This window comes from Ranitomeya variabilis, chromosome 2 (genome assembly GCF_051348905.1).
Source record: "Ranitomeya variabilis isolate aRanVar5 chromosome 2, aRanVar5.hap1, whole genome shotgun sequence".
NCBI lineage: Eukaryota > Metazoa > Chordata > Amphibia > Anura > Dendrobatidae > Ranitomeya > Ranitomeya variabilis.
The window spans coordinates 1018447516-1018519604 of NC_135233.1; the positions used below are offsets into that span (position 1 = coordinate 1018447516).

A 72089-nucleotide genomic window follows, 5' to 3' on the forward strand; every position below is an offset into this window, starting at 1 on the left:
CCTGCGTTTACTCTTAGTCAGTGTTATTGAGAGTACTGTAACTGGTGCCATATTTATTACTTATACTCGGCTTACCTACCATCCCATCAATTGTTTTATAAACGTGTTGGTAGAAATTCATATTGTATTATCTAATCTTTGTGCCTGTCTGCTGATTGTTGCTGTACCCCTCATCTTGTGGCCGTCCCTCATCCAAGTTTCATTAGCAAAACTGCAAAGCCTCTAATTATCATGAAAGTTTATATATAATATTCAGAGGTCTCTTAGATGTGTATTGAACCCATTTTGAGCTCTTCAATGCAAACAAAGCCTTCTTAATGTCCATATGACCTTAACCTATCTGGATAAGGAAAATGGACAGTAACACTTGGTAACCAACAAGCCTAAATCCACAGTATCAGCCTTTTTAGTATACCTAAATTGTAAAAACAGCCCACAAATTATCAATTTTGAATGGCAGATGCCTCACTTGCTGATATTTATACACAGGCAGTGCAAATGGAATAAGCAGTGGCTTTTTCATATGGGGTGGTGCACAAATTATCCCTTTTTAGAGCGTTTCAAAAGCCTTTTTTGATAAATGAAAAAGCAAAAGCTGATTCACAAGGTGTCTAAAAATGTTCTCTTTATTTAGAGTGCAAAAATAGTTGTGCTCAGCACTTTTGAAAGTGAAGAAGTAGTGGTAAAAAATATATTCCCTCTTTGGAATCCGCAAAAGGTTTCCTATTCTTAAAACTAGTAAACAATTACAAATGTTTTTATGCAAGCATTCCAAAAATGATCCCTCTTTTTTCAGGTATACAAGATTTCTCTCGTGCATCACCCCTACTCTGAAACTCTCTACCCCAACACATCAGACTGTCGCCTACCATGGAAACCTTCAAAAAGAACCTGAAGACCTACGTCTTCCAACAAGCCTACAACCTGCAATAACCACTGATCCACCACACCACTGCACAACCAGTTCTATTCTCACCTACTGTATTCTCACCCATCCTTTGTAGACTATGAACCCTCGCAGGCAGGGTCCTCTCTCCTTCTTTATCAGTCGTGACTTGTATTGTTTAAGATTGCTGTACTTGTTTTTTATTAGGTACAGCCCTCCTCATATGTAAAGCGCCATGGAATAAATAGCGCTATAATAATAAATTATATATTCACCTAAATAAAATGGGAATGGTTGGTGATATCAACTTCCTGTTTGTGGCACATTAGTGTATGGGAGGGGAAAAACCTTTCAAGATGGGTGCTGACCATGGCGGCCACTTTAAAGTTGGTCATTTTGGATCCAACTTTATTTTTTCCAATTTCTGTTGAAATAACAGAAAAAATATCTGTTTCATCATGTCAAAGATAGTGTAGCTGCTGTTCCTGTTGATGTTGCCTCGACTATTCGTTGTAGGACTAACACTGGCACAAGTGGGGAAGCATTGGGTCTGTGATGATTGTATATGTTTTTTTTGGTCAGACGTGCAGTTTGTAGGCGTCCAGTCACTGAAAGTTTCGCAGATCAGGTATCACACAGCATAAGCAAATGGAAGAGCCAGGCAAAGCGCCAGAATAGAGGCTGCTATTTTTAAGGTGTGGAGGGTCAATATCCATGGTCCCTTTCCAGTCTGAGAATACCAGCCCTCAGGGGTCTGCTTTAGCTTGGCTGGTTGTCAAAAATGAGACCCCAAGCAGTTTTTTTTTAAAATTATTTAAGTAATAAAAAATACACTGTGGGACCTGTCTATTCTTCATAACCAACCATGATAAAGTTGACAACTGGGGGTTGCAGCCCGCAGCTCTCGAATTTGTCTGTGCTGGTTAGAGAGTAGTAATCTCATCAGCCAATGCCTGTGACAGGCGGTAACCTTTTTTTACTGCCAGTCACATCTGCTGGCTCACACACTGTCATCTGACAGCATGGGAACCACAGCTCTCTGACCGGTGGGAACGATCTTACTGCCAATCAGAGCCACCAGTGTGTTTCTGCCTGGTTCTCATTGTTTCCTGTTCAGGGCAGAGCAAAGTACTGCAGTGCACAGGCACCAGAAAAGGTCAGAGAGGCCTGGCACTTGCGCACTGCAGTACTTTGCTTGGCCCTCAACAGGGCAGATAAAGTACGCCTGCGCCGCAGCATGAAGGCTAGAAGAGGCCGTCATCCTAAGAAGATGGGAGGCCCCGGACCAGACCGCGATGCCCATTGTACCGGGACCGCCCCTGGGTGAGTATAATCTAACCTCTTTTTCTCATCTTTTAGGATACATCGGAGGCTTATCTACAGCATTCCAGAATGCTGTAGATAAGCCCCTGATGCTGGTGGGCTTAGCTGACCTTCGATTTTGGGGGTGACAGGTTCCCTTTAACAAGCATGACAGATCTGAGCCTCCACCTGTTCCTTATTCTGCTGTGTTCTCAGCCTCTTCCTCCCGCTCACTATTAACATTGCTACCTGACTCCCTGCAAAGAGATGATGTTTCAGCAGCATCACCAGCATCAACGAGCATCATCCTATGGAAGTGTTCATCTTTCCATCCTCTAAACCCTCGAGAGAAAAAGGCGATACCCCCCTACCTAACCATGAGCCATGGTCCTGAATGACAGCATTTACAAATTGGTGGGCCTTTGAAATGGAGATGATTAGTTTAAAAAACAGATGGGTGTGGAAGTCCCCCAGTATGTTTTTCCCAGCCACCACTACTATTCCAGGTGGGCCATCCCTGCCCTGCAGACAAAATAAGATGTGCACTGCGCAACGCCATCAGTGGCAAGGTCCTTATAACAACTGATACATGGACAAGTAAGCACAGCCAGTGACATAACATCTCTCTAACTGCACACTGGATAAATGCATTGGTGGCTGGGACATAGGCAGAAGGTGTTCCAGCCCATGTCTTACCATCACTGAGGATTGCTGGACATCTCTCTGTGCAAGTTGCCTCCTCCTACGCCGCTTCCTCCACCACCTCCTCATCCGGTCACAGTAAGACCTGCACCATCAACTTCAGAACAGCCAGGGGCAAAAGACAGCAGGCGTTCTTAAATTCCTCTGTTTGGAGGACAATTCCCACACCATGCAGGAGCTGTGAACAGAGATCAATCAGCAGACAGAGCATTGGTTGGTGCCTTTGAACCTCAAGCCCAGCATGGTGGTGTTTGATAATGGGCAGAAACTCGTAGCAGCTCTGGGCCTAGCTAGTTTGACACACATCCCTTTCCTGGTGCATGTGCTGAACTTAAGAACTTCCTGAAAAACTACCCACTAGTGTTGAGCATTCCAATACTGCAAATATCGGGTATCGGCCGATATGCGCTGTATCGGAATTCCGATACCGAGTTCCGATATTTTTGTGATATCGGAAATCGGAATTGGAAGTTCCCAGTGTATGGTTCCCAGGGTCTGGAGGAGAGAAGACTCTCCTCAGGCCCTGGGATCCATATTCATGTAAAAAATAAAGAATAAAAATAAAAAATATGGATATACTCACCCCTCCGGCGGACCCTGGACCTTAGCGGTGTAACCGGCAGCCTCTGTTCCTAAGAATGCAGTGAGTGTACAGGACCTGCGATTACGTCGCGGTCTTGTGATTGGTCGCGTGACCGCTCATGTGACCGCTCACGTGACCGCGACGTCATCGAAGGTCCTTCACTCACTGCATTCTTAGGAACGGAGGCTGCCGGTTACACCGCTAAGGTCCAGGGTCCGCCGGAGGGGTGAGTATATCCATATTTTTTATTTTTATTCTTTATTTTTTACATGAATATGGATCCCAGGGCCTGAAGGAGAGTTTCCTCTCCTTCAGACCCTGGGAACCATCCAGGATACCTTCCGATATTTGTGTCCCATTGACTTGTATTGGTATCGGGTATCGGTATCGGCGATATCCGATATTTTTTGGATATCGGCCGATCCAATCCGATACCGATACTTTCAAATATCGGACGGTATCACTCAACACTACTACCCACATATGTCAGAGCTGCTGCTGAAAGTGCTTTCGGCACTCTCACCCAGCTGCTGCTCATCTATCTGTGCTGCAGCGACACTTCTGCCTTCCCGTTCACTGGCTGACATGCAACGTGGTGGAACTCCACCTTTTACATGCTGGAGATACTGTGAGAGCAACGGCAGGCAATACTGGAGTTTCAGCTGCAGGAGGCACGGCTGAGTTGCTCTGCAGAACAACAACACTTCACCACCAATTTGTGGGCCTCCATGAGGGATGTGTGTGCCATTTTGGGCTGCTTCGAATCAGTATGGTTAGCGCTGATGACATCATCAGCAGCATTACTATGCCACTTATGTGTCTGCTGGAAAAAACAATTCACGCCATGATGTATGAGGTGGTGGCACATTAGGAAGAGGGGAGGGGAGAACAGGGCCAATTCACACCATTAATACACCTGTCATACACAAAGGGATTGGAAGGTGGGTTACTGTCCCAACAATGTCCAAGTATCCAATTGTACAGCCAGGGCACAGTTTGGGAGGATGATGATGATGATTGATGAGGAATAACCATTTACACAGCAGGGTGGCACTCAGAGCAGCTCACGGGCATCACTGGAGCATCGCCTGGGGGATACAGAGGACCCAGACAATACACCTCCCACCGAGGACATCTTGTTGTTGTTTGGCTGCCTCCTCCCCAAATGAAAAACCCAAAATATTGTGTTGGCTACCTCCTCCACGGCCTCTTCCACTTACACCACCACATCCATCTCCTCTACTTCCTCCTCCTGTTGGACCATCACCCCCTGGTTGTAGCTTGTTATTGTATTTTGGGTTCATTATATGTTCTTTTTAAGTCAGTTCCCTAAAAAAACAAAACACAAAAATCACAAACCGTGTTGGATTGCTCCTCCCTTGCCTCTTCCACCTACAACACCATGTCCACTTCTTCCTCTACTTGGACCTGCGCCTCCTGACTTCAGATTGAAAGTTTTAGTTTTGTTCATTCTAAGTTGTTTTATGTCAGTTTCATAAAAAAAGAAAAAACTGGAAAAAATTCAAATCAAACAAAAAAACAATGTTGCATTATTCCTCCCTTACCTCTTCCACATAGGCTGCCACGCCCACCTCTTTCTTCAATTGGACCTATGCCCTCTGGTTCTGTTTTTTTAAACACAAAAAAGAGTAAAAATAGCAATGTTAGATTACTCCTCCCTTGCATCTTCCACCTACCTCACCACACCCAACTCCTCCTCAAACTCCTCCTCCACTTGGACCTCCACCTCATGGTTGAAGATTATTGTTATTTATTTTTTTTATTCTATGTTATTTTAAGTAATTTTCCTATCCAACTTTGTTTGCAGGTTACTTGTCTTACTCTTACTCCCATTCAGCTTCCTTTTGCAGCCCCCTAGCCCTTACTATGACCATTTTACAGCCATTTTAAAACACAGAAGTTTGGGTCGCCTTTTAGCCCTTTATTACCATTTTGGTAGTATGCTTCAGGTCATTGTCCATTTGGAAGACCAATTTCTGCCCAAGCTTTAACTTCTGCCACATCTTCTTTTCTCATGATGCCATCTATTTTGTGAAGTGCACCAGTCCCTCCTCCCACAAAACAACCCCACAACATCATGCTGCCATCCCCGTGTTTCACATTTGAAATGGTGTTCTTAGAGGCTTCCAAGTTTTTCCCTTTTTCCTCCAAACGTAACGATTGTCATTATACCCAAAAAGTTCAATTTTAGTTTCATCAGACCACAGGACATGGCTCCAAAAATGAAGCTATTTGTTCATGTGTGCATTTGCAAACATTAATCTGGCTTTTTTTTCCTTTTGAAGTAATGGCTTCTATATATTTATACATATATTGAGCAGTGTATATGACTGTGACATATATATACATATATACTCTGCCCAAAAATATAAAGGAAACACTTAAACAACACGATGTAACTCCCAGTCAATCACACTTCTGAGAAATCAACCTGTCCAGTTAGGAAGCAACACCGATTGTGAGTCAGACGACAGGTAGCAGTGTTAAACAATTAGTAAGACATCCCCTATAAAGGAGTGGTTCTGCAGAGGGTGACTACAGACCATTTCTCTGTTCTCATCCTTTCTGGCTGTTGTTTTGGTCACTTTTGCATTTTGTCATTGCTTTCACCCCTAGAGGTACTGTACAGTAGCATGAGGCGGTGTCTGCAACCCATAGAAGTTGCTCATCCAGGATGGCACATCAATGCGAACTGTGGCAAGAAGAGTAGCTGTGTTTGTCATCACAGTGTGCAGATACTACTAAACAGGCCAGTACCCCAGAGGACAAGGAGGTGGCCATAGGAGTGAAACAACCAAGTAGCAGGACCTCCTCCTTTGTGCAAGGAGGAACAAGAGGAGCAGTGCCAGAGCCCTGCAAAATGACCTCCAGCAGGCCACTAGCATCCATGTGTCTGCTCAAACTCTCAGAAATGGACTCCATGATGTTGGTATGAAGGCCCAATGTCCACAAGTGGGTGTTGCACTTACAGCCCAACACCATGCTGGGTGATTGGCATTTGCCAGAAAACACATTGGCAGATTCGACATTGGTGCCCTGTGCTCTTCACGGATGAGAGCAGGTTCACACTGAACACATGTGATGAATGTGACAGAGTCTGGTAACACCGTGGAGAATGTGCTGCTGCCTGCAACATCCTCCAGCATAACCAATTTGGCAGTTGGTCAGCAATGGTGCAGTGAGGCATTTATTTGGAGGGCCGCACATCCCTTCGTGTGCTAGCCAGAAGTACCCTGGCTGCCATTAGGTACCAGGATGAGATCCTCAGATCCATTGTGAGACCATATGCAGGTGCAGTGGGCCCTGGGTTCCTTCTGATGCATGACAATGCTAGACCTCATGTGGCTGAAGTATGTCAGCAGTTCCTGCATGATGAAGGCGTTGATGCTATCGACTGGCCTGCCTGTTCCCCAGACCAGAATTTAATCCATCACATGATCTTGGACATCATGTCTCGTTCCATGCACATATGGCACATTGCACCACAGATTGTCCAGGAGTTGACTGATGCTTTAATCAAGGTCTGGGAGTAGATTATTCAGGAGAACTTCTGCCACCTCATTAGGAGAATGCTCAGGCATTGTAGGGATGTCATATAGGCACGTGGAGGCCACACACACTACTGAGCATCATTTTTTTGTCTTGAGGAATTTCCACTGAAGTTGGATGAGGCTGTAATTTGATTTTCCACTTTGATTTTCAGTATCATTCAAAATCCAGACCTCCATGGGATATTAATTTTGATTTACATTGATCATTTTTATGTTTTATTGTTCTCAACGCATTTCACTATGTAAAATCTAAAGATTTATAACTGAAATACTTAATTCAGTGATATCTAGGATGCGGTATTTTAGTGTTCCCTATATTTTTTCAGCAGTGTTCATATATATCCATACATACACTATACATACATGACTTCCCTGTCTGTGACACACAAGCCTAGATTTCAAAACTTATTTTTACTAGTGACAGTGTATTAAGCTCTCGTGGTTTGCAATTGAAGTGTGTGTGAAAATAAAAAAAAGTTGTAATTTAGGTTCTGCTTTAGGCTATGTGCACACGCTGCAGACTGGTATGCCGATTTTTCCGCACTGATTTTGATAAATCCGCAGGTCAAAAACACTGCGTTTTTCCTGTGGATTTACTGCGGATTTACCGCGTTTTTTGTGCGGATTCTACTGCGGTTTTACACCTGCGTTTTTTTAATATGGAGCAGGTGTAAAACCGCTGCGGAATCCGCACAAAGAATTGACATGCTGCGGAAAATAAACCGCTGCGTTTCCGCGCGATTTTTTCCACAGCATATGCACAGCGGTTTTTATTTTCCATAGATTCTCTAACTGTGGAATGAGCTGTGCGCTCTGATCTCCTATACCTACACCGTAAAAGCATAAAATGGCACTGCTTGGCCAGCCACCATTCTTTAAACTAGCTGTGATAGCCTCCCTTGATTGGTTGCACTAGACCATGTTATATGGTAGATACAGCGCATTATGAGGACGCCAGCCTGGTCATCACTAACATCATTAGCCCACTTTGTGACTCTGCAGCAGTATGAGAAATGGTACCAGGCATTTTTTTTATGGAGTTGCAACTGTTGGAATTCGCGGTAACCTACAAATTTCAAGAAATTCATGGAGAGGACTGTAATTTATATTGTAGGTACAGTTCAACTGTGAGAGACAGAATCTTAAACAAATCCAAAAAATCACATTGTATCATTTTTACATAAGTAATTTGTATTGTATTACAAGAAATAAGTATTTGATACGATAGAAAAACAGAACTTAATATTTGGTACAGAAACTTTTGTTTGCAATTACAGAGGTCAGATGCTCCCTGTAGATCTTGACCAAGTTTGCACACACTGCAACAGGGATTTTGTCCCACTCCTCCATACAGATCTTCTCCAGATCTTTCAAGTTTAGGGGCTGTCACCTGGAATTATTGAGCTTCAGCTTCCTCCAAAGATTTTCTATTGAGTTCAGGTCTATGCCACTCCAGGATCTTGAAATGCTTCTTACAGAACCACTCCTTAGTTGCCCTGGCTGTATGTTTCGGGTCATTGTCATGCTGGAAGACCCAGCCAAAACCCATCTTCAATGCTCTTACTGAGGGAAGGAGGTTGTTGGCCAAAATCTTGCGATACATTACCCCATCCATCCTCCCTTCCATACGGTGCAGTTGTCCTGTCCCCTTTGCAGAAAAGCACCCCCAAAGTATGATGTTTTCCCCCACCATGCTTCACCATTGGTCATTGGAAAACTTTAAATCTGCCTGGACATGTGCTGGTGTGAGTAGAGGGACCTTGCGTGCCCTGCAGGATTTTAACCCATGACGTAGTAGTGTGTTACTAATGGTAATGTTTGATCCTGTGATCCTAGCTCTCTTCAGTCCTCCCGTGTAGTTCTGGGCTGGTTTCTGACCTTTTAGAGAATCATCCTTAACCCAAGAAACAAGACCTTGCATGGAGCCCCATACTGAGGAAGATTGGCAGTCATGTTGTGCTTCCTTCATTTTCTAATAATTTTGCCAACAGCTATTGCCTTCTCAGTAAGCTGCTTGCCTATTGTCCTGTAGACCATACCAGGCTTATGCAGGTCTACGATTTTGTCCCAGGTGTCCTTGACAGCTGTTTGGTCTTGGCCATGGTGCAGAGGTTGGACTGTGATTGATTGAGTGTGTGAACTGGTGTCTTTTATATAGGTAACAAGTCCAAACAGGTGCAAGTAATACAAATAAAGAGTGCAGAGTAGGAGGGCTTCTTAAAGAAAAACTAACAGGTCTGTGAGAGATAGAATTCTTGCTGGTTGGTAAGTGATCAAATACTTATGCAATAAAATGCAATTTAATTATTTAAAAATCATACAATGTGATTTTCTGTTTTTTTTATTTTTAGATTCTGTCTCTAAAAGTTGAAGTGTACCTACGATAAAAATTACAAACCTCTCCATTCTTTGTAGGTGGGAAAACTTGCAAAATTGGCAGTGTATCAAATACTTATTTCCCCCAAGGTACATAAAATAAACATAAAGACAATTGGAAACCCCATATAACTATATTTCTACACAAGTATGAGAGCTCTGATATTAAATATCACGATTAATTTTATTATAATGCACATATAGTAACACAAAAACAACAATCTTTCAGAATTAAAATAAATACTATATTTTTTGGCACAATATTAGGAATACATTAACAAAAGAGCAAACTGCCCTAAAATTAAATATTTATAAATTACTAGTATCCATTCTTTCTGTGCAGTGTTCTTGTATTTCACTCTCCACCGGTGAGTGCATCTTTCTTATTCTTCCCTTTTCACTCGTTATTTCCTTGTTCATTTTTTTTCCTGAAAATGAAAAAAGTTTTACTTAGTAAAATAGATTAAAGAAAGGAACAAAACACTTTTTAATTGTACTTGATAAAGTATATAAATAAATAATGTCCTTGTGTAAAGAAGTGACTCACGGGTTTCTCGTAAAATGGCCCTAATTCATCATTGCCGTTGCACCAGTTTTTTTGTCTAGTTTTGTGTGTTTTATGCCTTTTTTGTTTGCACCCAATTCATGATTCTATTTTTGTCTTTATTAAAGTCTATTTTATATGTTTTTATATGTGCTTGCCAGTTTTTTTTTATTTTTCCCGCTTTGTGGGTAGATTCTAGCAATTCCAAATGTTTTTGGCTAAGTCACCAAATTTTTTAAAAAGTTTCTAAATTTTGGTGCACCTCTACACCATTGCCTCCCAAACTTATTTTCTATATTTAAATAAAAAAGTTGTATCTATTTTGTAAAAGTTGTGACTTTTTTAGGTTAAAGATTTGCAAAAAAGGTAAGTGACAGGTAAAAAGCCAATTTTTTACTTTGCTCCAAATGTATGCACCGTGTGCGTCATTTTGATGAATTTGGTGCAGTAAATGTCATAGAATACGACAAGTCAAAAATAGAGATGTGACTTTAAAAGAATACAAATGATGAATCGGCGTCTATGTAGTGTGGTCTTGTGTGTTACTTCTGCTGTGGTGGAGTCTAGGAGGTAAAGCGGTCTAGAAGGAGCACTGATGACAGAAGCCAAGGGGGCAGAAATGGGGATGTTAAATTCTTTATTCACAACGTGTTTTGACAGCAGGTAGCCGCCTTTTTCATAACTTCTGTTGTGGTGGATGACTAGATGTCCCAGACAGCACTCCATAAACTTAAAAGAATGGCAAACTTAGGCCTCATTCATGCGTCTGTGAATCATGTACATGTCCTACCTATGATTTTCACAGACAGAACGCATACCCGTTACATTTTATGGGATTGTTCACATATCCTTGTTTTTTTGATGACCATCTGAATGGAAAAAAATCACAGAGACAAGTCTATTTTTGATCAGCTCATGGATCAAAATTACCCATACAAGTCATGGATCCATGTGCTGTGCATGACTAACATTGCAATGGATAGGAGAAGCTTTGCAAATTTTTCTTTGCTTGGATCAGTCAAAATTACTGATGAAACACTGATAATAAAAACTGGCACATTGATGAAAATAAAGCCATTTTTTTTTTTTTATGTGAAAAACCACAGATGTCTGACTGAGGTCGAAAGTTGCAGCTTTCAGAAAAATAACTAAAATATATAAAGCAAATATATAAAATATATATATATATATATATATATATATATATATATATATATATATATATATATAGTAGAATGTGGGAGCTTTCAGAGCAAACTGTGTGACTAAACTGTTAACAAGATGAAAGATTTTCAACTTAAAATTCAATGACTCGCAACCTACCTGATTTCCTTTATTTTTGCATTCACCCAGGGAAGGCCAGGAGTGGAGCAGATAATGTCTCCTTTATTGGTGATGAATCTAAATGGAGAACATATTGTTACTGATTTGTTGTCTAATCTAATCTATTTATCTATGCAAACAATACATCTTTCTGATTGGTTTTGAGATCTAAAATAGCATAAAGGTGTAAATTCCTTTTATGATTATTTTAATCCTAAATGTCTGTCTACAAATTCCCTATTGTTCCCTCCTGATTGATGTCATTTGTGGGGGCTGGTCTCTGCTCAATAAGTTTTCACCTTACAATGTGCACTGACAGTGCACTTTCTTGCCGACTTGTCACTTCTCATTGGAGCCGGAGAGGGAGCGCACTGTCACTGTGAACTAAAAAGAATATTACACAGTGGCAAGGTTCTACTGAGCATACGTAAGACTTGAGAACCGATGCATGCTCAGTAGAGCAATAACAAGCCCATCCCTTGAAACTGACATCACTGATGAAGTTTTGATTGACTATACCAGCATGCACTGGGGGTTCTTAAACAAGGCGTCATCAATCAGGAAGTAGATAAAAAAGTAAAAATAAAGCTGTTGGAGTGTAGTGAGAGAACAATAGGGACTTTTTAATTAAAGTATATTAGAAAAGAGACTAGATAATTACATTAAATAGATAGAGATGTAGGATTAAAATAAATTTTCATTTTAAAAAAGTCATAGAAAGATAATCCACAATAGAACCCTTTCCGCTCTCCCTTTACTGGATTTGATAGCTTGTACTGACCAGTACGTTCTGTCATTACTGAGAAATTAGCGGTATAATTGATATGCAACTGAGGCAGCTGATTAACTACTTTTAGATCTAAAGCTACTTTCAATCCGACTCTATTCCCCACTCAACGTCGTCTCCTCTCGCTTGACTGAAATCACACAGCATAGAGATTATAAGCCATGCAGAAGGAAGGCAGCGCTGAGCAGGGAATAGAGCTGGAGTGACAGAGGCTTCTGTCTCATTTGCATATCAATTCAAACGCTGATTCTTGAGTAATACAGGAATGGTCTGGCCATGTAAAGATCTTCCTGGAATACAATAAATAGTTGGGGGGAGGGTTGGTAAACTCCTGTTAGATTCCCTTTTTACAAAGCATATGTTATTCAGCTTAGAGTAATTTGTCTCATGTCAGATTTTCTGCAAAAATATCTATGATTGAAAATGATTTTATTTATCTGAATGTACTTAGTTGGTTTAGACTGAATTTCTACAAGCTCATTCAGATGAATGGAACAGTTTGCAGGAATGTCCGCCATCAGTGAAGTCAACCTTATTTTGACAGCTTTGTAAGAGGAGAACCTGGTTTAGCCTCCTCCAACTCGCCCTGCTGAGAAGGTATCATAGATGCTGCTGTGTCATGACAAATGTACTTTCTATATTATCAGCATGTGTGCATGGTGATATTACCGTATATATGCTACTATGAAGAATTAAAGCATGAAATAAATAATGATTGGTAATTTAGCTTTAGCTTGTATATCATTTACTTTTCTTGAATATGTTTTTTTTACAATACTCACATCACTGCATGAACACATGGAAGATCTTCTTTTTGGATGATGAAATTTTCAATTACATCTCTAGGTTTGCCTCTCGAGACCTTGGTACAGCAGGAACTAAATTTGCCTGTGTATTAAAATATGAACAGAGGGAGAAATGTTGATTAGTTACTGGAGATTAATGGCAATAATTCATTTAAAAAGCCAATGGCTTCCAACAAATATGGCAATCAAATATGGTGATCAACTAACTGACATGCAGAGCCTATACCATGATCCACACACTGTTCCTACAAATTAGGTAATACTTAACTAACTCGTTAGTAAAGAAGAATGTCCATTATTTGTGAGAAGCAGAAACCTGAGTAGGGTCAACTGTAATGTTCTAGGGATTCAGTAATGTTCATAGGAACACAGTAGCATTGATTGGAAAAACATATCTTCATCCAAGGCTGTGACAATTAATCTATTATCTCCTATATCACATCATAAAGTCTTGAAATAACCCTACTTACCGATGGAAGTTTGGCACATTACGCATGTGGCCAGCAGGGCTAAGCACAGCAGTACTCTCATGGTGCACATCTTCAGAGGTTCTTGTTCTCCTGTATGTAGTGTCCTCAGTCTTCCACGATGAGCAGCTGTGCGGTGTGATGTTCACTTGATAGCACCATCCTTTTAAGACTTGTAAAGAGGAACTTCATGAGACAAAAAGGAAATGATCTAATTTTTTTCTACGTATCAATGTCATCAGCAAATTTAGGTGAAATATGTTTAATGACAAATCATTTTTTTTAACAAAATTAAGGTGTAAAAGTAATCATTTGAGCATTTAATTTCCAAATCAAAATCCATTGTAATAATTAACCATTTCATATGACTATTTCATTGGGTTCAGCAAATGCCTGTTAGGCTCACCTGGTGATTTGGATTAATGGAGCCGCAGATCAGGGTGGACACATGGACCCAAGTAGCTGGAGGGCTCGTGAAGTAGTGAGGACATTAAATCACATAACGAGGAGGGCAGATGACAAGAGAAAAGGCAAGTCCTTGGCAGCACATAGAAGACACCAGAGGAACCACAGACATGTTGCAAGGATGGATACACAATGTGAACTGAGCCCATTAACAGTTCATTAGCGTACATCAAATTATGGGTTAATCCATAAGGTGTATGAAATTCATAAAATCGTGAATTTAAGGAAATTCAAAGGATTCACTCCTCTCTAGTTGGTTCCACCACTTGAGCACTGTTATCAGGGCACAATTCTAAATCAGCACTGTAGCCTATTCATTCTTTAGAGCAATGCGGGGTCCCAGCGGTCAAAACTCAACTGATCGATAGTGATAGCCTGTCCTAGGAATATACACTACCACTTTATCAGATAAGAATCACCCTTTAAGAATTACATAAATAGAACTATAATCCCCATTTATGTTTATTGGTTTATTTGTAAATAAAAGATATGAAACTTGATGCATATTTCACACCTTAGTACAACTTCTCATGTAGGAAATTGCAGGGAATCACACATTTTCAACCACTTATTCAATTGTTTTCAGAGCAACATTATATTGCAGAATGTTGGGCATATCAGTCAACTGTCAAGGTCTCAACGCTGGTCTACTTCCTCCGCCATTTGCTCTTTGCCCAGTGTGCACCTCTAATGTAATGTTCCTAGGCCCTTTAAGGTTGATTTAGACAGCTACACACTGCTTGAGTAGGCAGATAGTGGTACACTGCTAAGAAGCTGACACCCTAATTACGGTATCTTCCAGACTTTTCCAGCCCTCCTACTACTGGCTTCTGCTTCAATTTATATTGTCTGCCAATCTAATTCTGCTGCTTCATGGTACTGTCCATTCTCTCATCCCTGCTTCTTCAAAGTACCTGTTTGTCAATCTGGCTGTGCCATTCCAAAGTGATGTCTGCACTTTCAGCTCTATTGTGTCAAAGTGTTTGTCTGCCAGTCCATCTCTCCAGCTCAAAGGTGTTGTCCTTCATATCCAGCTCTATTGTTTCATGTGTTCCATCTGCCACCCTTCATATCCAGCTGTTGTTCCAAATGTTTTCCAGAATATCCAGCTCTACGATTCCTCACTCATCTACATGCCATTCAGCCTAAATCAATGCCTCCTATCCTTACTTCACACCATGACCTACAGCTTTACAAATCCACCTCATCAGGTGATCCATAACTGTGCAGAGATTGCTGCTATTCACATCAGTCACTTCAGTGAGTTACAGTTTGGAATGTAAGAGGAAACAGAGGAACCTCATGCTAACACATTAAATTCAGGATGCCAGTGCTGCTCTATTCCAAGGGCATACTCACTACTGAGGCATCCCATATGGCTGAATACTGATCCTTCAAAAAGCATTCACTAATTAGTTCAAGTTTATGAAACTTGAAAAACTTGCCTTAGGTGGTTATGAATGGTGGTACCATGCTGCTCCTGAAAGTTGCTTTTTTTTAATTTTTGCTATAGTACCCCACAAGAAGCATTAGTACCCACGCTGCCAGCATATATTAATGACCGACTAGAGAGGGAGTTCACTGTATGAAGCTGCGGTATGAAGCAACAGGGTGTGTTTTAACTCATAAGAATTTAAAGCCACATGACTTTCAACATCTTTGGATGAAAATTTCAAACCATTGCCATTTTTAGAAAGAGCAATGAATAGTGATAAACGGACCCATGGATGTTCAGGTTCATCGGGTTTGGCTGAACTGTAGTTCAAAGTTCAGGTCGGCATTCAAACTTAACCACGAACTTGACCCCGAAGCCAAACCAATGCAAGACAATGGAGACCCAAACATCGGCACTTTAAAATGGCTGTAAAATAGTCATAGCAAGGGCTAAGGGGCTGCAAAAGGAAGCTAAATGTGGATAAGAGCAAGACAATACTTAACATGGCTGTGAAAACTCCAGAAGTGCCCACAGCCTAAGAGTTTGTTGATTGGCTATGCTGCAGCCTTTCAACAAATTTTATTCAGCATTTGAACTCAAACAGTAAACCAGACTTCCGGTAAAAAGAAGTCCTTGTTCTGGGGGTTCGGTACCAGACAATAGGTGTCCGGTAAAAACCCCAAACCTTTCAGTTTCAGTTCATTCATCCTTAGCCATGAATGGAAAATCAGGAAAAAAAATGCCTTTTCTGCTATTTCTAAACTGAAAGTTGTAATTATTAATTTGTTGAATAACTTTATTACCATACATTATTACTAGAGATGGTCGGACACCTGGATGTTTGAGTCCGCCAGGTTTGGCCAAACAGTTACAAAAAGTAACACATGCACATGCACTTCCTGGTGAAGTCCGTGTTCAGTGTCCATGCCCGAGCAGTAGGTGTTCGGTACGGACGCCGAACTTTACTGTTTCCGGTTCGCCCATCTCTATTATGCCATACACAAAAAAAAGTCAGCTAAATCTAAGTCAAGATTGCTCAGCAATTATATGTAATATGTTTATGGGTCCTTCCCTCTCTTCACACCCAGGTCAAGCATATTGAAGTATGTGTTTATTGCGAAGTGGAGAGAAATAGCAATCAGCCAATCAAGCACTTAGTCATTTCATATGTATGACCAGGTTTACAAGGATTTGATGCCAACTTGTCATGATAATTGATTACAATCATGGCAACAACTCTATGGGTTTTCTTTTCTTCTCATAGTTTTCAGGGCAGCACAATTTTAAAAGAAAAAAGTAAGATGGGCATGATAGCTTTAGGAAAAAAAATATTCCAAAATATAGCAATGTATTGCGTGTATTTATTCATAGTTTCATAATTATATTGGTAGAAAAAAGACTCAGGTCCATCAAGTTCAACCTTTCTCAACCAATTATACATTCTGTATCACCACAATATCATTATCCCACAATGCCCTTTTCAAAAGCTGTTGTAGTGTCTGCCATTACTAGCTCTTGTGGTTGGGTATTCCACAGTCTGACTGCGCTAACTGTAAAGATCCCTTTCCTATTTAGCTGCCGGATTCCTTAAAGGATTTTGATGTCACTGTAGATTGAGCCCATTTGAGTGTTGAAAATTTATACAATATATGGACTAGGCATTTTTGGTCATATGTTGTTGCAAGGATGTACATGTAATAATAGTAATATATATTTTTACATAAATTTTTTTCTTAATTTATATATGTTGGTTTGTCAGATGCATATACAGTGGGGCAACAAAGTATTTAGTCAGTCAGCAATAGTGCAAGTTCCACCACTTAAAAAGATGAGAGGCGTCTGTAATTTACATCATAGGTAGACCTCAACTGTGGGAGACAAACTGAGAAAAAAAAATCCAGAAAATCACATTGTCTGTTTTTTTATCATTTTATTTGCATATTATGGTGGAAAATAAGTATTTGGTCAGAAACAAAATTTCATCTCAATACTTTGTAATATATCCTTTGTTGGCAATGACAGAGGTCAAATGTTTTCTGTAAGTCTTCACAAGGTTCCCACACACTGCTATTGGTATGTTGGCCCATTCCTCCATGCAGATCTCCTCTAGAGCAGTGATGTTTTTGGCTTTTCGCTTGGCAACACGGACTTTCAACTCCCTCCAAAGGTTTTCTATAGGGTTGAGATCTGGAGACTGGCTAGGCCACTCCAGGACCTTGAAATGCTTCTTACGAAGCCACTCCTTCGTTGCCCTGGCAGTGTGCTTTGGATCATTGTCATGTTGAAAGACCCAGCCACGTTTCATCTTCAATGCCCTTGCTGATGGAAGGAGGTTTGCACTCAAAATCTCACGATACATGGCCCCATTCATTCTTTCATGTACCCGGATCAGTCGTCCTGGCCCCTTTGCAGAGAAACAGCCCCAAAGCATGATGTTTCCACCACCATGCTTTACAGTAGGTATGGTGTTTGATGGATGCAACTCAGTATTCTTTTTCCTCCAAACACGACAAGTTGTGTTTCTACCAAACAGTTCCAGTTTGGTTTCATCAGACCATAGGACCTTCTCCCAAAACTCCTCTGGATCATCCAAATGCTCTCTAGCAAACTTCAGACGGGCCCGGACATGTACTGGCTTAAGCAGTGGGACACGTCTGGCACTGCAGGATCTGAGTCCATGGTGGCGTAGTGTGTTACTTATGGTAGGCCTTGTTACATTGGTCCCAGCTCTCTGCAGTTCATTCACTAGGTCCCCCCGCGTGGTTCTGGGATTTTTGCTCACCGTTCTTGTGATCATTCTGACCCCACGGGGTGGGATTTTGTGTGGAGCCCCAGATCGAGGGAGATTATCAGTGGTCTTGAATGTCTTCCATTTTCTAATTATTGCTCCCACTGTTGATTTCTTCACTCCAAGCTGGTTGGCTATTGCAGATTCAGTCTTCCCAGCCTGGTGCAGGGCTACAATTTTGTTTCTGATGTCCTTTGACAGCTCTTTGGTCTTCACCATAGTGGAGTTTGGAGTCAGACTGTTTGAGGGTGTGCACAGGTGTCTTTTTATACTGATAAGTTTAAACAGGTGCCATTACTACAGGTAATGAGTGGAGGAAAGAGGAGACTCTTAAAGAAGAAGTTACAGGTCTGTGAGAGCCAGAAATCTTGATTGTTTGTTTCTGACCAAATACTTATTTTCCACCATAATATGCAAATAAAATGATAAAAAAACAGACAATGTGATTTTCTGGATTTTTTTTTCTCAGTTTGTCTCCCATAGTTGAGGTCTACCTATGATGTAAATTACAGACGCCTCTCATCTTTTTAAGTGGTGGAACTTGCACTATTGCTGACTGACTAAATACTTTTTTGCCCCACTGTATCTGGTTTTGCCACAATATTGGTTGTTCTGGAAATGGTCAGTATAAGTGTAGGTTTGCAAATTAAGATTGACTAAACCCATTGCGTTCTGAAATAATATGGCATAGAAGAAAAAGGCAACTTAAGACAACTGGTTTCCTCTGCATGACCCCTCCTGAAAAAGGTTGTGAAACACACATCAGGGTGCCAATGAGGATGTTGCATGAAATATGATGACTACAGGCATTTCAGTTATTAGGATCAGATATTAGAGAATAGGAAGAAAATATATAGAAGGTTTGAAACAGTTTTGATGTGGATTTTGAGGTGAATAAGCTTAAAAAATCCACATTAAAAAGAAATGAAAGAAAACATACCCATACTGTCAGGTATTACCTCAGGGTAAAGATATTTTTAGGGAGTGCAGCAGAAAAAACAGTTTGGAACCAGACTATTCCTTTACATTAAGTAGAGTTAGCTGGAAGTGGAAACCACTTTAAAACAATATATATACTATGATGAGTCTACTTTAAATGCATCATACAAAGAGAGCAATCACTGGAGAAGGACATCATGGTCAGAAGAATGGAAGAAACAAAGCGAATTGGAAGACCCGCAACCCGATGGCTTGATGCTATCAAGATAACGTCTGAGAAGATCCTGGTGGACCTATCTGGGCTTGCACAAGATTCTACAGTTCGTACATCCATCAAGTTGGCTCAAAATTGAGCCAAAGGTTGAAAAAGAAAAAAATATAAGGTTTAACATAGCAAATTGTCCATTGTGCAGAATAAAATGATGCAATTTTCAGAAATGGACATCTGGCAAAGTTTAATTTCAGTGGAAAATCTTCTGTTTTGAAAAATAGGAGATTTTTTGGAATGCAGATGTGAAACTGTCATATGTTCAGTTCAGTTTCTTACCACAGGAGATCCGGCTACAGGATGATGTATCTATTTATAAAAAAATGTAAATGTGACATCCTAATGACTACTTTTCAGTCCTCAGAGATAATGCATTATATGTGAAACTTGCTGATTTCAGCTCAAACCATTTCATTTAGCATAAATACCAAAGATTTGTGAATTAGTTTGAAGAAGTGGCACTTGAAACTCATGAATGAAGTAAATTCTGCAAATTTGTTTCTAAGAAATCAAAGAATTACAAATCTATTACCCAGAAACTTCAACATAGAAATATCTGCAAATAAATAATACTGCACAGCCAGTTTTATTATAATTGACATACACTGGCGACTAGCCTTGCTCCTTGCAAAGTTATACAACTATCCAATAAAACAACTAGTATAGAGGTTATAACATTTAATTACGGTTGGTCTTGTATCCACCTGAAACATCCCATTTCTCTCCTCTAATTTTCATAACGGAGCTACATTTTGCTCTTTGTTTGCTAACATGAGTGGCGCACCTATAGGGATGTCCAATGGTTATAGTCTATTATGCAGTTCGGTCCTGGATAGACAGTAATTTTTGTATAATCTCAAAACAAATTGTTAAACTATAAGGTTTGGCACAGGAGAAGTCATCATAAAGGTCTGAAGCCAGTATAGAAGAGAAGAAATAGATTAACTTCTCTCAAATTAGATGTCATCTCTTAATGATAAGTTATATACCGTATATACTCGAGTATAAGCCGAGATTTTCAGCCCATTTTTTTTAGGCTGAAAATGCCCCTCTCGGCTTATACTCAAGTCATTGTCCCAGGGGGTCAGCGGGGGGAGGGGGAGTGGCAGCTGTCACATCATACTCACCCCTTCCTGATGCGGTCTCTGCACCTCCCTGCTTCTCAGGTGGTCTCCAGCGCCGGCAGCTCTTCCTATGTTCAGCAGTCATTAAAGTAATGAATATGGATGCTGCTCCACTTCCATAGGCGTGGAGCACATATTCATTACTTTAATAAGCGGTACCATGTTACCGCTCAGCACTGAAAGGATGTACAGGCCTTGGGACGAAGCAGGGAAGCGCAGAGACCAAGCTCAGAGGGTATGACAGGGGAGGGTGAGCCATGCGATATTCACCTGTTCCCATTCCACCGCTTGGCTGTGTCTTCCGTGTCCTCTGGCTGTGGCATTCAGGCAGAGGGTGCGATGACATGTTTAGTGCGTGCCCTCTACCTGAAAAGTCACTGCAGGGACCTGGAAGACACAGCAGCGTGCGGCGGTGGAACAGGGACAGGTGAATACTGCAAGTGACGGGGGCCTAAGCAAGCGGAGACACTGGCACCTGGCCCCCTGGACGAGAGGTGAGTATGTCTTTTTTTTTATGACAATAGCATATCATTCTTTGGAGCATCTTATGAGGCCATCAACAATTATGGAGCAGCATATGGGGCATATTATTCTATGGAGCATCTTATGGGGCCATCAATCTTTATGGAGCAGCATATGGGGCATATTATTCTATGGAGCATCTTATGGGGCCATCAACCTTTGTGCAGCATTATATGGGGCATATTATTCTATGGAGCATCTTATGGGGCCATTGTTAACCTTTGTGCAGCATTATATGGGGCATATCATTCTATGGAGCATCTTATGGGGCCATCATTAACCTTTTATGCAGCATTACATGGGGCATATTTTAATATGGAGCATCTTATGGGGCCATCATTAACCTTTGTGCAGCATTATATGGGGCATATTTTTGTATGGAGCATCTTTTGGGGCCCATCATGAACTGTATGGAGGATTATATGGGGCTCCTGATTCAATATTGATATTCAAAAACATTTAACCTACCGATGTCTCAATTAATTTTACTTTTATTGATATCTATTTTTATTTTTGAAATTTACCAGTAGCTGCTGCATTTCTCACCCTAGGCTATTCTTGAGTCAGTAAGTTTTCCCAGTTTTTTGCAGCAAAATTAGGGGTCTCGGCTTATACTCAGGTCGGCTTATATGCGAGTATATACGGGAGCTTCTGCATTATTTTATATGCTGCCATATCTCTAAAAAGGTTCATTTGATACTAGATTAGATCTACAAGAATATTGCATCACCCCGAGAATGATCACATGACCTTTTGGTGCAGATGGACTAGCTTCTTCATAATTTTTAGTAGCTATCGCATTTCATGGTATAGCATGGTCAGGAAGACTATCACAGCTTGTTAAAAAAAAGCAAAATCTACAAATGCAGTAGTCATTTTAGGGTGAATCTGGATAGTGAGAGGATGGACCAGCACACAACTTACCATAAATGACTGATGTGACTGCTCTCCAAATCAAAAAAATCATGGTAAATTCTGGATAATCTTCCCTTTGAGCTGACTGTAAACTTTTGACCTCGGTCACAGCTGCTGGCTCACGCTGTCATCTGACAGCGTGGGAACCGCAACTGTCTGACCAGTGGTAAGCTTACTGCCGATCAGAGGAGTCTGTGTTTCTTGCGCTGTTATGCAGATGACAGAGTGGGAATCAACTGATGTTCGGGGTGCCGAACCCAACAGTAACAAGGACTTCCTGGAGAAGTCCGCATTCAGGTCCATGCCCCACCAGTAGGCCATCACTAATTACTGTCCTGTTTAGCTACTACCATTTCCTCTATCCATATACAGCCAGTCATCCATAACTTAACCTGAACAGGGTGGACCACCACTTGTTAAAAAGCTAGACTTCTTCTGTATCGACCTAATGTGTACAAATATGAGCACTCCAAGCAACTGCCCCCAAAAGAGATCTTTTTTAGGCTTTTTACTTTAAAGAATATAAAAAGTTTTAAAGTGCAGTGTATTATTTAACAGGCTATTGGTTACCCCAACATACCATAGTCAGATATGTTGAGTTCACTTAGACATTGCTATGGCAGTGCTTGCATTAAAGTGTCTTAAAGCTTTTGGATACAGAACTAGGAGACTTGAAAGTGTCATACAAATCTTTCCTTGGCAAGTAGAGGCTTTGGACTCATTTTGTTTTGCGACAAATCAATTCACAACTAGTGTTGAGCGATACCTTCCGATATCGGAAAGTATCGGTATCGGAAAGTATCGGCCGATACCGTCAAAGTATCGGATCTAATCCGATACCGATACCCGATCCCAATGCAAGTCAATGGGACGAAAATATCGGAATTAAAATAAACCCTTTCTTTCCTTGTAGGTTAATTCTACATGAAGGAAAACAACTAAGAATAATGTAGGATGTATTGGGGGAGGTGGCGGAGACATTAAAGGCACAGAGGTTTAGCCCAAACAAATAGAATAGCAGGTTTTTTTTTTTTTTTTTTATGACGTTCGGCGTTAGAAAGATTTTGACTATGTAATTTTTTATTTTTATTTTGTCAGATATTGATGTTTCACTACTTCCACGCCCTTCACCTTCTTTTTTACTTCTCTCACACTTTCTTCTTCATTATCCTCATCATCAGCTTCTTTGACATCAACTATCTTCACCTTATTCATCTTCTTCTTCTTCTACCTCTAATTTTTTTTTTTTACATTGTTCATATTCTTTTTATTTAACTATTATCTTCTTCATATTCAACTTCTTCATCATATTCTTATTTGTGACAGGCATTCCCGTAGTTGTTATCTATAAAAGTTTGAAGATTACACCTTCCGTTCTGCCTGTCACAAAAGAGTTACATTTGTCCGCGTTCAGTTTGGCCTGCAGCATCAGGCTTTATTCAGGGGCACCACGAGGAGGAACGGACTCACCCCCATACACTGCTTAGTCTTCTTCTGCTTATAATTTAGATAATATCTTTTGCTCTGATATTTAGTGTTATGCTTAATGTTCTTCTGCTCTTTGTTCTGCAGCCTCTTGTTCTTCTGCTTCTCGGTCTCCCATGTCGTCATCGTCTCCAGGTTCGTCGTCTCCAGGGTCGTCGTCTCCGGGGTCGTCGTCATCGGGGTGGTCTTCAGGGTCATCGGCTCCAGTGTCGTCGTCATCTCAGTGGTCGTCATCTCTGGTGTCGTCGTCTTCTTAGGGGTGGTCTTCCGGGTCGTCGTCTTTAGGGTCTTGAACTTGGAAATGTAGCAGAAGGTACAAGAAGGCTGAGAAAATGCCGAGAAACAGCTGATGGAACTGGAACTCGGATGGCTACCCGAAGGTCCAAGAGCCAATGGAACTACCGAGGACCAGCTGACGTTACTGGAACCCGGTTACTAAGCAGGAGGTACCCGTGCCTGAAAGCACTACCAAGGACCACCTGACGTTGGTGGAACTCGGATACCCAGAAGGAGGCACCTAAGCCAAAGGCTCTGCCCGGAACCAGCTGACGGTACTGGAACCAGAATGGGGAGCAGAAGGTACAAGAGCAAAAGACACTGCCGAGAACCAGCTGACGGTACTGGAACCCGGATGGGTAGCCGAAGGTCCAAGAGCCAATGGAACTACCGAGGACCAGCTGACGTTACTGGAACCCGGTTACTAAGCAGGAGGTACCCGTGCCTGAAAGCACTACCAAGGACCACCTGACGTTGGTGGAACTCGGATACCCAGAGGGAGGCACCTAAGCCAAAGGCTCTGCCCGGAAACAGCTGACGGTGCTGGAGCCAGGATGGGGAGCAGAAGGTACAAGAGCAAAAGACACTGCCGAGAACCAGCTGACGGTGCTGGAACCAGGATGGGGACCTATTCAAGCTTATCTTCCTAGAGCCCCAACTAGCGGTGTTGGAGCAAAGGGTCAGCAGGTGGAGCAGAGTGTAGGCCGAAGCCTGTACTGGCGGCAGCTTTGTGTCTGCATGGCTGTTGCAGGACACGTTGCCGGCTACACAGCAGGGGAACAGCTGGCGGTGCTGAACCCCACTGACACATTGGCGAGGTGTTTTTCTCTGTGCAGCCAGCACTTAGGGGCACAAACTGGCGGTGTTGGAGCCCAGGGACAGGAGGGGGAGCAGAGTGTAGGCCTAAGCCTAATTGAACCAATTTTAAAGGTAACCTTTAAACCCCCCTCAGGTGTTACAAACTAGAAGAGCCACGCCTTATGCAGCAGTAGTGCTGCACAAGTCAAAGGTTGCTCTTTTAATTTTGTTCCTTGCACAAGCTGAAGGAAACACGTACAACATTTTGGCCCTTATACAGTCAATCTGTCTTGGAGGCGGGAGTTCCCTTCGTAATGAGATGCAGCACAGCTGGCAAAAATACCACCTTGGTGCAGCCTCCTGAGCATCGCATTTTGAAGTACAGAAGTCTGCGTTGTTGCGTTATCCCTTGGCCATGCGCTGCCCGTCTTCTGACATCATTTCATGTCGGCTGGTGCGGTTTGCGATGCCCATGAATCCCAGCCCCGCAGTGTCTTTACAGTGTTTCACACTGTGGGGCTGGGATTCATGGCCTGGCGCAGTACATATGTTTGCCTCTCGCTCGTGTCCTTACACCTGCTACAGACTGTGCGGCGTCAGCTGATCCCTTATCGCATGCCACGGCCATGAAGCCGCACAGTCTGAAGAAGGCAGAAGGAGATGAGTGACAGCCTGGCGAAGATATGCACTGCTCATGCCCGTCAATCACACCCTCGCAGTCAAAATAAATAAGACACCGAGGGGCGTTGTGTCGGGCAGGGCGGCCGCAGAGGCGCAGCCAGCCAAACAATGATGTCAGAAGAAGGGCTGTGCTACCAAGGGGGTCGTTGCGTGTCATTACAAAGGAAAGTCACACCTCAGGGACGTTTTAGTGGTCTCAGGGGACACATTTTAGATGTGTTCTGTTCCACGTGTGCAAGGAGAATAAGTTTATGAGCCACCTTGCACACATGCAGCATTACTGCTGTACAAGGTGGCAGTAAAACATACAAACACCTGGGGGTGGGGCGACAGGATCCCTTCAATTTCAGTTCTTGTGTCTGCGTGGCTTTTGCAGGACACGATGCTGGGGAACAGCTGGCGGTGCTGAACCCCACTGACACATTGGCTGGTGTTTTTCTCTGTGCAGCTAGCACATCTGGGCCCCAACTGGCGGTGTTAGAGCCCAGGGTCAGCAGGAGGAGGACAGGGGGAGCGGAGTGTAGGCCGAAGCCTAATTGAACCAATTTCAAAGGTAACCTTTAACCCCCCCTCAGGTGTTCCAAACTAGAAGAGCCACAGCTTATGCAGCAGTAGTGCTGCACAAGTCAAAGGTTGCTCTTTTAATTTTGCTCCTTGCACACGCTAAAAGGAACACGTATAACATTTAGGCCCTTACACAGTCAAACTGATTTTGAGGCGTGAGTTCCCTTCGTAAAGAGACGCAGTACAGCTGGCAAAAATGCCACCTTGGTGCTTTGCGCGGCCTCCTGAACATCGTTATTTGTTGCACAGGAGTCTGCGCTGTCGTGTTATCCCTTGGCCTTGCGCTGTTAGCGCTGCCCATCTTCTAACATCATTTAATGTCGGCCGTTGCGGTTTGCGATGACCATGAATCCCAGCCCCGCAGTGTCTTAACATTGTTAAAACACTGCGGGGCTGGGATTCATGGCCTGGCGCAGTACATATGTTCGCCTCTCTCTTGGGTTCTTACACCCGCTTCAGACTATGCGGCGTCAGCTGATCCCTTATCGCATGCCACGGCCATGAAGACGCACAGTCCGAAGAAGGCGGAAGGAGATGAGGGACAGGCGAAGAAATGCACGGTTCATGCCCGTCAATCACACCCTCGCAGTCCAAATAAATAAGACACCGAGGGGCGTTGTGTGGGTCAGGGCGGCCGCAGAGGCGCAGGCAGCCAAACAATGATGCCAGAAGACGGGCAGCGCTACCAAGGAGCTTGTTGCGTGTCAATACAAAGGAAAATCACACCTGAGGGACGTTTTAATGGTCGCAGAGGACTCATTTTAGACGTGTTCAGTTTAACATGGGCAAGGAGAATAAGTTTCTGAGCCACCTTGCACACATGCAGCATTACTGTCGTACAAGGTGGCTGTAAAACGTAGAAACACCTGGGGGAGGGGGGACAGGTTCCCTTCAATTTCAGTTCTTGTGTCTGCGTGGCTGTTGCAGGACACGTTGCCGGCTGCACAGCAGGGGAACAGCTGGCGGTGCTGAACCCCACTGACACATTGGCTGGTGTTTTTCTCTGTGCAGCTAGCACATCTGGGCCCCAACTGGCGGTGTTAGAGCCCAGGGTCAGCAGGAGGAGGAGAGGGAGCAGAGTGTAGGCCGAAGCCTGCACTGGCGGCAGCTTTGGGTCTGTTGTGCCTGCGTGGCTGTTGCAGGACACGTTGCCGGCTGCACAGCAGGGGAACAGCTGGCGGTGCTGAACCCCACTGACACTTTGGCTGGTGTTTTTCTCTGTGCAGCTAGCACATCTGGGCCCCAACTGGCGGTGTTAGAGCCCAGGGTCAGCAGGAGGAGGACAGGGGGAGCGGAGTGTAGGCCGAAGCCTAATTGAACCAATTTCAAAGGTAAGCTTTAACCCCCTTCAGGTGTTCCAAACTAGAAGAGCCACAGCTTATGCAGCAGTAGTGCTGCACAAGTCAAAGGTTGCTCTTTTAATTTTGCTCCTTGCACACGCTGAAAGGAACACGTATAACATTTAGGCCCTTACACAGTCAAACTGATTTTGAGGCGTGAGTTCCCTTCGTAAAGAGACGCAGTACAGCTGGCAAAAATGCCACCTTGGTGCTTTGCGCAGCCTCCTGAACATCGTTATTTGTTGCACAGGAGTCTGCGCTGTCTTGTTATCCCTTGGCCTTGCGCTGTTAGCGCTGCCCATCTTCTAACATCATTTAATGTCGGCCGTTGCGGTTTGCGATGACCATGAAGCCCAGCCCCGCAGTGTCTTAACATTGTTAAAACACTGCGGGGCTGGGATTCATGGCCTGGCGCAGTACATATGTTCGCCTCTCTCTTGGGTTCTTACACCCGCTTCAGACTATGCGGCGTCAGCTGATCCCTTATCGCATGCCACGGCCATGAAGACGCACAGTCCGAAGAAGGCGGAAGGAGATGAGGGACAGGCGAAGAAATGCACGGTTCATGCCCGTCAATCACACCCTCGCAGTCCAAATAAATAAGACACCGAGGGGCGTTGTGTGGGGCAAGGCGGCCGCAGAGGCACAGGCAGCCAAACAATGATGCCAGAAGACGGGCAGCGCTACCAAGGAGCTTGTTGCGTGTCGATACAAAGGAAAATCACACCTGAGGGACGTTTTAATGGTCGCAGAGGACTCATTTTAGACGTGTTCAGTTCAACATGGGCAAGGAGAATAAGTTTCTGAGCCACCTTGCACACATGCAGCATTACTGTCGTACAAGGTGGCTGTAAAACGTAGAAACACCTGGGGGAGGGGGGACAGGTTCCCTTCAATTTCAGTTCTTGTGTCTGCATGGCTGTTGCAGGACACGTTGCCGGCTGCACAGCAGGGGAACAGCTGGCGGTGCTGAACCCCACTGACACATTGGCTGGTGTTTTTCTCTGTGCAGCTAGCACATCTGGGCCCCAACTGGCGGTGTTAGAGCCCAGGGTCAGCAGGAGGAGGAGAGGGAGCAGAGTGTAGGCCGAAGCCTGCATTGGCGGCAGCTTTGGGTCTGTTGTGCCTGCGTGGCTGTTGCAGGACACGTTGCCGGCTGCACAGCAGGGGAACAGCTGGCGGTGCTGAACCCCACTGACACATTGGCGAGGTGTTTTTCTCTGTGCAGCCAGCACTTCCGGACAGCAACTAGCGGTATTGGAGCCCGGGCTCTGCAGGTGGAGCAGAGTGTAGGCTGAAGCCTAATTGAACCGATTTCAAAGGTAACCTTTAACCCCCCCTCAGGGGTTACAAACTACAAGAGCCACAGCTTGGGCAGCAGTAATGCTGCACAAGTCTAAGGTTGCTCTTTTAATTATGCTCCTTTCACACGCAGAAAGAAACACGTATAACATTTAGGCCCTTAAGCAGTCAAACTGTTTTGGAGGCGTGAGTTCCCTTCGTAATGAGACGCAGCACAGCTGGCAAAAATCCCACCTTGGTGCTTGGCGCGGCCTCCTGAGCGTCGTTATTTGCTGTACAGGAGTCTGTGCTGTCGTGTTATCCCTTGGCCTTGCGCTGTTAGTGCTGCCCGTCTTCTGACATCATTTCATGTCGGCCGGTGCGGTTCACGTTGACCATGAATCCCAGCCCCGCAGTGTCTTAACATTGTTAAAACACTGCGGGGCTGGGATTCCTGGCCTGGCGCAGTACATATGTTCGCCTCTCACACTCGGGTCCTTACACCCGCTTCAGACTGTGCGGCGTCAGCTGATCCGTTGTCGCACGCCACAGCCATGAAGCCGCACAGTCTGAAGAAGGCGGAAGGAGATGAGGGACAGGCGAACATATGCACTGCTGATGCCCATCAATCACATGCTCGCAGTCCAAATAAATAAGACACCGAGGGGCGTTGTGTGGGTCAGGGCGGCCGCAGAGGCGCAGGCAGCCAAACAATGATGCCAGAAGATGGTCAGCGCTACCAAGGGGGTTGCAGCATGTCATTACAAAGGAAAGTCACACCTCAGGGACGGTTTAATGGTCACAGAGGACACATTTTAAACGTGTTCAGTTCCACGTGTGCAAGGGGAGTAAGTTTATGAGCCACCTTGCACACATGCAGCATTACTGCTGTACAAGGTGGCTGTGAAACATACAAACGCCTGGGGGAGGGGGGACAGGTTCCCTTCAATTTCAGTTCTTGTGTCTGCGTGACTGTTGCAGGACACGTTGCCGGCTACACAGCAGGGGAACAGCTGGCGGTGCTGAACCCCACTGACACTTTGGCTGGTGTTTTTCTCTGTGCAGCCAGCACATCTGGGCCCCAACTGGCGGTGTCAGAGCCCAGGGTCAGCAGGAGGAGGAGAGGGAACAGAGTGTAGGCCGAAGCCTGCACTGGAGCAAGTTGAAAGGGAACCTTTAACCCCCCCCCCCCAGGCATTTGTAGCTGAAAGAGCCATCGTGTACAGAACTAATGCTGGAAAAGGTAAACTTAGCTCTTTTAATTATGGTCCTTGCACATGCTGAACCTAACACTTATGAAATGTGTCCCCTCCTACCGTGATACCGTCCGGTAGGTGGAACTTTCCTTTGTGATGTGAAGCAGCACAGCCGTCATTCCTACCCCCTTGGCGCCGTGCGCCGCCTCCTCAGCGTTGTTTGAGTCAGTCCCGGAGCCTGCGCTGTTAGGTTAGCCCTTGGCCATGCACACATTTTGCGCTGCCCGTCTTCTGACATCATTTGGTGTCAGACTGGCTGCGCCTGTGCGGCTGTGCTGGCCGAGATCCCGCCTCGCAGTGTCGTCTAATGTAATCCCACCGCGGGCCTGGGATCCATGGCCATGCGCAGTGCATATCCTCGCCTCTCACTCCCCTCCCTACGGCTTCTTCAGACTGTGCGGTGTCACGGCCGTGGCATGCTATTAGGGACCAGCTGACACCGCACAGTCTGAAGAAGCCGTAGGGAGATGAGTGAGAGGTGGAGGTTCAGATATGCACTGCGCATGTCCATGGATCTCAGGCCCCCAGTGGGATTAAATCAGAAGACACTACGAGGCGGGATCTCGTCCAGCGCGGCCGCACAGGCTCAGCCAGCCTGACACCAAATGATGTCAGAAGACGGGCAGCGCAAAATGTGTGCATGGCCAAGGGCTAACCTAACAGTGCAGGCTCCGGGACTGACTCAAACAACGCTGAGGAGGCGGTGCACGGCGCCAAGGGGGTAAGAATGACGGCTGTGCTGCTTCACATCACAAAGGAAAGTTCCACCTACCGGACGGTATCACGGTAGGAGGGGACACATTTCATAAGTGTTAGGTTCAGCATGTGCAAGGAGCACCACGAAAAGAGGCACTTTTTCCCTTTGCATCATTACCGCTGCAAAAGGTGGCTCCTTCAGTAACAAACGCCTGGGGGGGGGGGACAGGTTCCCTTAAATTTAACTTGTTGTGCCTGCGTGGCGGTCGCAGTACACATTGCCGTATACACAGCAGGGGAACAGCTGGCGGTGCTGACCCCCACTAACATATTGGCGAGGTGTTTGGCTCTGTGCGGACAGCACTTCTGGACAGCAACTAGCGGTGTTGGAGCCCAGGGACAGGAGGAGGAGGAGGAGGTGGAGGAGATAGGAGGGATTGCCACACACACAGCTGGGGAACAGCTGACGTTACTGAACCCCAATAACAGAGGAGGGACTGTTGGGACTGTGCGTACAGCACTACCAGGCAGCAACTAGCGGTGTTGGAGCCCAGGGACAGGAGGAGGAGGAGGAGGTGGGGGAGATAGGAGGGATTGCCACACACACAGCTGGGGAACAGCTGACGTTACTGAACCCTAATAACAGAGGAGGGACTGTTGGGACTGTGCGTACAGCACTACCAGGCAACAACTAGCGGTGTTGGAGCCCAGGGACAGGAGGAGGAGGAGGAGGTGGAGGAGATAGGAGGGATTGCCACACACACAGCTGGGGAACAGCTGACGTTACTGAACCCCAATAACAGAGGAGGGACTGTTGGGACTGTGCGTACAGCACTACCAGGCAGCAACTAGCGGTGTTGGAGCCCAGGGACAGGAGGAGGAGGAGGAGGTGGGGGAGATAGGAGGGATTGCCACACACACAGCTGGGGAACAGCTGACGTTACTGAACCCTAATAACAGAGGAGGGACTGTTGGGACTGTGCGTACAGCACTACCAGGCAACAACTAGCGGTGTTGGAGCCCAGGGACAGGAGGAGGAGGTGGGGGAGATAGGAGGGATTGCCACACACACAGCAGGGGAACAGCTGACATTACTGAACCCCAATAACAGAGGAGGGACTGTTGACTGTGCGTACAGCACTTCTGGACAGCAACTAGCAGTGTTGGAGCCCAGGGACAGGAGGAGGAGGAGGAGGTGGAGGAGATAGGAGGGATTGCCAAACACACACCTGGGGAACAGCTGATGTTACTGAACCCCAATAACAGAGGAGGGACTGTTGGGACTGTGCGTACAGCACTACCAGGCAACAACTAGCGGTGTTGGAGCCCAGGGACAGGAGGAGGAGGAGGAGGTGGAGGAGATAGGAGGGATTGCCACACACAGCTGGGGAACAGCTGACGTTACTGAACCCCAATAACAGAGGAGGGACTGTTGGGACTGTGCGTACAGCACTACCAGGCAACAACTAGCGGTGTTGGAGCCCAGGGACAGGAGGAGGAGGAGGAGGTGGAGTAGATAGAAGGGATTGCCACACACACAGCTGGGGAACAGCTGCCGTTACTGAACCCCAATAACAGAGGAGGGACTGTGCGTACAGCACTACCAGGCAGCAACTAGCGGTGTTGGAGCCCAGGGACAGGAGGAGGAGGAGGAGGTGGAGGAGATAGGAGGGATTGCCACACACACAGCTGGGGAACAGCTGACGTTACTGAACCCTAATAACAGAGGAGGGACTGTTGGGACTGTGCGTACAGCACTACCAGGCAACAACTAGCGGTGTTGGAGCCCAGGGACAGGAGGAGGAGGAGGTGGAGGAGATAGGAGGGATTGCCACACACACAGCTGGGGAACAGCTGACGTTACTGAACCCCAATAACAGAGGAGGGACTGTTGGGACTGTGCGTACAGCACTACCAGGCAACAACTAGCGGTGTTGGAGCCCAGGGACAGGAGGAGGAGGAGGAGGTGGGGGAGATAGGAGGGATTGCCACACACACAGCAGGGGAACAGCTGACATTACTGAACCCCAATAACAGAGGAGGGACTGTTGACTGTGCGTACAGCACTTATGGACAGCAACTAGCAGTGTTGGAGCCCAGGGACAGGAGGAGGAGGAGGAGGTGGAGGAGATAGGAGGGATTGCCAAACACATACCTGGGGAACACCTGACGTTACTGAACCCCAATAACAGAGGAGGGACTGTTGGGACTGTGCGTACAGCACTACCAGGCAGCAACTAGCGGTGTTGGAGCCCAGGGACAGGAGGAGGAGGAGGAGGAGGTGGAGGAGATAGGAGGGATTGCCACACACACAGCTGGGGAACAGCTGACGTTACTGAACCCCAATAACAGAGGAGGGACTGTTGGGACTGTGCGTACAGCACTACCAGGCAACAACTAGCGGTGTTGGAGCCCAGGGACAGGAGGAGGAGGAGGAGGTGGAGTAGATAGAAGGGATTGCCACACACACAGCTGGGGAACAGCTGACGTTACTGAACCCCAATAACAGAGGAGGGACTGTGCGTACAGCACTGCCAGGCAACAACTAGCGGTGTTGGAGCCCAGGGACAGGAGGAGGAGGAGGAGGTGGAGGAGATAGGAGGGATTGCCACACACACAGCTGGGGAACAGCTGACGTTACTGAACCCCAATAACAGAGGAGGGACTGTTGGGACTGTGCGTACAGCACTACCAGGCAGCAACTAGCGGTGTTGGAGCCCAGGGACAGGAGGAGGAGGAGGTGGAGGAGATAGGAGGGATTGCCACACACACAGCTGGGGAACAGCTGACGTTACTGAACCCCAATAGCAGAGGAGGGACTGTTGGGACTGTGCGTACAGCACTACCAGGCAGCAACTAGCGGTGTTGGAGCCCAGGGACAGGAGGAGGAGGAGGATGTGGGGGAGATAGGAGGGATTGCCACACACACAGCAGGGGAACAGCTGACATTACTGAACCCCAATAACAGAGGAGGGACTGTTGACTGTGCGTACAGCACTTCTGGACAGAAACTAGCGGTGTTGGAGCCCAGGGACAGGAGGAGGAGGAGGAGGTGGAGGAGATAGGAGGGATTGCCACACACACAGCTGGGGAACAGCTGACGTTACTGAACCCCAATAACAGAGGAGGGACTGTTGGGACTGTGCGTACAGCACTACCAGGCGGCAACTAGCGGTGTTGGAGCCCAGGGACAAGAGGAGGAGGAGGAGGTGGAGGAGATAGGAGGGATTGCCACACACACAGCTGGGGAACAGCTGACGTTACTGAACCCTAATAACAGAGGAGGGACTGTTGGGACTGTGCGTACAGCACTACCAGGCAACAACTAGCGGTGTTGGAGCCCAGGGACAGGAGGAGGAGGTGGAGGAGATAGGAGGGATTGCCACACACACAGCTGGGGAACAGCTGACATTACTGAACCCCAATAACAGAGGAGGGACTGTTGGGACTGTGCATACAGCACTACCAGGCAACAACTAGCGGTGTTGGAGCCCAGGGACAGGAGGAGGAGGAGGAGGTGGGGGAGATAGGAGGGATTGCCACACACACAGCAGGGGAACAGCTGACATTACTGAACCCCAATAACAGAGGAGGGACTGTTGACTGTGCGTACAGCACTTCTGGACAGCAACTAGCAGTGTTGGAGCCCAGGGACAGGAGGAGGAGGAGGAGGTGGAGGAGATAGGAGGGATTGCCAAACACACACCTGGGGAACACCTGACGTTACTGAACCCCAATAACAGAGGAGGGACTGTTGGGACTGTGCGTACAGCACTACCAGGCAGCAACTAGCGGTGTTGGAGCCCAGGGACAGGAGGAGGAGGAGGAGGAGGTGGAGGAGATAGGAGGGATTGCCACACACACAGCTGGGGAACAGCTGACGTTACTGAACCCCAATAACAGAGGAGGGACTGTTGGGACTGTGCGTACAGCACTACCAGGCAACAACTAGCGGTGTTGGAGCCCAGGGACAGGAGGAGGAGGAGGAGGAGGTGGAGTAGATAGAAGGGATTGCCACACACACAGCTGGGGAACAGCTGACGTTACTGAACCCCAATAACAGAGGAGGGACTGTGCGTACAGCACTACCAGGCAACAACTAGCGGTGTTGGAGCCCAGGGACAGGAGGAGGAGGAGGAGGTGGAGGAGATAGGAGGGATTGCCACACACACAGCTGGGGAACAGCTGACGTTACTGAACCCCAATAACAGAGGAGGGACTGTTGGGACTGTGCGTACAGCACTACCAGGCAGCAACTAGCGGTGTTGGAGCCCAGGGACAGGAGGAGGAGGAGGTGGAGGAGATAGGAGGGATTGCCACACACACAGCTGGGGAACAGCTGACGTTACTGAACCCCAATAGCAGAGGAGGGACTGTTGGGACTGTGCGTACAGCACTACCAGGCAGCAACTAGCAGTGTTGGAGCCCAGGGACAGGAGGAGGAGGAGGATGTGGGGGAGATAGGAGGGATTGCCACACACACAGCAGGGGAACAGCTGACATTACTGAACCCCAATAACAGAGGAGGGACTGTTGACTGTGCGTACAGCACTTCTGGACAGAAACTAGCGGTGTTGGAGCCCAGGGACAGGAGGAGGAGGAGGAGGTGGAGGAGATAGGAGGGATTGCCACACACACAGCTGGGGAACAGCTGACGTTACTGAACCCCAATAACAGAGGAGGGACTGTTGGGACTGTGCGTACAGCACTACCAGGCAGCAACTAGCGGTGTTGGAGCCCAGGGACAGGAGGAGGAGGAGGAGGTGGAGGAGATAGGAGGGATTGCCACACACACAGCTGGGGAACAGCTGACGTTACTGAACCCCAATAACAGAGGAGGGACTGTTGGGACTGTGCGTACAGCACTACCAGGCAGCAACTAGCGGTGTTGGAGCCCAGGGACAGGAGGAGGAGGAGGAGGTGGAGGAGATAGGAGGGATTGCCACACACACAGCTGGGGAACAGCTGACGTTACTGAACCCCAATAACAGAGGAGGGACTGTTGGGACTGTGCGTACAGCACTACCAGGCAACAACTAGCGGTGTTGGAGCCCAGGGACAGCAGGAGAAGCAGAGGAACACAATGTAAGCCGAAGCCTGATTGGAGAAAGTCGAAAGGGAACCTTTAACCCCCCCCCAAGGCGTTTGTAGCTGAAAGAGCCAGCTTGTGCAGCACAAAAGATGCAAAAGGAAAAGGTGGCTCTTTTCATTATGCTCCTTGCAAACACAGAACTAAACACTTATAAAATGTGTCCACTGATACCGTAAAACCGTCCCGGAGGTGGGACTTTCCTTCGTAATATGACGCAGCACAGCTGTCATTCCTACCCCCCTGGCGCCGTGCCCCGGCTCCTCAGCGTTGTTTGAATCTGTCACGGAGCCTGCGCTGTTATGTTATCCCTTGGCCAGGCACACTTAGCGCTGCCCATCTTCTGACATCATTTGGTGTCAGGCTGGCTGCACCTGTGCGGCCGCGCTGGACGAGATCCCGCCTCGCAGTGTCATCTAATGTAATCCCACCGCGGGCCTGGGATCCGTGGCCATGCGCAGTGCATATCCTCGCCTCTCACTCCCCTCCCTACGGCTTCTTCAGACTGTGCGGCGTCACGGCCGTGGCATGCTATTAGGGATCAGCTGACGGCGCACAGTCTGAAGAAGGCGTAGGGAGATGAGTGAGAGGCGGAGGTTCAGATATGCACTGCGCATGTCCATGGATCTCAGGCCAGGGCAAGCCAGCACATCCAATGCATACTGGCTTAGCTCTGGCCATGTATCCAGCTTTGAGACCCAAAACTTGAAAGGTGAAGAGCCGTCTGGGAGTACAGCAAGAGGGCAAGACATGTAGTCTGTCACCATCTGACGGAACCGTTGCCTCCTGCTGACTGGAGCCGTCTGTGATGGTGTTGACTTTTGTGGCGGGCACAGAAAACTGTGCCACAGTTGGGCCATACTGCTCTTGCCTTGGGCAGAGGCACTGCTTCTGCTCCCTCTTTGTGCAGAGCCTCCACCACTGCCTGGACGCACTGAGCTGCTTTGTAATGCACTAGCAGCACTTCTCTCACTTGGAATGGAGAAGATGATGGAATTCACCAGTGTGTCTTGGTACTCCCGCATTTTTCGCTCCCGGTTCAACGGTGTGATGAGGCTTTCTACGTTGTCCCGGTAGCGAGGATCGAGGAGGGTGAACACCCAATATTCAGACATGTTGAGAATGGGGGCGATGCGGCGGTCGTTTCTCAGGCACTGCAGCATGTAATCCACCATGTGCTGCAGACTGCCAACTGCCCAAGAAACGCTGTCCCCTGCTGGAGGCGTGATCTCTGCCCGCTCGTCATCACCCCACCCTCGCTGTACACACTGAGTACTGGACAATTGTGTAACTCCCTCCTCTGGACGGATGTCTTCCTCCTCCATTGACTCCTCCTCATCCTCCTCACAAACTGTCCCCTGCCTACGCATTTGTGAGGAACCACGTGGCGCTGACTGTCCAGAAGATGATGGAAATGTTGAATCCTCATCCTCCACCTCTTCCACAACATCATCCCTTAGCGCTTGCAGTGATTTTTCAAGCAGGCAGATAAGGGGGACAGTCATGCTGACTAGTGCATCATCTGCACTCGCCATCCGCGTGGAATAATCGAAGGGACGCAAAACCTGGCAGACGTCATTCATAGTGGCCCACTCTGTGGTTGTGAAGTCTGAACGGTGCGGAGTGCGACTTCTTTGCGCCTGATGCAGCTGGTACTCCATTACAGCTTGCTGCTGCTCACACAACCGCTCCAACATATGTAACGTGGAATTCCACCTGGTAGGTAGGTCACATATGATGCGATGTTCCGGCAGGTGGTGTCGGCGCTGCAGAGCCGCAATGCGCGCTTTTGCCGTGCTGGAACGCCGCAAGTGAGCACACTCTAGGCGGACCTTGTGCAGCAGTGCATCAAGATCCGGATAGTCCCTCAAAAAACTCTGCACGACCAAATTGAGCACATGTGCCAGACATGGGATGTGAGAGAGGTTGCCGAGGCCCAGAGCTGCCACCAGATTTCGGCCATTATCACACACTACCATGCCTGGCTGGAGATTCGCTGGCACAAACCACACATCGCTCTCCTGCTTGATGGCATTCCAGAGCTCCTGCGCTGTGTGGCTTCGATTCCCCAAAGAAATTAATTTCAATACGGCCTGTTGACGTTTGGCCACGGCTGTGCTCATGTCGGTCGTAACAGGTAAACGTTCATCACGGGTCCATGTGGAGGTGGACTGTGACGGCTCCTGCAGCGATGATTCTGAGGAACTGGTGTAAGAGGAGGAGTCAATGCGTACAGAATGGATTTCTGCAATCCTTGGAGTGGGCAGGACATGTCCTGTGCCACTCGCACGATCTGTACCCGGCTCAACGACATTAACCCAATGGGCAGTGAGGGAAAGGTATCGCCCCTGTCCATGTTGACTGGTCCACGCATCGGTGGTGAGGTGGACCTTGCTACTGACGGCATTCAGTAGCACGTGTTTTATGTGTCCCTCCACATCCTTGTGCAGGGCAGGGACGGCTTGCCTGCTGAAGTAAAAGCGGCTGGGCACATTGTACTGTGGGACTGCCAATGACATCAAGTCACGGAAGCTGTCAGTCTCCACCAGCCTGAATGACAGCATTTCCAGTGACAGAAGTTTGGCAATGCCTGCAGTCAGAGCCTGTGCTCGTGGGTGGTTTGACGAGAAAGGCCGCCTTTTCTCCCATGCCTGTACTACCGATGGCTGTACACTGGGCTGGGAGTGTGTGGATGACTGGGAACGTGGTGCTGCGGGTGGAATTACAGCGGGTCTCTGGACAACAGGGCCAGAGGTTCTTCCACGGCGATCCTGGGAGGAAGCCGAACCAGCTGCGTGTGAGCTGGAGGAAGAGGCAACACGAGCTGAAGAGGTGGTAGCTGCCGCTGTTGGTTGGCCTAGCTCTTCAGTGTGTTTTTCTAACTCCGCCGCGTGCCTGGTGCGCACATGTTTCCACATGTTGGAGGTATTGAGGTTGCTGACATTTCGACCTCTTTTTACTTTGTGATGACACACCTTGCATTTGACATAGCAAATGTCATCTGCAACTGTGTCAAAAAAGGACCAGGCACTGCAAGTCTTGGGAGCGCCCTTTTTGGCTTTTGGAAGAGACATGCTCCTAACGGGTGCCAAAGCGGAGGCTGCAGGATCCGCAGTCTTCCCCCTCCCTCTTTGGGCCGTACGTGGAATCTCTTCCTCATAGCTGCTCCCACCACCTTCCTGTCCCTCACGCCAAGATGGGTCAAGGACCTCATCATCTACACTACCCTCTGCCCCCAACTGCTCCTCCTGGGTAGTCTCAGCAGCAGAGCACGCACCAGAAAGTGGCACCTGAGTGTCATCATCAGCGGATGCGGCCTGCGATGTGGTGACCGGAAGCACTGGCCCACCCGCCTCTTCAGAGTAAGAGAGAAAAAGCTGTTGGGCATCACTGCACCCTGCCTCTTCTTCCATTTCTCCAATGCTGCTTGGCTGGCCCCCTGTTTCCAAGCCAAGAGATTCAGAGAACAGAAGTAGAGATGGCTCCTGTCCTGGGCTCTCTGTCTGCCTGGGCAATTTGGCAGGTGGTGAAGAGACAGATGGCTGCTCTCCAGTGCTCTGTGTCTGAGAGGATGTGGCACTAATTGAAGTTGATGCATTAGCTGCCATCCATCCGACAACGGCTTCAATTTGTTCTTCACGCAGCAGCGGTGTACGGCGCTCTGCGACAAAGCTGCGCATGAAGGTCTGTTCCCTGGTGAAAGTGGGTGCTGATGAGTCACCGGTGCCCGCAGCAGGCACAGAATCCCCACGTCCTCTCCCTGCTCCGCGCCCACGCCCACGTGCCTTACTCACTGCCTTCTTCATCTTGGTTGACTGATAAAGATAAGCAGAAAAGTACTAACGGCTTTGTGTGCTTATTCCTGAACAACTCCTAACAGGTATAAGAAACACTAATTTTCTAAAGTGTGGACTAGACTTTAATATGAGCTAATGTGGCCTACACAAATGTTAAGTGGTGTCACTGGTGTGTTTGGTGAACTTTATTATTTATTTATTTTTTGGGGACTGAACTGACAACAGAGAGAGCTGCAGTCACACGGAGACCGTGCAGACAGCCGTAAACGGCGCTGCAAGGCCCAAAAACCCTCCTCTACTTTATCCTATGTAGTGTTTTTCCACAAGTTAGCTGGAGACGGGTGGAAAGACACTAATAGGAATTTTTTGAAAAAATGTGCAGCAGCTTGCACTACTTAAAACAAAAGGAAAATTGATTTTACGGTATGACGCAGTGAAGAACCCTGAGCTGGAGACAACCAGGCTATGGCTGCTCACAGACTACAGGGCGAGCTGCAGTCACACGGAGACCGTGCAGACAGCCGTAAACGGCGCTGCAAGGCCCAAAAACCCTCCTCTACGTTATCCTATGTAGTGTTTTTCCACAAGTTAGCTGGAGACGGGTGGAAAGACACTAATAGGAATTTTTTGAAAAAATGTGCAGCAGCCTGCACTACTTAAAACAAAAGGAAAATTGATTTTACGGTATGACGCAGTGAAGAACCCTGAGCTGGAGACAACCAGGCTATGGCTGCTCACAGACTACAGGGCGAGCTGCAGTCACACGGAGACCGTGCAGACAGCCGTAAACGGCGCTGCAAGGCCCAAAAACCCTCCTCTACTTTATCCTATGTAGTGTTTTTCCACAAGTTAGCTGGAGATGGGTGGAAAGACACTAATAGGAATTTTTTGAAAAAATGAGCAGCAGACTACACTACTTGAAAAAAAAAACAAAAAAACAAAACAGTATGAGGCAATGAACCACCCTCCCTGAACTGAATACAACCAGCTATGGATGGCCTATGGCTGCACTCAGACTAGAGAGTGGGCTGCACTCACACACACACACACAAGACCTTGCAGATCGCTGTGAAAACAGCGCTACAAGGCAAAAGCAAGGTGAATAGTAGGTGAACACAGCGGTTGCTAAATTAGCCTTTGAAAAGCACAAAGAAGCAAATCGCTATCTCTAAACTGGCCCTCAGTCAGCAAACAGCGTCCTGTCACTAACTGAATTCACAGCAGAGTGAGCGCAAAATGGCGCCAGCGACTTTTAAACTGCATCATGACATCATTTCAGCAGCCAATCACAGCCATGCCAGTAGTTTCATGCCCTCCATGCTGAACAGGATGTGCCCACACTTGGAATCATTCTCATTGGCTGAATTCGTGCAGTTTGAATCTGGGAACTTCCGATTCCGGTATCCGATACGCGGCAAGTATCGGATCTCGGTATCGGAATTCCGATACCGCTAAGTATCGGCCGATACCCGATACTTGCGGTATCGGAATGCTCAACACTATTCACAACAAATCGAATTTCCTTGCCAAATTTTTAGTGAAGCTGGTGAATTTGAGTTTCAAAAGAATCATCTTAGCATTTAAGAAATTAAAAGTGGACCTGTTTGTTTTCTTTTGAATCAGATTTTTGAAGAGGATCCTTACTCCTGCAAATTGTAAAAAAAATGCATTGGCAAGGTACCATATTTATTGTGTATGTAAAAAGAATGGGCAAAGTGATCCCTCCTATGTTTAATCATTTTTATGCCCATATCTTCATTATAGAGTTTAAACCTGGAGAGACATATGTTTTTGCTTTTATATCAAAGTAATATTTTTATATTTTCTATGTAATCATGATGTCTCTGAGGAGGATCAGTGTTACCAGTGGATATCTGGCCAAAAGGATGATTTGTTTATTTATAGAGAATAGCAAATGTGACTCCCTAGTGACTAATCTGCTGACTGACCGTGGATATAATGCACTGTATGCAAAACTTGGAGATTTACTCAGACTGACTAATTCATTGACTGTAAAGACCAAAGATTTGTGAATTAGTTTAGAAAAGTGACACTTGAAGCTTAGTAATGAAGACTAGGGTTGAGCGAAACGGGTCGATCATTTTCAAAAGTCGCCGACTTTTGGCTAAGTCGGCGTCTCATGAAACCCGATCCGACCCCTGTGCTTGTCGGCCATGCGGTACGCGACTTTCGCGCCAAAGTCGCGTTTCAATGACGCGAAAAGCGCCATTTCTCAGCCAATGAAGGTGAACGCAGAGTGTGGGCAGCGTGATGACATAGATCCTGGTCCCCACCATCTTAGAGAAGGGCATTGCAGTGATTGGCTTGCTGTCTGCGGCGTCACAGGGGCTATAAAGGGGCGTTCCCGCCGACCGCCATCTTACTGCTGCTGATCTGAGCTTAGGGACAGGTTGCTGCCGCTTCGTCAGAAGCAGGGAGAGCGTTAGGCAGGGTCCACTAACCACCAAACCGCTTGTGCTGCAGCGATTTCCACTGTCCAACACCACCTTCGGTGTGCAGGGACTGTGGAAGCTATTTTTTTTTTTTTTTCCCCTCAGCGCTGTAGCTCATTGGGCTGCCCTAGAAGGCTCCGTGATAGCTGTATTGCTGTGTGTACGCCACTGTGGAAACCAACTGCTTTTTTCAAAGCACATATCCTCTTGTTCCTTCCTTTCTGCACAGCTATCTTTTTTGTTTGTCCACACTTTTTATTTAATTTGTGCATCAGTCCACTCCTATTGCTGCCTGCCATACCTGGCTTACATTACTGCAGGGAGATAGTAATTGTAGGACAGTTTTTTTTTTTTTTTTTTGTTTTTTTTTTGTGGGAGATTAAGATTGGCATTTCTGCTACAGTGCCATCCCTGTGTGTGCCATCTCTCACTGAGTGGGCCATAGAAAGCCTATTTATTTTTTCCGTGATTTGTGTTCTAAAATCTACCTCAACACAAAAACACTACATCAATCAGTGGGAGAAAAATATTGGCCTCAGTCAGGGCTTGTGTGCCACTGCTGTGTGTGCTATCTCTCATTCAGTGGGCTATAGCAAGCCTATTTTTTTTTTTTTTTTTTAATATTATTTGGTTTCTAAAGTCTCCCTGAAAAAAAAAAAAAACCTAAAAAAACAGTGGGAGAGTAATATTGCCCTTTCAGCTTGTGTGCCAGTCTTGACTCCTGGGTGTGCCACCTCTCTCCCTCTCATTCAGTGGGCCATAGAAAGCCTATTTATTTTTTTTTTTAAATATTATTGGGTTTCTAAAGTCTCCCTGAAAAAACAAAAAATACATAAAAAAACAGTGGGAGAGTAATATTGCCCTTTCAGCTTGTGTGCCAGTCTTGACTCCTGGGTGTGCCACCTCTCTCCCTTTCATTCAGTGGGCCATAGAAAGCCTATTTATTTTTTCCGTGATTTGTGTTCTAAATTCTACCTCAACACAAAAACACTACATCAATCAGTGGGAGAAAAATATTGGCCTCAGTCAGGGCTTGTGTGCCACTGCTGTGTGTGCTATCTCTCATTCAGTGGGCTATAGCAAGCCTATTTTTTTTTTTTTTTTTTTTTTTAATATTATTTGGTTTCTAAAGTCTCCCTGAAAAAAAAAAAAACCCTAAAAAAACAGTGGGAGAGTAATATTGCCCTTTCAGCTTGTGTGCCAGTCTTGACTCCTGGGTGTGCCACCTCTCTCCCTCTCATTCAGTGGGCCATAGAAAGCCTATTTATTTTTTTTTTTTAATATTATTTGGTTTCTAATTCTCCCTGAAAAAAAAAAAAAAACCTAAAAAAACAGTGGGAGAATAATATTGCCCTTTCAGCTTGTGTGCCAGTCTTGACTCCTGGGTGTGCCACCTCTCTCCCTCTCATTCAGTGGGCCATAGAAAGCCTATTTATTTTTTTTTTAAAATATTATTGGGTTTCTAAAGTCTCCCTGAAAAAACAAAAAATACATAAAAAAACAGTGGGAGAGTAATATTGCCCTTTCAGCTTGTGTGCCAGTCTTGACTCCTGGGTGTGCCACCTCTCTCCCTTTCATTCAGTGGGCCATAGAAAGCCTATTTATTTTTTTTTTTAATATTATTTGGTTTCTAAAGTCTCCCTGAAAAAAAAAAAAAAAAACTAAAAAAACAGTGGGAGAGTAATATTGCCCTTTCAGCTTGTGTGCCAGTCTTGACTCCTGGGTGTGCCACCTCTCTCCCTCTCATTCAGTGGGCCATAGAAAGCCTATTTATTTATTTTTTTTAATATTATTTGGTTTCTAATTCTCCCTGAAAAAAAAAAAAAAAACCTAAAAAAACAGTGGGAGAATAATATTGCCCTTTCAGCTTGTGTGCCAGTCTTGACTCCTGGGTGTGCCACCTCTCTCCCTCTCATTCAGTGGGCCATAGAAAGCCTATTTATTTTTTTTTTTAAATATTATTGGGTTTCTAAAGTCTCCCTGAAAAAACAAAAAATACATAAAAAAACAGTGGGAGAGTAATATTGCCCTTTCAGCTTGTGTGCCAGTCTTGACTCCTGGGTGTGCCACCTCTCTCCCTTTCATTCAGTGGGCCATAGAAAGCCTATTTATTTTTTCCGTGATTTGTGTTCTAAATTCTACCTCAACACAAAAACACTACATCAATCAGTGGGAGAAAAATATTGGCCTCAGTCAGGGCTTGTGTGCCACTGCTGTGTGTGCTATCTCTCATTCAGTGGGCTATAGCAAGCCTATTTTTTTTTTTTTTTTTTTTTTTTTTTAATATTATTTGGTTTCTAAAGTCTCCCTGAAAAAAAAAAAAAAACCTAAAAAAACAGTGGGAGAGTAATATTGCCCTTTCAGCTTGTGTGCCAGTCTTGACTCCTGGGTGTGCCACCTCTCTCCCTCTCATTCAGTGGGCCATAGAAAGCCTTTTTTTTTTTTGGTTTTTTTAATATTATTTGGCTTCTAAAGTCTCCCTGAAAAAAACAAAAAAAACATAAAAAACAGTGGGAGAGTAATATTGCCCTTTCAGCTTGTGCGCCAGTCTTGACTCCTGGTTGTGCCACCTCTCTCTCTCTAATTGTGGGCCATAGAAAGCCTTTTTTTTTTTTTTTTTTTAATATTATTTGGTTTCTAAAGTCTCCCTGAGAAAAAAAAATAAATAAATTAGGTGGGAGATTAATATTGACATTAGTGCTTGAGTGACAGTCCTGCGTGTGTGTCATCTCTGTGATTTTGTGCCACAGAAAACAGAGTGTGTAACATTGTGCCTGATTTTCCTTGTGGTCTCACCAACCTGTTAAGGGATATTGAAATCATACTGAAGTTATAGCTCACCGTGTAAGTTGTTTGACAGCAACAAATAAAGTTACTTTGGTTAAGATTTTAAAACAATGAGGAAGTCTGGTGCAAGAGGTCGTCGTGGGCGTTCATTGTCAGCTGGTAATGATGGTAGTGGTAGTGGAGCATCAGGTGGTCGTGGGGATAAAAATATTCCACCTAAGTCTGGAGCTGTGGAGCCAGTTTCGTCGTCAGGCTACACAAGGCCTCGAACGCTCTCTTTTCTGGGAGTAGGAAAACCGCTTTTAAAGGCGGAGCAGCAACAGCAAGTTTTGGCTTACATTGCAGACTCAGCCTCTAGCTCTTTTGCCTCCTCTTCCGAAACTGGTAAATGTAAAAGCAGCGCGTCGCTTGTGGATGTTCACGGTCAGGGACAAGTCGCTTCCTTGTCCTCCTCAGCAAAAACTACAACAAGAGAGAAGGATGCAGCAGGCGACACAACGGGTCACTCCATGGAGCTCTTTACACATACCGTCCCTGGCTTAGAAAGTGAAACATTTAACAGGCCATGCCCATTACAAGTATATTCTGACATGGAGTGCACTGATGCACAGCCACAGCCAGAGTACTATGCTGCTCCTTTGACTCAGACCACCACATTGCCCTCTCAGGGTACAGATCCACAATCAGACCCTGATGAGACTATGTTGCCCCGCCACGAACGCTATACCACCGACCGACACAGTGACACAGACGAAGTTGCACACGAGCTCGAAGAGGAGGTAATAGATGACCCAGTTATTGACCCCGATTGGCAGCCATTGGGGGAACAGGGTGCAGGCGGCAGTAGTTCAGAAGCGGAGGTGGAGGAGGGGCCGCAGCAGGCATCAACATCGCAACAGGTTCCATCTGCCGGGCCCGTATCTGGACCAAAACGCGTGTCAAAGCCAAAACCTGTTGGAGCACAGCGTTGCCATCCGGTTAAAGCTCAGTCTGCAATCCCTGAAAAGGGATCCGAGTCTAGGAAGAGTGCAGTCTGGCATTTTTTTAAACAACATCCAACTGATCAGCGCAAAGTCATCTGTCAAAAATGTTCAACTAGCTTAAGCAGAGGTCAGAATCTGAAAAGTCTAAATACTAGTTGCATGCATAGACACTTAACCACCATGCATTTTCAAGCCTGGACTAACTACCAAACGTCCCTCAAGGTTGTAGCACCCTCGGCCAATGAAGCTAGTCAGCAACGCAACATCCCTTCCGTCACTGTAAGGCCACCATTTTCCGCACCACCGGCAGTATCTGTGCAGGTTTCTTTGCCAGCCAAAAGCAGTCAGGGTCAGGGAATCACCAGTTTTGTAGGAGGAAATATTGCATCTAGGGCACCGGCGGAAACAATACCGTCTACAACCGTCTCTCAGTCTGCCATGTACACCGGCACACCCGAAAGTTCCACGATCTCCAGCTCTCCAGTCCAGCTCACCCTACATGAGACTCTGGTTAGAAAAAGGAAGTACTTATCCTCGCATCCGCGTACACAGGGTTTTAACGCCCACATAGCTAGACTAATCTCGTTAGAGATGATGCCCTACCGGTTAGTTGAAAGCGAAGCTTTCAAAGCCCTGATGGAGTACGCTGAACCACGATACGAGCTACCCAGTCGACACTTTTTTTCCAGAAAAGCCATCCCAGCCCTGCACCAGCATGTTAAACAGCGCATCGTCCATGCACTCAGGCAATCTGTGAGTACAAAGGTGCACCTGACTACAGATGCATGGACCAGTAGGCATGGCCAGGGACGTTATGTGTCCATCACGGCACACTGGGTGAATGTGGTGGATGCAGGGTCCACAGGCGACATCAATTTAGGGACAGTTGTGCCTAGCCCACGGTCTAGGAAACAGTTGGCTGTAGGCGTTCGCACCCCCTCCTCCTCCTCCTCCTCGTCCTCCTGCAGAAGCTACAGCTCTTCCACAGAACGCAGTCTGCCAACCACTCCATCGGCAGATGACACTGTTGCACACCAGTTGTCCCATTATGGGCCAGCTACTGCCAAGCGTCAGCAGGCTGTATTGGCTATGAAGTGCTTGGGCGACAATAGACACACCGCGGAAGTTCTGTCCGAGTTCTTGCAACAAGAAACGCAGTCGTGGCTGGGCACAGTAGATCTTGAGGCAGGCAAGGTAGTGAGTGATAACGGAAGGAATTTCATGGCTGCCATCTCCCTTTCCCAACTGAAACACATTCCTTGCCTGGCTCACACCTTAAACCTGGTGGTGCAGTGCTTATTGAAAACTTATCCTGGGTTCTCCGACCTGCTCCTCAAAGTGCGTGCACTTTGCTCACATATCCGACGTTCGCCTGTACACGCCAGCCGTATGCAGACCTATCAGCGGTCTTTGAACCTTCCCCAGCATCGCCTAATCATAGACGTTGCAACAAGGTGGAACTCAACACTGCACATGCTTCAGAGACTGTGCGAACAGAGGCGTGCTGTTATTTATTTGTGGGAGGATACACGGGCAGGCAGTAGGATGGCAGACATGGAGTTGTCAGGTGTGCAGTGGTCTAAGATACAAGACATGTGTCAAGTCCTTCAGTGCTTTGAGGAATGCACACGGCTGGTTAGTGCAGACAACGCCGTAATAAGCATGAGCATCCCCCTAATGCGTCTGCTGATGCAAAGTTTGACGCACATAAAGGAGCAGGCGTCTGCACCAGAGGAAGAGGAAAGCCTTGATGACAGTCAGCCATTGTCTGGTCAGGGCAGTGTACAGGACGAGGTAGCGGGCGAAGAGGAGGTGGAGGACGAGGAGGATGATGGGGATGAGTATATTTTTAATGCCGAACCTTTCCCGGGGGCACAGGAATTTGGTTGCGTGTCACGGCCGGGTTCTGGTTTTTTGAGGGACACAAGTGACGTAGATTTGCCTGCAACTGCCCCTCAACCAATCACAACCGGAGATTTGACAACTGGAACTTTGGCCCACATGGTGGATTATGCCTTACGTATCCTAAAAAGGGACACACGCATTACGAAAATGATGAACGATGACGATTACTGGTTGGCCTGCCTCCTTGATCCACGCTATAAAGGCAAATTGCAAAATATTATGCCACATGAGAACTTGGAACTAATATTAGCAACCAAACAATCAACTCTTGTTGACCGTTTGCTTCAGGCATTCCCAGCACACAGCGCACGTGATCGTTCTCACACGAGCTCCAGGGGGCAGCAGACTAGGAGTGTTAGGGGTGCACACATCAGAAGTGGCATTGGACAGAGGGGTTTTCTGACCAGGTTGTGGAGTGATTTTGCTATGACCGCAGACAGGACAGGTACTGCTGCATCAATTGAAAGTGACAGGAGACAACATTTGTCCAGTATGGTTACTAACTATTTTTCATCCCTTATCGATGTTCTCCCTCAACCGTCATTCCCATTTGATTACTGGGCCTCCAAATTAGACACCTGGCCAGAATTGGCAGAATATGCATTGCAGGAGCTTGCTTGCCCGGCAGCAAGTGTCCTATCAGAAAGAGTATTCAGTGCTGCAGGTTCAATATTAACCGAAAAAAGGACTCGTCTGGCTACCCAAAATGTTGACGATCTAACATTCATTAAAATGAACCACAACTGGATTTCGAAATCTTTTGCCCCACCTTGCCCGGCCGACACCTAGCTTTCCTATGAAAAGCTCTTGCCTGTGAATTACTTTTCTAATGTCTAATTTGCTGCAGCTGATTGTACAGCATACGACATGTTTACACCTCCCTAAATGGCAAAACTCCCCACACGGGGCCGTGGTATCGCGACTTGGCGCAAGCACCCGTGAGACTGCTGTTTGTCTGAAGTGGTGGGTGTGCTCGCTTTTGGTTGACGGCATTGCTACTGGGTCCCTCATAGTACAATGTAGTGTCTCTGGCGGTGGTGGTGCGCACCCAACGTCAGACACACCGTTGTAACATGAGGGGCCCTGGGGCGGTCCCGCCGGCCTCAAGAGAGTTCCCCCCTACCCCAGCTCAAAATGTGCTCTACCACGTGCAAAATTATGTCGCACAGCTCCACCAATCTTTAGTCTATTCGCTGACATCATTCAATGTCTGGCACTGACAATACAAATTTGTAGACATCTATGATGCAACTTAAAGTAGTCTGTGTCTGTGTCCTATATTGGCACCATTAAATAGTTACTGCCAAATTACTATGTCAGAAACTCAGTAGATGAGCCCACCCCTGTACCTAAGTATGCCACCTTTTTTTTTTGTTTTGGTTGTTTTGCGAGACATTAACATCTATTTATATTTTGGGAGTACTGGGACAGACACTCCTTGCACTACTCCTCCACTCACCACCAAGCTGCCTGTGTATCCATGTAACCGCTGTAAAACTGCCATGAGCCTATTGTTTGTTATTTTAGGCCTTTGATAGCCTGTCTGCGGCCCCTACTTGCAATACTCCTCCACTGACCACCAAGCTGCCTGCCCGTGTATCCATGTAACCGCTGTAAAACTGCCATGAGCCTATTGTTTGTTATTTTAGGCCTTTGATAGCCTGTCTGCGGTCCCTACTTTAAATACTCCTCCACTGACCACCAAGCTGCCTGCCCGTGTATCCATGTAACCGCTGTGAAACTGCCATGAGCCTATTGTTTGTTATGTTAGGCCTTTGATAGCCTGTCTGCGGTCCCTACTTTAAATACTCCTCCACTGACCAGACCACTGCTGCCCGTGTACCCCTGGAACCAATTATAAAGTGCCTACAGCCAGCCCATTTTCTTATGTTAGGCCTTTGAAGCCTGTCTGCGGTCCCTACTTTAAATACTCCTCCACTCACCACCACCAAGCTGCCTGCCCGTGTATCCATGTAACCGCTGTGAAACTGCCATGAGCCTATTGTTTGTTATGTTAGGCCTTTGATAGCCTGTCTGCGGTCCCTACTTTAAATACTCCTCCACTGACCAGACCACTGCTGCCCGTGTACCCCTGGAACCAATTATAAAGTGCCTACAGCCAGCCCATTTTCTTATGTTAGGCCTTTGAAGCCTGTCTGCGGTCCCTACTTTAAATACTCCTCCACTGACCACCAAGCTGCCTGCCCGTGTATCCATGTAACCGCTGTAAAACTGCCATGAGCCTATTGTTTGTTATTTTAGGCCTTTGATAGCCTGTCTGCGGTCCCTACTTTAAATACTCCTCCACTGACCACCAAGCTGCCTGCCCGTGTATCCATGTAACCGCTGTAAAACTGCCATGAGCCTATTGTTTGTTATTTTAGGCCTTTGATAGCCTGTCTGCGGCCCCTACTTGCAATACTCCTCCACTGACCACAATGCTGCCTGGAGTGCCTGCCTGTGTATCCATGTAACCGATGTAAAACTGCCATGACTGCCTACTGTTTGTTATTTTAGGCCTTTGATAGCCTGTCTGCAGCCCCTACTTGCAATACTCCTCCACTGACCACACCAATGCTGCCCGTGTACCCCTGGAACCTATTTAAAAGTTCATAGAGCCTAGTTATATATTTTATTTACTATTAATAAGGCCATGATGGACTACGCTGTACCACGCTACAAGCTAACCAGTCGACACTTCTTTTGCGAGAAAAGCCATCCCAACCCTCCACCAGCATGTAGAAGACCGCATTGTCCATGCACTCTGGCAATCTGTGAGTACAAAGGTGCACCTGACAACAGACGCATGGACCTGTAGGCATGGCCACGGAAGATTACGTGTCCATTACGGCGCAATGGGTTAATGTGGTGGATGCATGGTCCACAGGGGACAGCCTACTAAGTCTGTCTGCAGTCCCTAATTCAAATTGTCCTCCACTGTCTAAATCGGAACTTCCACCTTCTGGCTTTCGGCCTATAGTATCAGAAATTAAACTGCATTTGGCCTTCAACTTTGGTTAGGGCCTACTAACGGCTTCTGCCCCTCCCTGGTGTTGCCCTCAACTAAATAAAGCTGAGCTTCAACCTTCTGCTCCAAATTACCATTTTGAAAAATGCAATAGGCTTTTCAGGCCTACTAAAGGTGTCTGTCTGTGTGCCCCTGCCTGGTGTTGTCCTCAACTAAATAAAGCTGAGCTTCAACCTTCTGGCTCTCATTAAGTGGTTTTAAAAAAAAAAATGGTGGTTAGGGCCTACTAACGGCTTCTGCCCCTCCCTGGTGTTGCCCTCAACTAAATAAAGCTGAGCTTCAACCTTCCGGCTCTCATTATGTGGTTTTAAAAAAAAAAATGGTGGTTAGGGCCTACTAACGGCTTCTGCCCCTCCCTGGTGTTGCCCTCAACTAAATAAAGCTGAGCTTCAACCTTCTGCTCCAAATTACCATTTTGAAAAATGCAATAGGCTTTTCAGGCCTACTAAAGGTGTCTGTCTGTGTGCCCCTCCCTGGTGTTGTCCTCAACTAAATAAAGCTGAGCTTCAACCTTCTGGCTCTCATTAAGTGGTTTTAAAAAAAAAATGGTGGTTAGGGCCTACTAACGGCTTCTGCCCCTCCCTGGTGTTGCCCTCAACTAAATAAAGCTGAGCTTCAACCTTCTGCTCCAAATTACCATTTTGAAAAATGCAATAGGCTTTTCCGGCCTACTAAAGGTGTCTGTCTGTGTGCCCCTGCCTGGTGTTGCCCTCAACTAAATAAAGCTGAGCTTCAACCTTCTGCTCCAAATTACCATTTTAAAAAATGCAATAGGCTTTTCCGGCCTACTAAAGGTGTCTGCCCCTCCCTGGTGTTGTCCTCAACTGAACAAAGCTGAGCTTCCACATTCTGGCTTTCGCCCTATACTATCAGATATTAAACTGCATTTGGCCTACTAGTGTGGTTAGGCCCTTGAAACAGTGTCTGCTGCTCTTGGGTTTGCTACTCCACTGAACAAAGCAATGCCGCCTGTTTAGTCCTGTTACCAATTTTGAACTGCATGTAGCCTACTTTATTCTTTGGCCCTATATCTGTTTCCTCCTCATCCTGCCCATTGCCCAGCCACTGCTAAATGAGTCTGCTGGTACATTGACCTAGACCACTACATTCCCCTTGTACTCTACACAGCCAGAATCTGTCCCTGCTGAAAGTAAGGTTCCCCTTCCCGCATGTTATACCACCTTACACAGGGACAAAGAGGAAGGTGCAGATGAAAGTGCAGGTTCCTTCATCAGGTGGGGGGGCATACTCGTTGGCGACGTCACTGGCACAGGGCCCCTCAGAGTACGCAAAAGTGTCGCTGCTGGTGGGAGGCGCCCCCGCCATGCAAACACACCGCCGTACTTTGAGGGGCCCTGTGCCAGTGGCAATGCGAACGAGTGGGCCCCCCCCCCCTGCTTGCTCAGGATCACAGCACTTGCAACTTTTAAATACTTACCTTTCCCTGCAACACCGCCGTGACGTAGTCCGCATTTCCTGGGCCCACGAAAAACTTGAGCCAGCCCTACTCCCCCCACAACTTTCCCCCAATTCCCTATGCCCAACTATTATTATACAGTTAATTAAGATTGGCAAGCTTCAGAAACAAGAATGGATGTTTTTGGCATTAAAATGGGCACTGTAGGTGTTTTCCTGGCCTCCACTCACTGCCGACTATGCTTCCCCATTGACTTGCATTGGGTTTCGTGTTTCGGTCGATCCCCGACTTTTAGCGATAATCGGCCGACTGCACTCGACTCGACTCTGGACAAAATCGGGTTTCCCAAAACCCTACTCGATTTTAAAAAAATGAAAGTCGCTCAACCCTAATGAAGACAGTTCTGCAAATTCACTCCTAAGAATTCTAAGAATTCTTCATTGATAGTTCTCCAGAAAACATCAGCATAGAATTATCTGCAAAACAAACTTTATTGGAAGTCAAGTATTATTTTATTTGACATACTGGCTACTAGCCTTGTTCACTGCAAAGAGATTTTGCTTTTGATGCAATTCCCTATAAGCATATTCAAATTGTGGTTTAATGAACATAATACAATGGCAATGCATACGTACAGAAGATAAAAATCAAGCATTACTGTAACCACCCGGAGGATGCTACTGGCTTAATTTAAATTTTCCACTGTTTGATAACATTGTGACCCTCGGTGCAAGATATTGCCATTAAACAAAAATAAGACCAACTGGGCCGGGATCCCCATAGCATGGGCTTACTCTATAGAATGGTCACCTTTGGTTCCATAAAAATAATTAACCAACTAAGACTAGGTGTACCCGACTGTTTTCTCTCCATCCAAGAAAAATGGTAAGATTACGGTAGAATTATTCTGATTAGACTCTGCTCAGTTGTTTTCATGGTCCTAGAGAGAAAAAAAATGTCTCCCTTCTCAATTCTTTCAGTCCATGACAATCGGACCACACCCTGATATCATCCAATTGCGGTCCAATGTTTTTCATGGACCTATTGACAAGCATTGCCAATTTTGATCAGACATTCAGATCAAAATCGGACATGTCTCTGGTCTCTTTCTTGGACCACTTGGTCTGAGAAAAAAATCGGACATGTACACAGCCCTATAGAATGTTATGGGTATGAGTGCTATCTGTGAAAACCATGGATAACATTCACCTGATATAATTGGTCATGCGCACGAGTCCTAACAGTCATCATGATGAAGTTCACTAGTTGTGGTGGTGCGTATTCTGAAATCTTTGCTAAGGGCGCTATGACACGGTAGATTTGCCACTTGTGAGGATGGGTTGATTTTGTAACTGTACTCACACTGTTCTGAAAAAGAAAGGGAAGATATTAAATTGAAAATGCCATCCATTTTGCAGGCAGCATTTCATAGATCTGAAGAAGCCGAGCAGATTGATTTATAATCTTGTAGCAAAATATTCAGTACTTTATCAATCTAAAATTTAACTCTTTCTGACATTAGGAATACAGTAGGTGGTCCTAATCAGTAACATAACTATTTTACATGGGATGGACTGGTATGTAAATGCCAACAGTCACAATACTGTGTTTTTGCTCAGCTTCTGAGTTGTGCACCGATATCATGACTTGTTAGGGTGTTTCTGCCACATTTCTGACATTAACACCTTAACGAATCACCCACCTATTTGTAGAGCAGTAAAATACAAGTTATGCAAATTCTATTCCATTTTATGCTCAATCTTGCAGCAACCTGCTCCTGAGTAACAGAGGGAGCCTCCTGCATCTGTCAAACCACTTAGATATTTGCTATTGCATCTAAGGGGGATTAAATGGGTGGGATCAGAGTTACATTTGATTCTATGCGTTACAGCAGGAGCCCAACTATCAGTCTTTCCTGGGCTCCCACAATGTTTGCTGTTGTGCCTGTATGATCCCCATGATGTGTTTATATGTTTTGGTGGTTTAATGTAAACCAATCCCGGTTTTTCATACATGTTAAATTTAGGTGATTTAGGCAATTTATGATTTGCAATAATTTTTTGCACAGTGTATTTCTTATCCTGCCATGTTACCAAGTTTTTTTTTTTATTACTAACCCACATTTTTTTTACTGATAACATACATTTAACAGCAATTACTAATTGGCAAAGAACTGACCAGTTATGTTAACCATAGTGACTAATAAAACACTAGCAGACTATGTACAAGAGAACCAATTTCTTGGAAATTCTATGCATATACAGTACATCTGCAAGGTTCAGTCCTAGGGCCTCTGCTCTTTTCCATCTATACCTTTGGTCTCGAACTGCTCATAGAGTTCCATGGTTTTCTGTATCATCTCTACGCCAATGACACACAGATCTACATCTCTGGACCAGATATCACCACCCTACTAACCAGAATCACATGCCATTTCATCCTTCTTCTCCACTAGATTCCTAAAGCTTAATATGGACAAAACAGAATTCATCAACTTTCCCCATCTCACTCGATTTCCCCAAAAAGGGGATTGGCTTGCACCTACAACAGTGGAAGAAGCAGTAGTGTCACCCACAGACACTGTTCCTGGAGCCTGGGGTTTGGCCCACAAAGTCGGGTGCTTTGCTGCCATGTGCCTGGTCATGCTGGTGGTGGTCAGGCTGATAGTTTTGCTACCCCTGCTGATGCGGGCATGGCAGGTGGTGCAAATGGCCTGTTTGGAGTTATCAGCAGAGTCTTTAAAAAACAACCAGACTCGAGAAGACCTAACAGTTGTAATGGCAACTTCTGTCATGTTGGTGTTACGGGGAATGGATGCACGCCTTCTGTCTGTGGCCACCACACTGCTTCTTCCTGCCTGTTGGGGTGCTATGCCTACTTCTCCATGTGTGCTGCTGTCCTTGCTCTGCATGTCCTCCTGCCAGGTTGGGTAAGTTACTATATCATCCACCACCTCGTCTTCAACATCCACACCCTGGCCCTCCTCCTTACTCTCTGGCAATTGTGTCTCATCATCATCCACCTCTTGTGATACTTTCCCACCGTCGCCTTCGTGTGACCATGGTTGCTCAAATATTTGGGCATCGCTACATGCGATTTCATCTTGTCCCACCTCAAGTGGACCGGGCGAGAGTCCCGAATCTATAAATGGAAAAGTGAACAGCTCTTCGGAGTGTCCAAGTGTGGGATCAGTTGTCTCCAGGCACTCGGCATGGTGGGAGGAAGGAGGATCAGAGTGAGTAATATGCGGTGCATACTCACGGCTACTCAGACTTGACCATGTGGAAGACGTGGTGGTAGTGGTGGCAAAGTGACTAGAAGCATTATCCGCTATCCAACCAACAACCTTTTTAACACTGCCCTGGGTTCAATAGTGGTGTGCTGCGGTCCCCTAGTAATTAGGACAGGAAGGTCGAGCGAGAAGATGTGGGTGTTTGTTGTGGCCCACTTTCCACTTGCCTCGGCCTCTGCATGAACCATCAGCATGATGTCCAATTCCCCGTCCCTTGCCACGTGCCTTGCCCTTATTAAATTGAATACTACAATATTTTCCACGTTCACTACAAATGGCTGAATTTGGATCAAACTTATATGTGATCAGTGTGCATAAAAAACACAGTTTAAATTATCTGGACTGTAGTTAAAAAATTTTTTTTTCAACTTTTGTTAATAACTAGGGTAATACACAGCAAAACCAGTTCAAAGGAGACCTCAAATGTCCCAATTTGTAACTCACAGAAAGAGGAGGCATTTGCCAGAGATACCACACTGTTCAATATGTGGCCTGTACAGTATATTTTTAATTTAAACAGAAAAATACTGTATAGAACTAGGGTAACACACCGCAAAAAAAGGTGAATGTAGGCCTGAAATGCCCAAATTTTTAGCCCACAGATAGATCAAGCGTCTTTCAGAGAAACCACAATGTCAAATATGTGGCCTGTTTTTTTTCCACCAAAATGCTGTACAAAACGAGGGTAATAGACAGCAAAGACAGTGGAATGGGGGCCTGAAATGCCCAAATTTGTAGCCCACGGATAGATCAGGCGTCTGACAGAGGTACCACACTGTTCAACATGTGGCCTGTATTTTTGTATTTCCCCCTCCCCCAAAATACTGTATAGAAGAGGGTAACAGGCAGCAAATACAGTGGAATGGAGGCCTGAAATGCACAAATTTGTAGCCCACAGATATATCAGGGGTCTGACAGAGGTACCACACTGTTCAATATGTGGCCTGTATTTTTGTATTTTTCCCACCAAAATACTATATAGAACTAGGGTAACAGACAGCAAATACAGTGGAATAGAGGCCTGAAATGCACAAATTTGTAGCCCACAGATAGATCAGGGGTCTGACAGAGAAAGCACAATGTCCAATATTTGGCCTGTATTTTTTACCCCAAAATACTGAATAGAACGAAGGTAACATATAGCAAATACAGTGGAATGGAGGCCTGAAATGCCCAAATTTGTAGCCCACAGATAGAACAGGGGACTGACAGAGAAACCACAATGTCCAATATGTGGCCTGCTTTTTTCCCACCAAAATACTGTATAGAATGAGGGTAACAGACAGTAAATACAGTGGAATAGAGGCCTGAAATGCACAAATTTGTATCCCACAGAGAGATCAGGGGTCTGACAGAGAAACCACAATCTCCAATATGTGAGCAAGCAAAAGAAAAATAAAAAGAGGGGGGGGGGGCTCTGGAATAAAATAATCAGGATTAAGATGCCAAAAAAATTCTTCCTAGCCACTGGTACCTGCTGCTAGGTATATATGTGTGGCGCCCCTAGGGGTATTTGCCACAAAAATAGTTATTGACACAAATAAATGTTAAAATAGCAATACTGCACTACCATCTCCGGCCAGAAGGGGGAGCTCCAGAGATTCCCCTTGATCTATTCTGGTCTGAGAAAAAGATGGGCAGTTGGCTTGAGGAGCTGAAAGTGTGAGGTCGTATAACTGAGCTCCTAACAGCCCTATGACGGATTATAGGACCGTAATACCGATAGTAGGAAAAGAGGAATAGAGAAAAAGGACATTGTGAGAACCGGGTAGTAATAACCTCTACCCAGAATAGGCGCAGAGACGGATACCGGATCCGTGGCTATATTCATTATATATAATACAGCAACCGGAAGGGAGGTGATATCAGCTTCACCAGGGTAAGACGCAGCAACAGACACAGAGTTCAGCAGTACTCCCAGAGGGGGTAAGCCGACAAAAAGGGACTCGGGTTGCCCGTCGAACCAGAGCACAGAAGAGACAGATTGGGTCGGCAGCCAGTTCACAAACAGCAGCAGGACCATACAGAAATTGCGCATAATAAGAGGTGGAAATCCTGACAGGGTCAAAGTAATTCAGGGTTCTTATACAGACTCCGGTGACAGTATTGGTGGCAAATCCCTTTATGTTGAAGTAAATTGGTTAAACGTTTCAACGCCTCAGTCTTTCATTTGGACAATAACCATCGGTCCAGGATCGGGGCCATCATAGCTGAGAAGACCTGCTGCTGACCAAGTAAGTGTCTGTTCCTTCATGATATCCCTTACACTGTGCATCGCCTGAGGCCACAGCACCGGGTCAAGCCACTAGTGACATCCCCCTTAAGAGACAGACCTCATTGATCTGGTGCTGAGTACCTCGGTCTCCCGGGCGTCACAACTGGCGTCATGAACAGGATTGAGCCAGCCCGTACACCGGGTATTGTGTGCCGTAATTGGAGTCTGAAACTGTGAAAATTTGGATGAAAAATCTTGGAAATTGACTTTGTTAAAGAAAATCCCGTTCCCCATTGAAAACTATTGAAAGTGACTTTTCTCCATTGGTTATAATGGGGTAAAAATGGCTGCCATCCACTGAAGTAATCATCTCATATCCGTTAGGCACAAAACTGTTAATCGAGCTGCGTCATTACCTAAGCCCCAGTCTAACTGAAAACTTCAAAATCCACCATCACAGAGCGTGCGGCAGTTAGAGGAAGCAGGGGGCATGTCATTGTCATCCTGCTGCACAGAGGAACGAATCTACATTATCTAGACGGAAGCTGGGACCGGAGGGGTCTGGATTAACTAAGGAGGTACAGTATGTCGCAGCACGGAGACGCCGCAGCATCCGGCGACGCTAATGCAGCTGAAAGGCAGAGTGTCGATAGAGAGCCTGGCAGCGCAGCAGTGCAAGGAGTGGTGCCCATCATGCCGGTGTTAATGCCATTTACCCCGGGTGGCCCGTGGCTTCCAATGTATGAAGGTGAACCTAATACCCTTGACGGTTTCAGGGAAAAGATGCTGGCTCATTTTGATATCTTCCCTGTGGGTGAAGCTCAGCGTGTTAGTCTCCTGATGATGCAGTTAATTGGCCATGCTAAGCGAGAAGTCACGGCATGGGCAACTGATCTAAAAGGTACTGTTGAACGCATATTTGCTGGATTAAAAGCTACATTTGAAACCACTGCCAGCAGCAAAGCTAAAGTACGATTCTTTAATTGCAAACAAAAAGCTAATGAGGGTGTGAGAGATTTTGCCTTAAACCTGCAGGAAGCCCTTAAATCACTTACACTGGCTGAACCCATTTTTAACACAGGAGCCGATAAACTGTTAAGAGATCAATTTATTGAGGGACTCTACTGTTGTGAACTATACTTTTTGGCTCCCTCTTGTGGTCACTAGCGGTATGGCCTTGGATTGTCTTTCCCCAGGTTGGTAGTCACCTGGTTCGTTAGACCCTGGGTGTTCCTATTTAAACTTCCTGGATTCTTAGTCCATTGCCTGGCATTAATGTAATCAGTCCTTGTCTGGTTGCTCCTGTCTACTGGTCCTGATTTTTGCAAGATAAGCTAAGTCCTGCTTCCTTATTCTTGTTCATTTGTATTGTTTTGTTTTTTGTCCAGCTTGTTCATAATGTGATTCCTGATTTTGCTGGAAGCTCTAAGGGGGCTGATATTCTCCCCCCACACCGTTAGTCGGTGCGGGGGTTCTTGGATATTCAGCGTGGATATTTTTGTAGGGTTTTTCGCTGACCGCATAAGTCCGCTTTCTATATTTCTGCTATTATATAGTGGGCCTCTCTTTGCTGAATCTAGTTCATACTTACGTTTGTCCTTTCTTCTTACCTCACCGTTATTATTTGTTGGGGGCGTATCTTTACTTTGGGGTACCTTTCTCTTGAGGCAAGGGAGGTCTGATTTTCTCTGAAAGGGTTAGTTAGTTCTCCGGCTGGCGCGAGACGTCTAGAACCAACGTAGGTACGTTCCCCGGCTGCTATTAGTTGTGGGTTAGGATCAGGTATGCGGTCAGCTCAGTTACCACCTCCCTATGAGCTGGTTTTTTATGTTTGCAGACTTTGCTGAAAACCCTGAGATCCTCTACCATTGGGATCATAACACTCTACACCCCTTCTCACCGGGGGCATGTGAGTATGCTTGTTTTTAAGAATCCTTAATTGACATTTGCCCAATTAAAGGAGAGTGCTATACGTCTCCAGCTGGCAGAGGCACCTCGGGATCAGGATCTCACACAACCCATGGCAGATGCACTTCAGCAACGGGGAATGCCAGTGACATCAGCTACGTCCGGTGTCAGTGATAAGTCCCTGGGGCCCATTACTAATGAGGCTCTTCAGCAAAAGCTTGACTCTTTAACTGATGTTGTTGCTTCAATGGCTAAAACCATGCAGGAGATGAGAGAACCCAAGATGGAGTTGGAAAACCGTAGAGAGGATGTTCCATGGATGAGGTCCCGGAGATACCCGACATGGAGAGGACGACCCCGTGACCGCTACCATTTGGATGGACAGCCCATTTGCCGCCGTTGTCAGCAGCCAGGCCACTTCGCACGAAATTGTGATTTAAAAGGGAATCCCCTGGGAATGCGGGCCGCTTCGCAGGAATGAATTTTCAAGGCCCAACACCCTGGCACGACAGGTACATCGGAGGACGACCTATCATCCCTATCGTGCTGGACGGAATTCCCCTCAACGCTTTGCTGGATACAGGTTCCCAGATTTCATCTATACCATATATCCCTTTATAAGAGGTACTGGGCTGAGGTAGATATTGATAAAGGACCCTCTGATGTTGAACTAAATATATGGGCCAGTAATGGTAAGTTGGTACCGAAACTAGGATTCAGGGAGATGACCATAAAGATTGGTAAAGCAGAATTGAAGAAACAGGGTATAATTGTTGTTGATGTTGACCGACAGAACTGTGAACCAACTGTATTGATAGGAATGAATGTGTTAGAGAACTGCTTTTCCGAAGTTATTTCTGTCTTACAACAAATTGCTGAAACTGCCCGATCCTGCCAGCAGAGAGTTCTCCGGAGGGAAATAAAAGTATTAATGTTAGGGCAACAGATAGAAGTTGCAGGTGGAGAAATCGGCAGTGTGAGGGTGAGTGATCCAACGTCTATTGTAATCCCACCAAAAACAGAAATGCTGGTATGGTGTAGAGCGGCCATTGGTACTAAAGGACGAGACTATCAAGCCTTAATAGAACCATCATACACCGACAGCAGACCCACTATACTCACGGCACGAGGGGTGGTCGAGGTACACCGGGGACGAGTGCCGGTACGACTTTTGAACTGTGGAGAGGAAGAGGTCACTTTGCCAAGGTACGCTACAGTGGCAAAGTTATATACTGTTGACAACAATGCCATCACAACCGTTGAGCCTTTAGAATTGACCTGTCAGGTGGAAAATAACGGCTCAGATGGAGAATCGGAGGATTGGTGCCAACAGCTAGACGTAGGTGTAGATTCAACACCTACCCATCAAAGACAAGGGGTATATAGATTAGTGACGGAATATGAACAGATCTTCAGTAAACACCCATTGGACTTCGGACGGATAGAAGGGGTGGAACATACAATCCCCACCGGTGACCATCCCCCGATAAAAGAAAGATATAGGCCCATACCACCCGCTCACTATCAATGCGCGAAGGACATGCTGAGAGAGATGAAACAGGCCGGGGTAATAAGAGATAGTTGTAGCCCTTGGGCGGCCCCTCTGGTGATTGTCAAAAAAAAGGACGGAACCATGAGAATGTGCGTAGACTACCGGCGGATTAATAACATCACCCATAAAGACACCTATCCCTTGCCTAGGATAGAAGAGTCCTTGACTGCTTTGAAATCTGCTAATTATTTTTCCACCTTAGACTTAACAAGCGGGTATTGGCAAGTCCCTGTGGCTGAGAGAGATAAAGAAAAAACGGCATTCACCACACCAATGGGTTTAAGCGAATTTAATCGCATGCCGTTCGGACTCTGCAACGCATCCGGTACTTTCCAGCGACTGATGGAATGTTGCCTCGGACACAAGAACTTCGAGACCGTCCTCCTGTACCTAGATGATGTGATCGTCTACTCAAAGACTTACGAACAGCACTTAACAGACCTGGCAGAGGTGTTCGAAGCCTTATCCAAGTATGGTATGAAAATCAAACCATCCAAATGTCACCTTCTCAAGCCAAAGGTACACTACTTAGGGCACATCGTGAGTTCGGAGGGAGTAGCACCGGATCCCGAGAAAATAACTGCCATAAGGGATTGGCCAAGACCTACCAACGCAAAAGAAGTGAGGCAATTCTTGGGATTAGTGGGTTACTATCGTAGATTTATAAAAGGATTTACCAAATTGGCAGCACCCTTGCAAGATACTTTGATAGGGCAGACGAAGAAACCTTCAAACCGAAACCCTCCTTTTCAGTGGAATGACGAAAGAGAAGACTCCTTTGAACAACTAAAGAAGGCACTAACCGGAGAAGAAGTTCTGGCATACCCGGATTACCATCAACCTTTCATCCTCTACACCGATGCCAGTAATGTGGGATTGGGAGCGGTGCTGTCACAAAAGCAAGAAGGTTGGGAGAAAGTCATCGCCTTTGCAAGTAGAAAACTCCGGCCTACTGAAAGAAATTTTGAAAATTATAGTTCCTTCAAATTGGAGCTACTGGCAGTAGTTTGGGCTGTGACTGAACGTTTCAAACACTATTTGACCGGTGCAGAATTTATTGTCTATACTGACAACAATCCATTGACCCACCTAGACACGGCTAAATTAGGTGCGTTAGAACAGCGATGGATAGCCCGGTTATCTAATTACAACTTCGTGATCAAGTATCGAGCAGGTCGCAAGAATGGAAATGCCGATGCCCTATCCCGGATGCCACACTTGAGAGATGTAGAAGAAGAAACAGGGGAGCTTGAAGAAATTGAACTACCAGCCTTTCATCAGCCCAAGGCAAAACATCGTCAGTCAAATACCTATCAGAAACAACAAGAAGTGAATTTTAATCCGTTAGCACACCATAGATGGGCTGACACCCAAGATAGTAATCCGGCTGTGAAGATAGTGAAGGAACTATTGATTGAGCAAAGTGCATATCCCGATGAGGATGCCCCAGAAGAGATGCATCAACTCTGGAAAGAGAGAGGCAAAATGTTCCTGTATCAAGGGAAACTCTGTAGAAGATACACCAATCCGAAAACACATGAATTGGTCTGGCAGAATATCGTGCCTAAACAAGATGTGAGGATGGTCCTCGAGGCTTACCACAATGGTGCTGGTCACTTTGGTTGGAAAAAGCTAGAAGTACTTCTGAGAGAGAGATTTTATTGGGTCGGGATGAGAAAATCAATCGAACAGTGGTGTAGAAACTGTGGCCCGTGCAACCTCAGAAGGAACGATCAAAAGAGCCAAAGAGCACCACTGCAGCCCATAATCACCAAACAACCACTCGAACTGGTAGCCATGGACCACGTGAAGTTGACACCGAGCCGGTCCGGTTACGTCTATGCCTTGACCATCGTGGACCATTATTCGCGCTTCTTGGTAGTAGTACCTGTAAAAGATCTGACTGCAAAAACAGCAGCCAAAGCGTTCCAAACGTACTTTTGTAGACCCCATGGATATCCGGAACAGGTTCTCACTGACCAGGGTACAGCCTTTGAATCAGAGATCTTCAGAGAATTCTGTAATATGTATGGTTGCAAAAAGATCGGGACGACGGCCTATCATCCGCAAACAAACGGCTTATGTGAGAAGATGAACCATATTGTGATAGACCTACTAAAGACTTTACCTGAAACGGAAAGGAATCAATGGCCAGAGAAATTGCCTGACTTGGTGGATCTGTATAATCATGTCCCGGTGAGCTCTACCAACTGCACCCCAGCTTATCTTATGCGTGCAAGACCCGGCCAATTACCAATCGATCTAGAAATGGGAATACTGAAACCAGACGCAGAAGTTCAAGACTCCAATTGGGATGTCGTACGGCAAAAGCAGTATCGCCAAGTGCAAGAGAGTGTGGAAAGAAGCCTCAAGCAAACCAGAGAAAGACAAGAGCGAACTTTCAATCAGAATGCTCTAGCAACTCCATTAAGACCGGGTGACCAAGTACTCAAGAGGAATCGTCGAACCAATAAACTGGATAATCAATGGGAAGCCGTACCCTACACAGTTTTACCAACAAGAATGGATAATCCTAAAATGTGTCTCATTAGCAAAAACGGAGGTTTAACATCTGTACTAGTGTCAAGAGACAATCTTAAATTATGTCCGGAAACGTTGAAAGAGCCAGAAGTTGTCCAGCCAGAATCAGAAGTTATTCAACCTATACAGGTTCAACCAGTAAAGGAAAAAGAGGAGGAAATGTATCACACCTGTATAGGAGACTTTCCTAAAACCTTACTAACATACCATGGTGCAGTAGTGGTTCCCATGGTGGCCTTTTATCCAACACCGAATCCAATATTAGAAGTCCCAAGACAGGAAGAGGCTGACCCCGTACTACAAGAGGTTCCAGGTCAGGAAGAACAGATTCCTGATCAGAGTGATCCCATTCACGGTGGACTTGCCAACCCCATAGTGGGGGAATTATCTTTAGCAGAGAGGGCAGATACTATATCCGCAGTAGACAGTAGTACACCACATAAAGAGACACCGCTATTACGTAGATCCCAGCGTAGTACCCGGGGTCAATTACCGGCCAGGTATGCGGATTACCAACTATAAGACTATAGTCATTGTTATTGTTCTGTAACGTTTAAGCCCAGTACCTACAGAGACTTACCTGTATGAACTTCTTGCATATTCTTGAACTTTTTATCAGCCCGGAAACACTAAATCAAAGCTCCGGAAAGACTGCTTTGTGAACTTTGCTTCCTAGTGCCTTCAAGGATAGAACTGTATTAATGGACGCTATTTGAAGTGACTTTTTACAGAATTCCTTTTTTTTGTTTCTTTGAGTGGTTTTTGTAACTTTTCATTTTTAAGACTCTGTATATATCAATTGTTATTTCAAAATGTTATCGTCCCACAGTCCCGGAGTACTGTTCTTAACTAAGGGGGGAATGTGGCGCCCCTAGGGGTATTTGCCACAAAAATAGTTATTGACACAAATAAATGTTAAAATAGCAAGACTGCACTACCATCTCCGGCCAGAAGGGGGAGCTCCAGAGATTCCCCTTGATCTATTCTGGTCTGAGAAAAAGATGGGCAGTTGGGTTGAGGAGCTGAAAGTGTGAGGTCGTATAACTGAGCTCCTAACAGCCCTATGACGGATTATAGGACCGTAATACCGATAGTAGGAAAAGAGGAATAGAGAAAAAGGACATTGTGAGAACCTGGTAGTAATAACCTCTACCCAGAATAGGCGCAGAGACGGATACCGGATCCGTGGCTATATTCATTATATATAATACAGCAACCGGAAGGGAGGTGATATCAGCTTCACCAGGGTAAGACGCAGCAACAGACACAGAGTTCAGCAGTACTCCCAGAGGGGGTAAGCTGACAAAAAGGGACTCGGGTTGCCCGTCGAACCAGAGCACAGAAGAGACAGATTGGGTCGGCAGCCAGTTCACAAACAGCAGCAGGGCCATACAGAAACTGCGCATAATAAGAGGTGGAAATCCTGACAGGGTCAAAGTAATTCAGGGTTCTTATACAGACTCCGGTGACAGTATTGGTGGCAAATCCCTTTATGTTGAAGTAAATTGGTTAAACGTTTCAACGCCTCAGTCTTTCATTTGGACAATAACCATCGGTCCAGGATCGGGGCCATCATAGCTGAGAAGACCTGCTGCTGACCAAGTAAGTGTCTGTTCCTTCATGATATCCCTTACACTGTGCATCGCCTGAGGCCACAGCACCGGGTCAAGCCACTAGTGACATCCCCCTTAAGAGACAGACCTCATTGATCTGGTGCTGGGTACCTCGGTCTCCCGGGCGTCACATATGTAATAGGCAGCAGCAGCAGACAGTAACGGAATGGACCCTCTTCATGTCTGCAATGATATCTTTATACACCCATACAGTGCCTGCAGGCCTTGCACTGATATGTTTAGAGCCACATACACTCCCCTGCCTACATAGCACTGCAATCTATATACTCCATAATTAGTTCTTAGGACCACACTAACTAATAAATCCCCAAATATGACCCTATCTCAGCAGCAGCTCTCCCTACACTGTCTGAATCAGGAGTTGAATGCGCCCAGCAGGGCGGCGATAGGTCTCTTTTAGACCTGATGACACTGTGCCGCCAGCCAATCACTGTAATACCACAACAAAGATGGCTGCGGTATTACAGTGCGTGGCACACAATCCCTGCATGTTGATTGGCTCAGTAAAGAGTGCCAATCATGCAGGGTGAGGACCCGAACTCCCACCGAGCAAACTCGGAAATGCTCGGTGCTCGCCGAGTACTGCGAGTACAGCGATGCTCGGGCGAGTAACGAGCATTACCGAGTATGCTCGCTCAACACTAGTCTATACGTATCTATATGGAGAGTTCTGTCAGTCTAGGAGAGAGGGGCTGGGAGAATGCCCCGGACTAGTCATCTGGGACTTAAAGTCTGTAGTCCTCGACCAGCTTTTCAAAGTACATTTTTCTCTAAAAAGTTGGAGCAATTCATAACACTTAGACGGTTCCAATAATATAACAAGTGCAAACCACGGCAGCATGAATCTCCTGTCAGGCTCCCTTTAAAGAACAAAAGCTAAAATGCATTCCTACTGAGAAGTCATTTCTAAAATGCCCATTGCATTATGAAATAACAAAGATGAAATTTGGGAATTACTTCTCCTGTATTCTGAACGCTAAAAGTTATTGAAATTGGAGCTGAAGCAGCAGTTATTGTGATCATGTTTTACTGTTTAGCAGTGCTTGCAGAAAAATAGAAGTCTGTTGTTTGCATAGACAAAATAAAAAGTGGTTTCCACACAAGAAAATGACGGCATATCACTAAGATTTCTTGTCACTTGTTAATTGATGGGGATTTATCACAGGAACCTTTTTCAGTTGGTAGAATGATAGAAAGAATAGTAGCGGAGCCATATATATGAAATATAAAGGAGACAGACAGTGTTCTAGTAATTGCTGTTGGGTTCCTGACTTTGGACCCCTAGTGCTCTGAAGGTGATTGCTTATCTTAAGGCCCCGTCTCACATAGCGATTTACCAACGATCACAACCAGCGATACGACCTGGCCGTGATCGTTGGTAAGTCGTTGTGTGGTCGCTGGGGAGCTGTCACACAGACAGCTCTCTCCAGCGACCAACGATCAGGGGAACGACTTCGGCATCGTTGAAACTGTCTTCAACGATGCCGAAGTCCCCCTGCAGCACCCGGGTAACCAGGGTAAACATCGGGTTACTAAGCGCAGGGCCGCGCTTAGTAACCTGATGTTTACCCTGGTTACCAAAAAATAACAAACCGTACATACTCACCATCTGATGTCCGTCAGGTCTCTTGCCGTCCGCTTCCTGCTCTGACTGAGTGCCGCCGTACAGTGAGAGCAGAGCGCAGCGGTGACGTCACTGCTGTGCTGCGCTCTCACTGTACGGCCGGATCTCAGTCAGAGCAGGAAGTAGACGGCAAGGGACCTGACGGACATCAGATGGTGAGTATGTACTGTTTGTTATTTTTTACATTTACGATGGTAACCAGGGTAAACATTGGGTTACTAAGCGCGGCCCTGCGCTTAGTAACCCGATGTTTACCCTGGTTACCAGTGAAGACATCGCTGGATCGGTGTCACACACACCGATTCAGCGATGTCAGCGGGACCTCAACGACAAAAAAAAGGTCCAGGCCATTCCGACACGACCAGCGATCTCACAGCAGGGGCCTGATCGCTGGTACGTGTCACACATAGCGAGATCGCTACTGAGGTCGCTGTTGCGTCACAAAACTTGTGACTCAGCAGCGATCTCGCTAGCGATCTCGCTATGTGAGACGGGGCCTTTAGTGATATGCCATTACTTGCTAAGATGGGACCAACGCTTTAAAAATCATCTCTAGTCGATAACTAAGCCATATTCCAGACATAACAACCAGACATAGCAGATCGGTGTGTCTCAGAGAGGAAGATTGGGCTTTGGACTCACTATATGCTGTCAAAACCTTTGACTCCATACACTGGTCGTTCCTTTCTGAGTCTTGATTAAATTTAGCACCAGTCCATAAGTTCGTTTAATGGATATCTATGAAATACACATTATTTTCCTGTCTCTATTCTTTTTATTGCTAAGGGGCACACAATCCCTTTCACATCTACTAATTGCAATAGTAGAAGAACCTTTAACAATATGGCTAAGGTCAGATCATCATGTATAAAAAGGTGGCTCATGAATCTGGTGAGTATCGTCTCGCACTGTATGTGTATCATTTAATGATTTTTATTTCTAAACCTGGCTTTTTTATCCAAAGGGCAATATAATTATTAGACACCGTTAGTTTATACTCAATTCTTTTAATTAATTGGACTAAGTCCTTTCTTCTATATGCATTTGCACATAAGTCTAGTCAACTCAACTCCATGGTATACTTATAACACTTCTGGCAATAGCACTTAATGTCTCACCTCTCCTTCACATTTTTAAGTAAACATTTAAGAATATCCATTTATGTACTACCCAACTTATGGAATTTGACTGACAACTAGTGCTTAGAACTAAATTCATCACACGATAAAATTACCATATACCACACTCCATACCCACTAGACAAATCATATACACAAAGTCACTGTATAATATAATAAGGGAGAACCTTGAGTATAATTCTAAGAGTGGACATATAATTTATCAGGGGTGGGAAATTAATTTTTCCAAGGGGCCACATGAGGAACTGTGACTGTTGTGGAGGCCGAACCAATAGGCTGAATTTAATTCTGCTTAATATTAATATTAACAAATTAATTACAATTATAAATATATATATAAAGTATGAACTCCCACATTTCCCCTATATACAGCACTAGCCACTTTATAGCGCCTCTGTAGCCTCTCTAAATTTAATATGAACACTCAAATAGGCCCCTATATACAGTATGTGCCCCCCACGTAGCCTCCTATATACAGTATAAGCCCCCACATAGACTACTATATATGGTATGAGCTCCCATATAGCCTAGTATTTACGGTATGAGCCCCCACATAGTCCCCTATATAAAGTAAGAGCCACTGCCCACCACATAGCCTAAATACAGCATGAGCACCCACATAGCTTTTTAAATGCAGTATGAGCCCCACATAGCCTAATTGGTGGAAAATGGAGACGGCGGTCCTCTTCCGCCAATGTACTCACCATTATTCACATCATGAGGCTGTGTTTAATTGTAAAAATTGGGAAGCGGGCGGTGGTGGACAGGCATTGGGAGAAGGCATAGTGCGTCCTGTGGGCCACCGTTTTCACCCCTTCGGCCATCTCAGTCCCTAGGCCAGACTGGAACAGCAGTACCACTATATGAGGCCCAGGGGATGCATTTTGCCAGCTCTGTAGATAATGATGACCCTATACACCATAAGGAAGAACAATATGCAGAGATTTTCTTACTTTTTCAGCATGAGGGTTGGGAGGGGGCAGAGCAACAACATACGTTTTGCAGAGTATTATATATTTACCATATATGTTTCTTCCATATGAAGCTACACCTCTCATCATAACTTTGAAAATCGTAAGAGTCTGCTGGTAAGTGTTTTTTGTAAACTAATATGTTTCCACCCATCATCACTTTTCAGACCGCACTGTCGCTACACTGCTTATCAGTAATAGACACAGGACAACTATTTGCATCCACTAATTGGCAGGTGACGTCGTCTCAGATTCTGAGAGCAGTTCTGTTTCTTTTCTTCTTCACCGGCTCCAGATCTTTATGACGACTTCTCCTGACTATAACTTGTCTACGTAGAGTTTGCGAACTAGATGTTTTTGGCTCCTTTCTTTTAAGGCACATCCACACTGCACACCTCTGAAAATAACAAGGGCACATTGATGAAAAAAACATCCTTATGCCTTACATAGTGTTACTAAATATGCAAAATTTGAAACTGTGTCGACAGTACTTAAAATTTGCAACTACCCCATAAACAAGCAACTGTATCCACTGAATTAAAAAGAAGCTACTGTGCCCCCAAATAATAAAAAAGTAATTGTGATTTGAAAATAGGAAACCAAAACTGTTGTTCATTAAACTTGAAACTGTAAGCAGTAAACCAAAGATCCCATATTACTAAATAGCCTTTGTTTTCTTTTATTCCACAGACATAAGCAAGAAGTCAGATACAAGTAGCAAGTAGGGTTGAGCGAAACAGGTCGGCCATTTTCAGAAGTCGCCTACTTTTGGCAAAGTCGGGTTTCATGAAACCCGACCCGACCCCTGTGTGGGGTCGGCCATGAGGTTGGCGATCTTCTGAATCTGGTATCGGAATTCCGATACCGAGTTCCGATATGTTTGCGATATCGGAAATCGGTATCGGAATCCATATTTAAGTGTAAAATAAAGAATCAAAATAAAAAATATTGATATACTCACCCTCGGACGCGCCCTGGTACTAACTGGCAGCCTTCCTTCCTAAGAATGAGCGCGTGAATGACCTGCGGTGACGTCGCGGCTTGTGATTGGTCGCGTGAGCGGTCACATGGGCGGCCGCGACCAATCACAAGCCGTGACGTCATCTAAGGCCCTTCAGGCGCTCATTCTTAAGAAGGAAGGCTGCTGGAAAGAAGCAGGGCGCGTCCGAGGGTGAGTATATACCTAATAGGAATATACTCACCCTCGGCTTCTTTCCGGCAGCCTTCCTTCCTAAGAATGAGCGCGTGAAGGGCCTTAGATGACGTCACGGCTTGTGATTGGTCGCGGCCGCCCATGTGACCGCTCACGCGACCAATCACAAGCCGTGACGTCATCTAAGGCCCTTCACGCGCTCATTCTTAAGAAGGAAGGCTGCCGGAAAGAAGCAGGGCGCGTCCGAGGTTGAGTATATACCTAATAGGAATATACTCACCCTCGGCTTCGTTCCGGCAGCCTTCCTTCCTAAGAATGAGCGCGTGAAAGGCCTTAGATGACGTCATGGCTTGTGATTGGTCGTGACCGCCCATGTGACCGCTCACGCGACCAATCACAAGCCGCGACGTCACCGCAGGTCATTCACGCGCTCATTCTTAGGAAGGAAGGCTGCCAGTTAGTACCAGGGCACGTCCAAGGGTGAGTATATCAATATTTTTTATTTTGATTCTTTATTTTACACTTAAATATGGATCCCAGGGCCTGAAGGAGAGTTTCCTCTCCTTCAGACCCTGGGAACCATAGTATCCCATTGCACTGCATTGGGTTTCGTGTTTCGGCCGACCCCGACCCCGACTTTTTTATAGGATCGGCCGATTTCACTCGACCTGACTTTTGAGAAAGCCGACCCGATCCTATAAAAATAAAAGTCGCTCAACCCTAGTAGCAAGAACACAGTACTGTGTTTTTATGATACCTGAAGAAGGATATATACTGTATCCGAAACGCGTTGTATCTCTTCTATTTTAAGTTATGAAATAAAAGAATATGAAATATCATCTTTGAATGTGAGTCCTGGGAAGCGCTGCCATTCATGGGCTGGATGTGCTTTTCTTGAATTACTCATGTTAAGACCTAGATTTAGTGAACAGCTGAAGAGTGAGTTGGGGGCTGTTCACCATATCTCCACCCCATGGTGTGGCTCAGAAGCTAAATGTGGAGCCTTTGGACTCAGAGTTTTGTGTGTCTGGAGACGAGAGCTCCAGAGTTGTGCTTGTGTTAAAGAGAACTGTGTTTTTTTTCCGAGCGGGCAGATTCCCGCTGCCACACAAACTGTACTGTATGTTATTTTGTTTTCCCAGTATGCCAGAAGAGCTGTGCTTCTTTACTGAACTTTGCACTGGTTTATGCAGTATGTTTTAAATGAAAAATGTTCCTGTGACAACCTCCTGGAGCGCCGAGTGAGCCAATCTACCACACTACTCATGTGAGATTTTCATACTTACAGTCATGTGCAAACTAGCTTTCTCTTCCTGCTTATCTCTGTGAAGCAGAGGTTATACTATTTCACTAAACATTGAGAAATAGGAAGAGCAGCTAGTCACCATGACTGTAAGTATGCATATCGCGTATGAGTGGTCACGACTCAAACCGCTTAAGCTGTGTATAGAAAGTGGGTGCAAAATTGAAATCTGGCCTTTGGTGCAGGAAAACCAAGATTCACTTCTGCCCATATATTACTTGTTTTTGTCAACAGTAGTAGCAGATTTTGGCCAGTCAGTGGGTACTGGACGTTGCACCCTCACTGATCTCATCAAACAAACCATTTAAGGGACTGTCGTCAAGGACACCATAATATCCAACTAAAGAGCATCTAATTTTTTAGGTGTAGTGTGTTTGGAGCGCCCCCACACCGCCGCAGGGCCAAGGGGTACCCGGAGCCGGGCCTCTGGGTCTCAGTCCTGGAGTTGTCACGGTGGCTAGACCCGGTCCGTGGCCCTGTCTGTCAGTGGGGGACGTCCGGTGCAATAAGTGGTGTTGTAACGGTGCAGTTGTGGGGTGCAGGTCGCGGTAAATAACGAGGACACCAGGTTGCAGTCTCTTTACCTCTTTACTGGAGATCTCGGAGTCCTCAGTCCAGAATACGGTTCACCAGGCTGCGCATGTCCGGCCGGTCCAATGGCACCTCCAGAGTTCACTTTACAGGTGGAAATCGGTGCCTTCCTTCTTAGCGCTATGTGTTGTAGTCCTCCCCTGTTGTGCTTACGGAAAGTACCCCACAACCGTTGTGTCTGTTTCTTAAGTTCCCTCACAACTCGATTAAATGATGTTCTTCTAATCTTCCGTCCCTTCCTGATGTTACAGTTAGAACGGCACCCGTTTGTCGGATAGGCCTGGAGTTCTTCTGGGACCCTAGAGACGCCCCTCTCCCGCAATTGCCTCCCAAGACTTCATAGGTGATATGTGTTAGACAGCCCGCCTTAAACTGACTGTCCTGCCGCTGTTTAGAGTATTGCTTGAAGCTGAATGTTATAATACTCCCTCGGCGTTCCGGCCACCGGTAGTGCGCCTCAGTAGGGTGTTGCTCCGGTCTTACAGCACGACCCCTACTGGAATTCTCCTATTGCTTGATCTCGTTT

General features: G+C 45.9%; 1 protein-coding gene across 1 annotated transcript; it reads right to left on the minus strand.

Annotated features, from left to right (window-relative positions):
* Positions 1 to 9591: 9591 nt before the first annotated feature.
* On the minus strand, positions 9592 to 13503 carry LOC143810139 (C-C motif chemokine 24-like). Its single transcript, XM_077293031.1, has 4 exons — positions 13352 to 13503; positions 12858 to 12963; positions 11289 to 11366; positions 9592 to 9849 (listed from the first exon to the last, which is right to left on the minus strand). The coding sequence occupies exons 1-4, from the start codon at positions 13419 to 13421 to the stop codon at positions 9819 to 9821; spliced, it is 285 nt and encodes a 94-aa protein (XP_077149146.1). The 5' UTR covers positions 13422 to 13503; the 3' UTR covers positions 9592 to 9818.
* Between the last annotated feature and the right edge of the window lie 58586 nt (positions 13504 to 72089).

Coding starts and splice junctions, on each gene's coding strand:
- LOC143810139 (XM_077293031.1), bottom strand. CDS start 13,421: ATGTGCACCATGAGAGTACTGCTGTGCTTAGCCCTGCTGGCCACATGC. Junction 11,367..12,857: donor CCATGTGTTCATGCAGTGAT/GTGAGTATTGTA, acceptor TTCTCCATTTAG/ATTCATCACCAATAAAGGAG. Junction 9,850..11,288: donor GCAAAAATAAAGGAAATCAG/GTAGGTTGCGAG, acceptor TTTCATTTTCAG/GAAAAAAAATGAACAAGGAA.